Below are 72,089 nucleotides of genomic sequence, written 5' to 3'. Positions count from 1 at the left end.
TAGGTCTGTCATGACGGAGTCAAGCTCTATGCTCTGGATCATCAGAATTCTTCTCCTAAGTCTGTCTTGTAGAGTCAAGCTTTATACTCTGGTTCATTAGGACTTCATGGACCTCCTTATAGTAGGACCGCATCCCCTACTATGATCTAGGGAATACTCATCGATGTGATACATCTCAATGCATATTCCTTCTCAAATTCATTTCAATCAATACTTACACACCTATATCCATATCCTTTCACAATGTTGCTATTCTATTAGTTCACAACACAATGCACATAGTTATATAAAAGTACTTGGGGTAAAGGTGCAAATTTGGCCACATACTATTTTTTGAGGAGCATCTGGTAGCTCAAACTATCAAATAGTGCAACATAAATTATGAATTTTAAAAAATAGAACATTTAGTAGCCTACCATTAATTTCAACTAACAGACGTTATGTGGGGCCTATAACGACACGTGGCACGACATAAGCATGACACATCAGTATGGTAAAAGTATAAATTTAGCCACGAACTATTTTTTGAGGAATATTGAGTAGCCTATACTATAAAAAAAGGATCATCCAACACCTTTTCCTCAATCTTGACCAAACACCATTTATTTTCACACTTATAAGGCCTAGAAAATATTAATCTCTCCAATCTTCTTGCTTTTGTTCTCAATCTCAGCTTAAGAAGAAGAGGTTCAAAGAGTTCTTATCTAAAGACATTCACAAAAATGATGTTAAAAAAGTACAAGAAATAATTCGTGACTAAATTAAGCTAAAATCAAACTTCTCTCATATGTAGTAAAATCAAGCTTATACTTCATTGACATTGTCCTTGTGAACGTCTTTAGATAAAAACTCATTGATCCTCTTTTGTTTGAGCTGATATTAAAAATAAAGGTAAGAAGATTAGAGAGTTTAATGCTTTGTGGGCCTCATAAATATGAAAATAGATGGTATTTGGTTAAAATTAAGGGAAGGTGTTAGATGATCCTTTTTTATAGTAGAGACTACTTAGTGTTCCTTGAAAAATAGTTCGTAACTAAATTTATACCTTTACCATGCCAACATGTCATGCCACATGTTATTGTGGGCCCCACATAATGGTAGGCTATTGAGTGCTCTATTTTTAAAAGTTTTTGATTTATTTTACACTATCTACTAGTTTAGGTTACTAGATACTCCTCAAAAAATAGTATATGGCTATATTTGCTACTTTACCCAAGTACTTGTTAACAATTTCACAAACAAACAAATAAAAGAGTTACTCTAATTACCTTTAACCCTTGCTATTAAAGGTTACCAATCATCCTAAGCTCCGAAGGACAGATTCTCATAAGCAATGTCACAGATGCTCAATCTACACAACATAGTGCCCCTCAATTAATTCCTAACATTTCACATAAGCATTGATTTAGCTCAACCAAATTCCTTAACATATAAAGTAGTTCAATTGAACCCCTTTGAATTCACTTATCCATTATTTATAGTCATTAGCCATATAAGCTACTCAACAATCATAAAAATCTCCTAACACATTATTTAACCAAAAGTTTACCATTTAACCTAACTTTTAGACTTTATTGAGCCTAAATCCTTAAAGCTTAACCACTTAACTTCATACTAGTCACAAAGCCTTAGTTTTATATTCGATAGCCTATTTTAGACCTTACTTTTAATTACAACACCTCAAAACTTTATGATTTTATTTCTCAACTAATAAAATTTAATGAGAATGAGGTAGAATCAAAGGTTAGAGTTGTGCAATACTTACCTAGTAAGTTACTAATCAAAGCTGACTCCAAACCTCCAGATATGGCTTGCCCTAATAGAGTTGAACTTCTCTACCCCTCCATATGCATTTTCCACTCTTTTCCTTATGATTTCATGAACTGTTCATGTTAGCTTTAAGTGATCTCTGGATAATGCACTATGGCATATGCAGCTTTTGCTACAATGCTTGGCACAATGAGGCCAATCTCACTTGTGCTCGCACATTAAGCCTCAGATTGTCTTTTTATCTTTTAATCCTATCAATACAAAGTCCAATCAATATAAATTATTAACTCAACATCTAAATCATAATCAATCCACTAATTACTAATTCACCCTTAATTAGCAACTAGTTTCAATGATTGAAATTTAGGATGTTACATATCTTTTATCACTACCCTTTTAGTAAGCTAATTAGTCATATCTTGCACTATACCAAAATCACCTATATTTGATGATTATTTTACCTTAAATATGATGGTTATATATGATGAGTAACAATCATTATATATAGGACTATCTTTTATTGGGGGACTTATATTTGAAAATTATCTAAATGTCATATATTGTTGAATAATCATCAAATATAATATGCCCAAAGTTAGGTTTGTAGTCTACGCACTACCATATTTGATAGTTATACTCAATAACCATAAAATATGAGTTATTTGATAATCATCAAATACACTATTTATACTTGACAGTTATGCAAATAACATTAGAATATGATTAGGCAATTCTTTTCTATATATTCTACATTTAAGCAAGCACACCTTGCATATGAACAATAAACACACACACACAAACTAACAGCTAGAAACAATATTACAAGTGACAATTGTTCATTTCAAAGTCTCATTGATATCTATTTTGCACTAACAATATAAAGTTTCATTTGGCAACCATATAAAAAGGTTGAATGATTTCTATCTAAATTCTAACCACCTAATCACTTGTACAAAATTTTCAAGTACAAAATTACTACAACCTAATCACTTATTCTAGATAAACTAAAGATCAGGTCACTAACTAAATTCGTTAGGCTTGTTTAGAGGGATGAGAAGATATATGAAAAATATTAATGGAACTTTACTAGTGCTTATTCCTAAGTTAGAAATACCTAGAAGCATTAAGCAAATGCATCTTATAGCATTGTATAATGTGATCTAAAAGTGCATCCCTAAGATTTTGGTTAACAGGTTGAAACCTATCCTAAGGTGGTTAATGGCTTTTAATCAAGTGATTTTTTTCCCTAATAGGTTTGTTTTCATTTGTATGGCTAAGGTTGCTCAACCTTGTTCTCTTTGGGTTTTTGCTAGGCCTTTGGGATACTTTTTTGTAACCAAGAAAAAATTTAAATCATATATGTAAATATTTTCATTCATGACATCTATTTTGTCTTTGTATGGAGCACCTTAGTCACATCATCTAGGATGTTATAGAAGAGGTGGTTTGACCACTGATCTTGGAAAGTACCTAAGCATCCCTTTAATCCATAAGAAAGCATCTTATAATCTTTTTCCCCTATATTGGAAAAAGTCAAAGAAAATTGTTTAGTTGGAAAGGAAAATATCTCACATTGCTAGGTAAAATGACTTTCGTTAAGTTTCTAATGTCTACACTATCCTCATACCATATGCAAACCATGCTTTTGCTAAAAAGATTGCTTAATGAGCTCGAAAGCTAAAAGATTTCTTAGGCATTGTAATGAGGAAGAAAGGAAATTATGTTTGATAGCTCGGGCTCATATTATATAGTACAAATCTAATGGAAGTTTAGGAATTAAAAACCTCAAGACACATAATGAAGCATTCGTGATAAAGCTCTAACGGAATTTTCTTTTTAAAAATGAAGCTTTATGGGTGCAAGAATTGAGATTAAAATATAATTGTACTAATATAGGCATGCCAAAAGTTAAGAAATATCATAATGCTTTGTTCATCTAGAGGGCTATATGTACTATTTAGACAAGTTTTGAGAAGGTGTGGGAAAAAGATCTATGATGGTTGATCATCCTCTTTCTAGTTTGATAATTAGTCAGAAGCTAACACTGACTTATTAATTGCATACCTAAAAGGGAAGGGCTAATTAATATAAATGATAGACTTATGGATTATGTCACTTCATTAGGGAATTGGGATAGAGCCAGGTTGGGGGTTTAATTCAATGATCACTTGTTGACTTGCTAGATCATACATACCCATTTTATGAGGAGACAGAAGAGGACAAACATGTATGGTAACACTCTTCTGATGATTTTTTCCTTTGTTAAATTTGCTTATAATTTTCTTCAGCAGTTAGTAACTTGTAGAGATCATATGTACAGAGGAGTCTATAGTGATGGTTTGTACCAAAGAAGATCAAATCCTTTATGTGGCTATTCATACATGAGTACTAATCATGTAACACATTTTTATTCGGGCTAATTTTTTCTAACTCGACTTGACCCTTATAACTGACTCTTCAAGCTAACCCATATAACTTGACCCATATTCCTAGCACTATTAAAATTACACAATTTAAAGAGTAATGTCTAGAAGAATACCTCAAACTAAGGAATCCTTAGGATTAGCAACTCTCCACTCTTACTGCATTATTAGTCCTCTATAAAGAGCTAAGTTATGTATGCCATTAAAAAAAGGGTGTTCATATCTCTCAAATCAATCAATTTAGACCTATACTTCCATTAGATGGTTACTAATAGTGAACGGAAAAGAAAGAGAAAATGAGATTTGAAAAAGTGGAGAGTATAACAAAGGCACCAAAAATTAAAACACAAAAAGAACAAGATGATTTTATGGCTAAAATTTTAAATAACTAGCATATAGAGAAAAATTGAAATTATAAAGGAATTGTAATAGAAATGGATTTGTGCATTTGATCCATATATTTGAAATTCAAAAGGAATTATGGAGGAAATTCTAAATCCATATATTTTTATGTATTCATATAAAGGATTTAACTCAAATTCAAATTAAAATCAAAATTCCCATTAATCCAAACGCAACATTATTAAGTTTCTTAGGTTAAATGACAATTTGGACCTAAACTATAGGCTCAAGAGTGATTTAAACCTTGAACTTGTATTTAGTTCATTTTGAAACCTAAACAATTAAACTTGGAGCAAGCTAACCTCTTGAGAGAGAGAGAGAGAGAGAGAGAGAATGGTGATGAATGATGATTCAAAAGACCTCTCTACTTTCTTTCTTTCTCTATAATTCAATCCTCTCACATTCTTTTTGTATAGCCAAAGCCAACACTAACACCATTCCTCATAGAAGAAGGCTTCATAGTTTAAGGTCTTAATGATTCTAAGAATGACACAAAGAAGGAGAAGCAAGGTACTGGTACTAAGAAGATGATCATTGAGCAGACTCTACCACCTTCTTTGTCATCATCGGTGAAACTACTTGAGCCATCCACTACAATAGTCGAAGATAAACTATTCTTGCTATTAGACTACTACAATGTTTGAGGCTGTGAATTCAATCAAGAGTAAAGATCACCTATACTCATAGTCCTAGCCATCATGTCATACCAACTACTTAAAGTTAGTTCATGCCATAATGCCAAGTTATCACTCTTGTTCCCTATATCAACCCCAAGAATTTAAGATCACATTAAGGCATAATGGAAAGAGTAGAGTAGAAGCATGAGGAGCAAAAGATAGGTAGAGAATAGTAACTAAAACTTAAAAAGTTGTTCTTACCATATTCTATTTTCAAACCAATAAAATAAGGCTTTCTTTAATGTACTTAGATGGCCTAGACAACATGTGAGTAATTGGATTAGTGGCTTATTCCCTAATATTGTACCTTTCTTTACCAATACATATAGAATACATAGGCCAAGAAGAATGGAGGGAGAAACAATGGTGTAAAATGAAATGATTCATGGTACTATTCTAGAATGCTTATATATCCTACTATAGTTAATGTAAAAGTTGATTTTTCTTTTGCTTCTCAATGACTTTTGGTATTTCTAAATCTAATTTTTGAATATTGTATGCAATTATCAAAAAAGTCAATTGCCAACATAGGTTCTTCTCAGTTTCATTTAGAGAGTAATGCTCTTAAATCATTTTTGATTCATCATCTTTCTTTTCCACATATAATCATGCTCGAATTTTTTTTCCAAATTATACAAACCATCCTACATTTGGTAAGATCTTATTTGATTTCAAACTGAGTTACATTGGCTTTTAATCCAAGAGAAATGATTATGTTATTGGAATTTATGGTCAATCAACAAGCTATTATTACTTAGTTATTATGGTTCTTCCATGCATGGCCAGTGAGATTGTCAATACAAAGAGAGGGGGAAGAGGAGGTAGAAAGAGCGAGAAAGAGAGCAAGATATAGGGGAGAGAGAGAAGGAGGAGGGAGAAGTTATAGATAGAAAGGAGGATGCAAGAGGCTAAAGAGGGGGAGAGAAAGTAAAAGTAGAAAATGATAGGCCCCACTATGAGTAAAATGACAACTGTTAATTTGGAATTAATAGTAGGGTGAGATTACCCCTGATTTTTCCCTTGATTTAACCTTGAAAACTTTTTTTGATATCTTATAACTCTCCCTCTCTCTTATAATCTTAGGACACACATCTACCTCATTACTAACAGTTTAGTCAGCCCTATACTTAGGTCAAAATTTACCCTAGTTTAATTAAAGTTTTTATTAATTTTCCTAAGGGATTTCCAAGCCCCTAAAGGTTATTGTAAAAACTTCACTCAACTTGTTTCTTATTTAACACGTGTGATCCTTGAGAAACTTTTGAGTTCTTGGAGAATTGGACTTATTGAATTGAATTTTTACCTTTTAGGTGAGGGCAACTTAGGAATTTTTTATCAAATAGGATATTAGACCCTTCCTTTCTATGTCACTTATGTTGCCTAGAACTCACAAAATAAAACCTCCACATTGCTAAAATAAAAAAAAAGCCTTCCACTGACTGAAATCATGAAAAAAAAAAGCTATCTTGAATCGTGATGCCATAGGCACATTCAATTACCAATATAATTATATTAACCATAGCCAATAAGTCTATATTGATTATTGTTGATATATTTATTGTTGCCAACATGACTATGTTGATTATCACCATTATGATTATGTCCATTATCATCAATTCCACTATAAATATGATTTGGTAGATTAATTAGACTTGAAATTCATATGTCCATGACTTGAAGATTTGAAAGATAAAGTTGATGAACTCCAAATTAAAGCTTCCTTCGATTGACATGACAAGAAGGGAATTTCTATCAAATTGAGAAAGAGGAATCATATTGAAAGAAAAGAAAAAACTTCCAATCCTATCGATAATGTCTTAAAACCTCACAAAAACCCTAATATTTTGACTTTTGAAGGAGATAATAAGTTGAACATAAACCTTTTGCCTATATTAATGGTATTATATAAAGCAATAAAGTTGATGATTTTGAGACTAAGACATGTGGAGACATTGAAATTAAAGAACTCCAATCAAATCATATTGAAGTTTTTGCTTCTACCCTATATATAAGCTTTACTATGAATCAAGAGGAAGTTGAAATTATGAAAGAGTAATTATAGAAACAAATTCTACCTAGGTTGTTTTGAATTCTATGACTATTAATTAATGATGACATTCATTTTCATCCCACTCCTATTCTACCTTGTTGGTTTGTTAGGCCTTCTAGTGTTGAAGTTATTGTAGTTGTAAAAGAACCAATTAGTCTTGAATCACATGGTCCCTTCTATTATTATCTTGTTTGTTGGAAAGGATTTTCAAACTTGTATGTTGCGACTCTACATGTTCAAATTATTTACTATTCATTTGATGTCATTCATTGGTTCTTGATTTTTTGGAAAAGGTTTCCAAATAGAGACGTAGAAATGAGAAAACCCATTAAGAGATTTTTAAGATTTTCCAAAAATATTGAAAATAAATTTTATGATTTAGGCATTCCATTTTAATTATTATAATATTGCATTTATTTAAGAATATTTTCATTTAATTTTATGATTTCTATAATACACTCATATTTAATTCTAGGATTAAGGTTGAGGCCTATATATAGTGCCTTAACACATTTGTTTTGTAGACACATTTGGATTAAGGTTTATGATTTAAATTAAGATGGAAAGTTGAGAATATTTCAGCAAAATGATAAAGAGCACCAACAAATAAGCGAAGGAAAAGTTAATGAAAATAAAGGAGGTAGTTCCAAAACTTGGGATAAACAATAAAAGGCTTTGGCAGAGCATAATAATGGCAGGGAAATTACACTAAAGAATCAAAGGATTGAATGAAAATTAAATAAGAATTAAAAGATTTGAAAATTCAAAATAAAGAACAAAGGTTCTTTAGTGAATTGTTCTGAAAATTTACTATCTTCATTCCACAATTTGCAACATTCGAAACACAAATTTGCAAGTTGGGAAAAGAAAAACTCAAATATATAATTACTTAGACATTATTTTCCTTCACAAGTTAATGAATCTTTCTTGCTAATTCATGTTTTGAAAGTTGCAAATAAGAATATGAAAGTAGCAAATCATTGGAACTAGTGATATGTTTGACAAGTTTTTTTATATAAATTAATGAATTTCACTTGTAAATTCTCATTTAGATAGTTGCAAATCATGAAATGCGAGTAGTAAATGTTTAGACCAATTTACTAAAGAATCATTAATCTTTAGCTTATTTTGAATTTTCAAATATTTTGGTTCTATTTAAGTTTTAGTTATGTCAAATCTTTTAATCCTTTATTGTCATTCTTCCAAATAATAGCTCAAGATGTGGGATCTTAGGATGAAATTGGGGGACTACATGGAAGATATATAAAAGCCATTGCAATACCTTCACTAAAAAAAAACAGATTTTCAAAAAGCTACTACTGAAAATGAACAATCTATGACGACTTTTAAAGTTTGACCTTTTGCAGTGACATTCAAAGTCATCCACTAAAGGGGTGACTTTCTGCGATGATATATAAGTTGCCGCTGAATGTTCACAATCAACAATGACTTTTTAGAGTCGCTGCAAAAAGTAAAACTTTTAACGGTGACTTTGAATGTCTTCGCTAAAAGTTTGACTTTCATATTATCATTATAAATTTTTATTTTTTGTTTAATCCAATATTTAATATTTTAATGTATTAATTTTGTTGTATTATTATAATTTTATAATGAATATATAAAATAACAAAATGGTTTTTATTTAATATATTTTATAGTTAAATTTTAACTTTAAAATAATGAAATTATTTTAAAATAAGGTTATGATATTATTTAATGATAATGAGTTAGACTAAAAAACTAAGCCAAATTGTATTATTTTACGTCAATTTTTGTTGTCAAGTAATGTTTGGGGTGATTCAGTCTAACTATTTAGGCATGTTTAGTTAATTGGTTTTAACACCAAATTTAACTGAATTGATCAGTGCATACCCCTATGTAAAATAATAAATTCATTCAGAAACCTAATTTTTGATATTTTAATTTATAATCCATATAATGTAGAAGTCTCTATTTTTAAATGTTTTATGATTAAATAAATATTTTAAACATAATACTATTGGTAAATTTGAAGCACGATGCCGATTTAGATTTTTCTAATTTGATGGCTAATGATAGAGATGAGGAAGATGAAAAGAAGAGAAATAATATATTCTAAAATTATACTTTTAACTTTTGCAATATATGAACTATATCTATATATGTGATGTTATATGATTTTTTTTTTGTTTAATGCTATCTTGCAATATAAATATAAAAAAATAGATAATATAGTGTATAATTTTCTCAGAAATTATAATTTAAAAATGAAAGCTAATAAAAAAAAGTAAAATATAATGTAAAAACAAGCCAATTACATTATTTAAGAGTTATTGTTAATTAAAAGTAAAAATAAAATTTTAAATAAAACTAACTAGAAAATAAATAATTATAATCTAATGTATAGTCATCTATATTTTTATAATCTATTCTTATATATGTTTATATTATAATTATAAATATTAACATTAATATAAATAATACAATAACCTCAAGAAGTAAAAAAATTAAAATAAATAATATAATTTGCAATCTTAATAAATTAAAAGAATTAAATTGAAGTATTTAATGATAATAATGATATTTTATAATATTTAATATTTAAGATATATGTATGTTTGTTTAGTTTAGCACATATATATATATATGTAATAATAGACTACCGATTCATTCCAACTCAATGGCAAAATAGTAGGACACAAAAGGAGGATGTTGTGGTTTTAAATAATCTTAGGAGAGGTAATTTGTGAAATAAAAATATAAATTGATGATATGATGATACATAGTAAGGTTGGGGTGACACGTGGAGGGTTGTCACAACTTGGTGTTAAAGGTTTGACCAGCACGGAATATGAGATAAATTCATATTCCATATGCCTTAGTTATCCCCATATCAAGCTATAATAGCGATGGATAATTTATACTAATCAATAAATCTATAATAACATGAGATGTACTCACTCCATAAACCTGGATTAGTCAGGAATTAATCTAAACTACCATTATATAAGTTATATATAATAATAAAGTTTATAAGTTTTAAATATTTTGTAAAATTTTTGACAGAGTCTCTTATATAATTTAGACTTTTCAAAATTTCTACAATAACAAAACTTGTCAACCAATCTAGCAAGGGAGACTAGCTCTTCACTAGCAAATTACATATCAACAAAAGAAAATTGGGATCTAACTACGGTATATGTGGAGCACTAAATTACAATTATGTAATACAACATATAGTTTCACTAAAAGGGATAATTACAGTGTGCTTCCTCTTTCAAAAAAAAATATAAGGCCCCTCAATGATCCGTAAGAGGTGCAAGGTCAGCTACAATATTTGAGACTAAAGAATTTCTAGTGAGTAGCATACCAATTAGAATTAAAAAATTTATGAAGATAGAACTGATAAATTTAGTTTAAAACAATTTAATGAAATAATGAAACATATACTTGAATTAACAATAAGGAACAATTTTTTCCAATAATACAATCATGAAATTAAATAATGCTTTAAGAGAAAGAAATTTGTATTGCTCAAAGAATATAAAATTTTAAATAATGGTATAATTAAATAGAATGCTTTTAGAGAATTAATAAAGAAATGATAAATTTAATTTAAATTTAGAAAGGTTTTATCAAAACGAATAATAAGCATAAATATATAGTCCATAATAGTAAGTAAATTAAACAAGTATAGATACATAGTTCACAAGGGTAAATAACTAGTCAAACATGGCTAAAAGTCACAAAACAACTGTGGCAAAGGCCACGAACCAAGCATAAGCACATAGCCCATGAAAATAAGCGTGAGTACAATAATCACGAATTACTATCCCTCTAATTCATGTGTGTTGACCTTCGCACGTGGTTATCATCTCCTATGAACCCCTATTAACTAGGTCTACAATGGCACGTCAATGGCTAACAGAACTATCATTAGCATCTAATGTTCTGAACTCATTCCCCCTTAATAAAATCAAGCATGTATAAAGCAAGAAAACAATTTCAATTTTTTAACTTCCAAACACTGTTCAACTATCATTTTTAATTTGTTCAAAATTATTATCATTTCCTCCATACATAAATCATTACATTGAAAATTTTTATATCTACATAGAATTAAGTAATTAAATTGCTTTTGAGAAATAATATCATTTATCATACATCAATTTCAATCATTTCTTATTAATAATATAAATCATCAATGAAATTAATAAAACAATTATTTAAAGAATAGGATTAACAAGAATATTTGTACAATTTATAGAAAAATAATAAGATTTAAATAAAAAAATTTTATAAATACTTTATTAGAAATTGATTCAAAACACTAGCCATTTACCTAAGAGTTTCTCAAAAATTTTAAAGCTTGTTTACTTCAACTTTTCACCTTGATTCCAATGGTGCCTTAATTTCCCAACAAAATAAATATATTTTAAAATCATTTATCAAGTAATTTTTCAAGCACTTAGTGACATTTAAATTTAATCCAAAAAATATTAAATATAATCCTCTAACCAATTATGTTCCAAATACATTTGAGTTAGTTAAATCATTTGACAAATCTCAATTTATCATCATACTTTTCTATAGTTTATTCTCAATCGTAAATCATAATAAACCATATCAACTATTCTTATGCTTCTTTTAGATTTTATAAAACACTATACAAGCCCCCTATATAATTCTTTCTCCTATTTTAGTATTTTAAAATTTCAATCTATAACTCAATCCAACTTACATACACTCCTCCAATTTTATAACATGCAAGCTTAACAACTTTCAATCCACCGCAATCTTCTTTCACACATTTTTACATAAACCTTTGAGTGCATCAAAGTTTAGTTCATAATAAATATCCAACAACTTAATCAATTTTCAACATTAACTCTAACATCATATTCAGCTTAATCATCAAAATAAATGATGCATAACATCAAGCAATCAACAATTAAATTTCCCAAGCCAAATATGACAGCATCCAAGAAGAGAAAAGGCAGAATTTTTTTTTTAATTTTTTTGACTGCAAAAGAGAAGAATTTCAGCTTAAAACTCTCACTCCCACGGCACCCTTAGCAAAAGAGGAAGGAAAGATGAAAATCAAGCACTTACGTGATGCGATTAGTTGATAAAGAAGAGCAAATGGAAACTAAACGCAGACACGCTACCATCAGCCACTAAATAGGAAAAACAAATAACAGCAAACCAAGGGGAGAAAATCCGGCAACTTCAACTCTTCCAGCTATAGAAACGTGACAGCAAGAGGAGAAGTTGAAGACCACTCACCTCACGTTGACACAGCAGAAAACGATGAAAGGGGAAGAGTTTTCCCGCGACCCAACCCCACTGTAGCTGATGAACGTGGATGAAGAGAAGAGCGACGGATGAACCACCAACAGCGAAGAGACATATGTCAACGGTTAGCAAAAGAACCTGACGGGAAGAGCTAGAGAAGTGGACCGATGATGAAGAACTAGAGAAGTGCTATGGCAGTGATGAAAAGAAGACTAAAGAGCTCAGTTTCAGCCTCTACCATTCGAATAAAAAGGGAATATTCTGACTTAAAAACTAAAATTGAAAAAATTACAAAAAAAGACCCAAGTTTATTGGGGAAAATTTCAAAATATACCCTAGTAGATTTTTAATTATAATATTTTTTTTTAGGTCATTACAACGTTGATGTGGGTGACACGTGGAAGGTGACATAGCATCACGTGAAGGGTGATGTGGGTAACATGTGGCACATGACGTGGCACCACGTAGGAGTCAAAGGGTGATATGACACCATGGGTTAGGTAAACTAGCATTACTTTTTAATAGCAACAAAAAGTTGTGGCTAATTGATAGTATTTATGGCAATAAAGGTCGGTGTTGATGCTCAACATTTAGAGGCGACTAAATAGTCGCCGTTGATGTGTAATTTTTGCATAAACGTTGTTTCAGTGTCAATAAATTTTGCTAATTGAATATTATCAACGGCAACTTTTATTATCAACGTAGATATAATCAATGACAAGAGCTCTTCCAATGACTTTTTATCGCCGCTGAAAGTGAATTTTCTTGTAGTGCTTTTATATCCTCCTCATCCAGAAAAAACATAATCACAATCTACACACACAATCACAATCTACACACACACTTCATGGGGCTTGCTCTTCTGATGAACATTCTACTTCCAAAGTACTCTTACATCAATGCTCTATGTCTCTTTAATTCCCCGTGTGAAGTTCTCTAATGCAATGAACGTTTCCTGGGTGCCCTGATAGCTTAGCTCTTGATATTCAAGGAGGTTGAAGAATATGAATTCATCTGTATAGCAAGGTGAGAAGTAGCAATAACGGTGTACTAAAGTTATATGTATATATATACTTCAAAAAATTTGCTATGTGGACTAAGCAGGGAAAATCTTTTTGGGCACGCTAAATGAATCAACTTGATATCAATTACACAATTCAAATTGATTTAATTGGACATAAAATTCAACTACATAATTAGCCCAAAGGCATTGCTACTAATTATTTCATAATACATATCCTTCCACTAAGAAAGGATGTCCTTAAAAGGACATGCAAATTTCATTATACATATACATGAGCATTTATTCAGCTTTTATTTTTTATCCTTTGCTTACAGGATTTATCTAAGGACAAAAAGTGATCGCATAGTTAGGTCTGCTAAAGCAAGTAAAGGTGCTTGTCTTATCATCATATGCATAACTATAAGCATCAGGACATTGAGTCTTGAACATCTGAGAGTATTGTGTTGGTGGGCATTTTTCTGGGGTGTTAAAATCTCCACTGCAACAATATTGAGGTTGATTAAAAGCTGTGCAAGCACTCTTGCATGCTATAACGCTTCCATCAGAGCCTACAACTTTTAGCTCATTAGGGCACACTGTGTTGATGTTCGCCGGGCAGCTTGAGGCTTTGCAGTCGCCGGTGCCACCTTGTGGGGCTATGGACATGGGCAAGTTGAACCCATCTACATTGCTGACATCATAGAAATCTTGTCCACCATTTGGTGCCGCAAAAAGTTCTATTAACGTTGCCGGCGGGATTGCTCCGGCGCCATTGCACCCGACTTGACCGGAGGCACAATCTGCGGTGGCACAGACAAACTTTCCAGAGGCATCAGTGGCGCATCCAGTTCTAGCGAAAAACCGACCTGACCATGGGGCAGGGACATCAACTGAACTGGTTGCTCCGGTTGCCAACTCAAATCCGGTTGTCGATAGTTGAGGGTACGGAGCTCCGGTCAAGGTTGCCGGCCATATTGTGAAGGGGCAATTGTTTTTTAATGTAATTGTTACCGCATTTCCTCCTGCACAAAACCATGTCTTTGAATTAATCATAATATATATATATATATATATTTGCGTTCCATAGAACATGCGTTATGAACAGCTATTGTATCTGATTGATACCATTGAAGAAGGAGGCTAGAAAAAGGCACAAAACAATTTGAGTATTCGTGATGAGAGGCATAGTATTTGTCCTGTGTCTTGATGAAAGCAGGATTCGTGCTTGAATCATTAAGATGCATGTGGACATTAAATATATAGTGAACTCAGAGGGACTTGTCCTTATCCTTAGTACATAAGTTGATATGTATGTTGCAGATATTAGGAAATTTGTTAGAAATGAGTGGAATGAAAACTCATTTTTAGATATCTATCTAGGTGCATGTACATTCGATAAAAACAAATTTAACAAATTTCTTTTTTGATTATGAACTGATAATTAAAAATAGAACTTTCAATTATCTTTTTAGTTTTATATGAAAAAAGTAGAAAATAAAAAAATATTTCTTCCTAGTTCAGTATTAATCTCTAACTTAATTTCTATAAGAAATGATAAACCTTAAAAATGATTGGTCACATATATCTTGTATAAATATAGCAGGGTTATCTTGAGAAGTTGAAATGAGTGTTTTTTCACAATTATCAATATATATATATATATATAATTTCTTTTTATTTACTGTATATATCTTTTATATGTATTTGAATTTTTAACATATACTGAAATGTATTTTTTTTTTATCATGGTAATAACAAATTTTCAATTATCTATTTCTTATGGATAAAGGTATTCAATTTCATTGTCAATAGACAATGATGGAATGATTCAGGAAAATGTTTTTTTTTTTTATAACTAAAGTCCATGAATTATAAGTTCTATAGGGTATCAAATGTAAGTTGAAGAATTCACATAAGATATATAAAATTTACGAAAAACTCAAACTCAATTTTTGAAAGTGTTAAATCAAATGTACTGTCAAGCTCACTTGTACATTTAGAATCTCTCCTATGTCCAGCAAGTTTATTCCACCGAAAATTAATCCATTACTAGCCTATCTAATATCAATATCTACACTTATATAATGAACCGATAAAATAGCACTCTAAATTTATTATTTACATCATTTTAATCTGATAGGCCTTTTCTTTTCTTTTCTTTTAGTTGTTTGACAGAACTATCATAGGCTCCCACTCTAAATTTATTATTCACTTCATTTTACTCTGATAGGCTTTTTCTTTTTCCCCTGTTCTTTTCTTTTGTTTTATTTTTTTGACAGAACTATCATGGGCTCCTTGAAGTTTAAACATTATCACTTAGGCTTAATAAAATTATAAAGGCTCATATGCCCCCTTCAAGCTATTTACGGTGGTCAATATGTTGTGTTGGTGTTGTCACTTGGGCTCAAGCATGTTAGCATGAGTCCATCCCCTCAACCCCTCGTCGACTCGGCCCAAAAAAATTCAAGTCCAGCAACTAGGTTTTTTTTTAAAAAAAAAATTCTTTGTTAAATAAAAATAAGTTATGATAATATGATTTTTGTTTAGATATTTTTTTTCTTAACAAGTTAGTTTATTAAACTAAAACTTGGATGATAGAATTCAAAAATAGGTTTATATGTAAAATGACTGAAAAATACATGAATTTTATTATTTACATATATATATATATATATATATTCTTGCGTGTAATTTCTTGTCTCTAAAGAAAAATATTAACATTTAAATTATAATTTTAAAAATAATAAAAAAGAAAGTCCATATATATGTCACCTATGTTTTAAGATTTTTTTCATGAAAAAATCTGGAACCAGTTTAAGTTTTTTCCCCCCTTAAAAATATCTTTATTTTTTAAAAAATATATTTTGTGAAATTTTATCATGTTTTTTGAGATTTTTTAAATAATCAAAATATAAAAAAAAATGTTTCTTATTATTTTGAGAAGTTAATTTCTAAAAAAATTATGATGTTATAAATGAAAGAGAATGTCATAAAAATGTGGAAGTATATGGAGAAATCTTAAAATTTTAAATAAATTATGATTCATTTTTTATGAATAAACAATTTTTAAAATCTATGAAGATATCATAAAATCTAAAAGTTACAAAAAATAATCAATTTCTCATAATTGTAATCAAGAAAAAAATAATTTATACTTTTTATAAAATCTCAACAAAATAAATCACTTTTATAAAATTTCTAAACAATCTAAAAGTCATATATTTTTTAAGCTTAAACAAATGGTCTCCTAAATATAAAAAAATTACATATAGGTCTCATAAAGCAATAGGTCTCACAAAATTTAAAAGCCATTATTAGGTCCTTTGAAACTTTAGCATAATTTGAAATTGAGGTGTAAAGACAATAATTTCCTATTAAAAATACTACCTCTATTTTAAATTATAGGGCACTTTTAAAGAAATTTCTGTATCTTAAAATATAAGACATCTTGAGTAGATTAAGGTTTAACTAAATGCAGCAATTTTAATATTATCCCTTCTCTCTCTATAATTAATTTTTGTCTTTTCTTTTTTCAATAAATTAAATGATGGGTATTTTTAAAAGTTTATATTTTTATTTTGAAAAGATAAGGTTGTCAAGTGTATTTAATGAGATTATTAGTATGTGAGAATTTTTCCAAAAGTGTTTTATAATTTGGGACAGAGAGAGTACATTACATCAATTAAATAATTTACAACTACTTTGTTAATAATTTATAATTATCACTTCAACCTTTTACAATTATAACTTCACATATCGAATAATTAAACTCATCATACATTACAAGTTTCCTACTAATTGTTTGCAACAACCTCATCAATAATTTAAAACTATTATTTTAATATTTTACAACTGTAACTTTACATATCTAATAAACAAATCATATGTTACTAAAAAAGTTTAACACTAATTATTTAAAGCTAATTTTTCAATAATTTATACCTAGGACTTTAACTTTTAACAACTACAACTTCACATATCCAATAAGCACCTTTACACTAATTTCAAATTATACTCAATTCATAAGGGACCTAGCTGTAGTTTTTAAATTTTATAAAATTTATTTGTAAATAAATTTATTTTACAAGACCTATATGTAATTTTTCCTACAAAAATTATTTTTTTCTTTTGAAAAAGGTCTATTTTTAAAAAATTGAAATGCGGAGTATTGAATGAGTGGATTTTCGAATGAGATAGAGACATACTCCATTTGGCCCTTTTTACATGGTGCTTTATGTAATGACTTCCATCATCAATCTAATTTTACTCACTACTAAACCAATGCTTTTATTACAGATCAACCATGGCTACAAAATGAAACAAGCCCTTGAAAAGATTTGGAAGTAACAATGGGATCCTAAAACATTTGGAAATAATTATTTAAAGCAATTGCTTTTTAAAACAGTTAAAATAGAGTACAAAAGTTTGTAGAAATGTGAAGAAATAAGTTTAGTATTGAGAATAGGTCAAACAAGGTCAAAAAAATAGTAATATGATGTAACATCCCAAAATTTAATTTAAGGATTAACTAAATTAATTGAAGAAATAAGATTATTTAAGTATTTAAGTGAGTTTAAGAACTTAATTAAGGAAATATGTGTATTAAGGATTTAATTTAGAAATTTTTTGAATTTGAGGTGTTAATTGAGAAATGATGTATGATTGACGTCAATGAATTGTTTAGGAACTTATTTATTATTAAAATTAGGCCTATGATCATGTATAAGGTTTATTTATAGTCTAAATTAGGTTTTGGGCCAAATTTGAGCCCAAAGTATTAGGCTTAAATGAACATTTGTGGACTATATAGTTTATTGTAGTGAAAGAGCGAACAGCCAAAAATTAGACTTAATCGTGAAACAAATATAGGAGAGAGTGTTTTGGTGAGTTTTGAGTGATTTTTCTTCAACTCTACTAAGGTTTTGACTTCTCCATCATTAGGGAATGGATTCTAACTCATAATTACTCAAGGAAATACTTTTAGTCTATCTCCTAACCTCTAATCCCTTCTTTAAGCAAGTTTTAGTAGTGATTAAGATTAAAGTTCAAATTTGAAGCAACTCCAGCCGTGGGGTTCAACTTGTTTGGGTTGTTTAAAGTTAAATATATGTTATTTAGGTTTGTTTTGAAGATGTTTACCATAAGGGAGTACTTAAATCTAAAACCCTAGAGTTATTATGGATTAGATTAAGCTAATGATAGTGATAAACTATGGTTTATGTTAGATATGACAAAACACCCAAGAGGGGGTAAATTAGGTGTTTGAAAAAATTTTGTTCTTTTAAAACTTTTCTACAAAACTATGTTCAAAGGAATATTTTGGCAAATTTGAATTTTAAACTATGTGTGTGAGAATACCAAAGCTTTTTTCACAATGTCAATCTATGTATGAATGTTTAGAAGTAATTTCTAAGTGCAAGTTTGAGTAAGAGCAAGTAGAAATATCAAATTTAATTTTATATACTAAAACATAGCATTTATTAAAGTTGCTGGAAATCTAAAGAGTTAAAGAAAAAGAGATTGCAAATAATGGTTTACCCTAGTTCAACTCCTCCTCTTGAGCCTAAATCTAGTCCCCAAGTAACTACTTGAAATTTTTTTACTAAAACACAAAATTGAGTAGGTACTTGCCACCTCGATACACCCACAAGTTCAACTTAAGCACTTGTGAGCCTTTACAACAACTCACATTACTAACGAGCTTCCTTTCCCAAGAGAATAACCTCTCTTGATTGTAAGAAAAATCTCTCCCTTACATTTACAAAAGTTTTGTGTATGTGAATCACTTACTTAAAACTCTCTCTAAGAGTAATGATAAGTACAATAAAGCTCTAATACTCAAAAGATAAATATATAGATGATCTTGGCTCAAAAATAATAACTTTTATATAACAAGAACAATATGATTATGAATTTCATAGCTTGATGATTTCTAAGGTTAATCTCATGTTCATATCAGTTTGGAGTGTTAAATTTATAGCTCAATGGAATGAAATAACTGTTAGAGACATCAAATGACCATTTAGAGAAGTTACACAGTAAATATAGTCGTCAGTGCATTTTCTTGTGAGTGTCCAGTGCTAATCACGCATGTTTTAAAGGTTTCTCAAGTAAAAATGACGTATCACATGAGTTTTAGAAGTGCCTCACGTGTTATTTGGCTTATAGAACTTTATTCAGTGAAAATAAGACTTCTGGAGGTCATTTCTTGTGAGTGACAGTTTGTTTCATGCATGGTTTAGCACATAGATCTTATTCATCTCCTATCAAACAAGTGTAAGACATGTGGTCTCAAGTAAGTAAAACAAATTCTAGAGGGTAACATCACTAAAGAATTAATCACACATGAGTATTTAGCCTCTTCCATGAAAGAGTAATGTGCCACTCTAATCCATTAATTCAAGATAAAAGAATGTTCACTTCACACCTATTCAATCCTAAAAATTAACACATCTCAAGCATCAAAATATCTATTCAAGAACTAGGTCATTAAGTAACCTCAAACAAAACAAAATAAAGCAAATTTTTTTAATTTTTTGAAATTTTTTCAAAAACACTAAACAAAACAAAACAAAATATTTATTTCTCTCCCCCACACTTAAATCATGCATTATCCTCAAAATATGTATAGACTGGTGATAAAATAAGGTGAGACCAATAATGAATGCATAACAAAAGTGTGGTGTTGAATTTTATTTTCAACCACACAAAAAAAGCCAAAAAGAATGAAATTCTACTTTTTCCTACTAGATTCATCTCCCCCACACTTGCAATTTACTTAATCAACAAATCAAATCATAAAGCAAAGTAAAAAGTAAGGCTGAAGAAGATACAACTTAGTTTAAATCTCATAAGCTCTTGAAGTTGAAATTTTCATCTTTGAGAAGTAGCATGAAATTACTCATTGAGGTCTTCTTTCCAAACATCTTGGGTGGAAGTTCGGGATCAATTGATAATGACTTCAAAATGTATGGCGTAAAATCTTCCATAACTTTATGAGGTTGATCATCTTCATCATTAGCCAAGTTCTCATTCATTGCAATGATAAATCCTCTAAGTATATGTGAGTTCTTGGCCATATCATCATTTAGACCATTTGGCTTTGTAAAATCAATTCCTTGAATTCCAACCTCTTTGTTATCTTGAGTTATTTTTATTCCTTGTTCAAATCCTCACTAGGAGCCATAACCTCTTCAAGCATTTCAATATAGTACTCAGCCAAGTGTACCACAAGTGTAGAATTTTCCTCCAATAGCTTGAAAGCCTTAGGGACATCATGCTCGAATGGAGAAAATTCTTTAAAATTGGCTCCTTTAGTGTTTATACCTATATCACAAGACAAAATACCCTTCTCATACCCATGAAGCTCTAGTATAATGGACATTTTATTATCGTCAAGTAATTCATGAGAAGATGTGTCATCATCATTCAAGTACTCATCAATTTCACAATAATTTTGACATCTATAATCATTCAAACAAGTACAAGGAGATATGGAAGTATGAGAGTATGAATCAATACTGGACAACAAGGAAAGATCATTACTAAATTCTTTAATCATGAGATCATCATCACTCAATTTACCTTTAGGCTTTGCAAAGTAATTTCCTTGAACTTCAATTTCCTCATGCTTTCAGTCCTCCAAATTCTCCCCTTCTTGTGACTTGTCCTTAACTTCTTGTAAGCCTTGCACATTAGCCTCTTCAAGTTGAGCTAGTTCCTCCTTGAAATCAAGAGATGCTTTGGCCACATTGTCTTGTTCACCTACAAAAAAAGGTAAATAACCTTTTTCAAGCACATCATGGTTAGAAGAAACAAGTGCATGTCCACTATCAACAATATCATAAGAAGGAATTAGAATTTCAAGCACACAAGATACATCATCACCACCACCAACACCCATTTCATTTTCTTTATTTGAGCTAAGTAAAGAGTCAACACTTTCAATGATATTTGAATTTAAATCAAGACAATTATCATGTGAATACAAAGTGTTTTTCTCCCAAGGATATACTTTTTCACAATATGATTCATGCTCAAACATCAAGGTGATTCAACTATAATTTCTTCATCTGTGTCATCATAATTTAAATCATTATGCTCATCATTAGACAAAGTCAAATGTGAAGAAGAATCAACCTTAATAGGAATAGGAGAAATTACCTCTTGAAGTATAGGTTGGATTGACTCCTTTTCCTTTGGAGATTGAGTAGCTTGAGGTGTATTTATATTCTCAATTGCTTCATGAGCAACTTTTTGTGTATCTTCAACTTGAAACATGTAATTTCTCTCTTATAGGGCTTGGGCTACTCATATGGTTCACAATATCCTTATAAAATAGGACAATCATAATAGAAGTGGGAGGTAGCCTCACAATACACACAATAAAATTTACTTCTTTATGCATATAATTTTTTTAGATGCTCAATGTCAATGGGTGGTGTATTCTAAACATGGGTGCTTAGATTGGATTCAAAACTTATGGGATTGAAAAATTTATAATTGTAACTTGGATAGAAATGATCATAATATGGGGGTGGACAATCAAAGTTATATGGTTAAAATTGATTATGAAAATAGGATATATAATCAATGTTAGGTGCTGAAAATGGATGAGAATGCATGTCAAATGAAAGTTGGAATGAATCATGATGATCAAACCAAGCCATAAAATGTAATGAAACTTATATCCACAAATGATGTAAATTCAATCTCAAAATGATGGAATGACCAAGGAAGCTCAAATGATATGATATGTCCTATGCAAGTGTATGAGTGAAAATGCAACCAAACAAAAATCAAGAGAATTTTTTTTTTGAAATGCTCAATCAAGAAGCTTTGGCAATTCTGAAATTCGCACAGTAGGCTCTCTAGAGACAGTGAACTTGTGAATTTTCTAGCAGCCAATCTACATGAGCAATTCCCCTAAAAATTTTATGAGAAACACAAGTGATATATAGAAAATTATATAAAAATTTAAGACCACAAATCCTTCCTAATCATTCCCAAAATTTTTCACAACTTGGTCCATGGTTCTAGAGAAACAGGATTTCATCCAGAAGACCTTTAGAGCTTCCAAAAACCTTTCAAGGGAAAATGGAAATATTGAAGAAAATCCAACACAAGAAAAAAAGCTAAGACAGTGATAAGAAAAATGAGACTAGAATCAATTAATTTGGATGCACAGAGAGGGAGATATGCTAATTCAAAGTTGAAATAGGGTTTTAGGAGTCCTCTGTAAAGGATCCTTAGACCTTGTTAGCTTTTAAAATTTTCATAGGACACTTCCCACATCCAAAATTGACCAAACTAATTTTAAACTGAAGCTAAGATATAGAGCTTTCAATGAAATAAATTTCAAATTGAAACTCCCCCAGATTCGTTCCTAGTTAGTTTTTCAATTTTAGACAAAGACACTAGAAACAGAGTATTTTCAGCACTACACCTAACTAACAAAAATTGCACTAATTTTTTTCTTTTTTTCAAAACAGTATAAAAACACTCAAAATACACAAAAACACTAAGAAAAACATAAAAAACAAATATTTATAATTTTTTACAAAATTTTCCAGGAATACTAAAAATGTAAATTAAGCACTAAACAACCTTAGAATTAAACCTGAACCACTCCCTGGCAATGGCACCAAAATTTTGATAAGAATTAGTCACTTATCCTCAAAATTAAACTAAAGATAACCCTAATGCAATATAGGGCCAACCCTAGGTCATCTCCCAAAGAGTGGTTTTAAGTCTAATTAAAAGTTATCTAGTGGAACAAATTACCCAAAGTTGTAGGAATTTAGTTACCTAAAATTATCTAAACTAATTACCTAATGTACAAGTAATTAAAATGCTAAATAAAGTGAGTGAAATGCACTTCCCTTTTCACAATAATGGAACCCTAGAGATTAGTTGATTTTGGACTCATTATCTTATGATTAGGCTAAGTTAAGCTTCCCTTTCCTCTTGACTAAAGTTGTCATGACTTAAGAAAATTATCCTAAGCCAATTAACCTAATTAGCTAACTTCCCTAGGTTTTAGATTAAACTCCCTATTTTAATTAACCAATTGGTGTAAAAATTAGCCAAGTAATTCACTCAAAATCTCCTCTCAGCAGCCACGGTCAAAACAATAATATGAGTAACTACAAGATTATGTCAAGCTACTTAACAATACAAGCATTAACACCACAAAATTATGCAATATTAATACGAGTAATTTACTAATTGAAAAACACAAGATTATGTGCCAAAGAAAAAGTGACAAAATTCAGTCATGGCTATCCAAGGAAGAAATTAAATGAAACAATCCTCTCTCTTTACATCAACATCAAATTCAAACTAGAATTTACAAGCTAAGATAATTAAACTCTAGATCAAGGAATCTAACCACCTAGTAAAAAGAGAAGAGCATAGGAAACAAAAGAAATTAGCCAATTTAAAGCTCAAGACTCATCCTCCATCTTCATCTCTCTAGGATTCCACCAAGAAACTTAGCCAATCTTCATCATCTTCAAGAACTAAGTTAGAAGCTTGTTGATCGAAATTCATGAAACTTGGGATGAAGAAAATGAGCTTAAAACCTTATGAAATAGGAAGGAATGGAATGAAAATGAAGAGAGGAGAAGAATGGTCTGAGTTTTGTGGAGGTTTAGTGGCTGAAAATGGAGGTTAGGGTGCTGGAAAATGAACAAAAAAGAGAAAATGAAGAACACTATAAACAAGAGAAAGAAATGTGAAAGATGAATGAGATGACTGTTGGAACTGAATTGGGGCTGAATGGACATGCTCCTAAGTATTTCCCATTAGCTGAATACTCAATTAAAAAATGAAAAAAGAAAATAAAAAAAAATTGGAGCTTTGTCACACTTGCAAGATGGCACCCTCCTATTAGTTTGTAGATGATTACAATGTGTGCCTAATTTTTCATGTGTCATCTATATCATTTAAGCTGATTTAATCCCTCAAAATAATCATAATTCATGTGCAAATGATCATCCATTGACCTCAAGGAGTGTTGACCTCAATTGCCCAATTGATGCATAAGTCACATGCCACCTATGTCATATAAATCACGTAATTCAATTAAATAGCATGTGATATAATAAAATCTAATTAATGTCCAAAATTATATTCTTAATTATAAGGGAGAATTAATTAAAATAACAAATTTTCAAGCTACACAAAATTATAGAAAAATTTTCACATAAAGGCGAATCAAAAATTAGGTCAAACTAAGACACTTAAGAAAGTGTTGACTTTTTATTTAGTTACTCCCAAACTAAAATAAATTTTAAAAATATAATTTCACCACTCATCAATTGGACATAAAATGGACTTTTTCAATTTTTCTTGTACATTTTCTTAAAAGTTTATTTTTTTGGACCAAAATATCCCTAATGTACTAAATCTAGAAGTGCAAGCAAAATTTCAAATCTAATGTAATGTGTGTACTTGAAGGTGATAAATCATTAATAAAAGGGTCCTAATTGACAAATAAAAGTGAGTAACAAATGTGTTCTATCAGATACACACAAATTATTTTTCTAAATCTCATGTAATATGAAACATCATAAGTAAAAATGCTTTATAGCACTTGTAATGACCCAAGAATTTTAAATAAAATTAAAATATGTAGTAATGTGTTTTAATTGTAATTTCATCAATTTTAGGACTATTATGACAAGAAGGGAAGTTGATGTATTGAAAGTGTGCATATATCCCATTCTCTAGTCTTGAGTTCAAATCTCGCTAAAGCTAAAATGGGGGTTCATGTTTTATAAAGTTCTATGAAATTACTAAATTACCCTTGCCTCCACTAGATTTCTTTCTCTCTCTCTCTCTCTCTCTCTCTCTCTCTCTCTCTCACATCCGATAAAGATACTCTGGCTCAACAAATGGGTCCAGATATTCATTTTTCCCTCACTTTCGTGTTCAACAGCGGGAGAGACAGAGAGAGGCAAAACCCTCACCTTCATCCCCAAATCTCCACCTCCCTCCATTGTCCTTAGTGTTGCCAGCAACTGTGAGTGTTCATCGCTATCTTGCAATGCTTAGCTCTCTATTGTCCTCTTCATCCTTATTTGTTTTCCTCGTTATGCTTTGTTCTCGCCATTTACGTCTGTGTAGCTGGTATTCATAAGGAATCAGGTCCCCGGGGCTGGAGGTGCAAGTCGTGAATTTTTTTTTTTGCTTGGTCTGGTGTTGTTGATTTTGTTTCTTCCTTCCTTTTTCCTCCCCTGTTTAGTTGAGGTTCTGTTTCCCTCTCTTTCTTCATGTATTGCTAGTTCATATTAATTGAGTAGCCTTGATTTTTCGTCTTTTTTCTCTAAATTAACCAGTGCGTGTAAGGTGTAATATAACATTATTGAAATTGCAATTTTTTTCTTCTAGAAATTTGCTATTCCGAGCTATGTAGGGAAAAGGAAATGGCAATTAAGCCATAAAATTATTTTAAAGTTTGATAATAATATATATAGGTTAGAATTTTTGAGCTAAATTAAATTTTATTTGAACTAGTTGAGGATGAAGAATTGGTTAGGATTAGGTTGGAATAGAAGGACTTAAAACATGAAACTTGGAGATTACTACCTATAAAATGTTTGTTAAAATACTTGTAGGAAAAAATTGAACTTGATTTTGAATATTTTTAAAATTTTATTAATTCTTGTGGAAAGTATAAATAACTTAAATGTTATTAATCTATGAAATTTAACTTGAAAGTTGCAAAGGAGATTTGAGTATGAAATCAATAATGTGATTAATTGAATCATTGGAGGTGGATAGTTCGTTGATGAAATATTTGAATGCTAGAGTTTTTATGAAAGGGTTAGAAGAGTGTGTGTGTGTGTAGTTGGTGCGTTGACAAAAATGTAAATGAGAATTTTTTTTTAAGAGATGTAAAGCCTTGAAATTTTGAAGTTTCAAATGTATTATAGTCCAATATTGGTGGTGGTAAGATTGAAAAGGAACTATTAAATTAGTTGATTATTTAATAAAAAATTATTATGATTTTATAAGATGTTTGGAGGAAGAAAAACTTGATTGAAGTGATAAGAAGGAAAACTTTGAATTTTGAGATACTGTAGGTAAGTGAATAGCGTCCCAACTAATTTTTTTAATAAAATATCCTTTATTAAAATATTACATTTTTACACAAATCATGTTAATAACAATAATGTGATTATTAGATATTGTGTTGATTAAATTACTTTATTTTGTGAAATTATTTTACTAGATTTGATCACTTTAGTTAATCAACAAATATAAGTTTGAATTCTAATTATGTGATCTCATTTTGAAAATTATTGAACTACTATGAAAAATAATTCATGCGAGTTTGACATTAAAAATAAAAATTTTATTCTAATAGTGAATATTTTTTTGCATGTTTGAAATTGGGTTTTAAAAAGAACTTTATATAAAACACTGGTTGCTAACGTCATTCCTATTAGCCCTTGGCATGCCATGGTCAACTACTAGCTAGTTTAATTTCTATAAGCTTTGCTCTCACATCTATTATTCATGGGTCTTGTAGCTACGTTTGTTTCATGGCTTTGACCACGTCTGATTAGTTATCCTTATAGATTGTGTGTCCACATCTGTTTCATGACTTCAACCATATTTGGTTAGTTATGTTCGTGGAGTGTGTATCCATGTCTGTTTCATAGTTTTGACCATGTTTGATTAGTTACCCTTATGAATTGTGTGTCCATGTCTATTTCATGGCTTCAGCCAACTCTGGTTACTTACCCTTATAGACTGTATATCCACATTTGTTAATTGTTCTGACAAGTTTTTATAAATATAAATTTGATTATTTAATGATTTCATATCCCATTAGTTTTAATTAGTAATATATTTTTAATTCCTTATTTTGTTTATTTGCTTCCTTGAAATTAAGTGATGACAATATTTGATATGATAATTTAATGGTTCAAGATGTCATTTAAAGTTATATAGAATCATTTTATTTTAAATTTATTTGAATCTTTATGGGGATCGTTATCTTTTTAACTTACATAATTGTCTTTAAATTTCCTTTTATTCATGTTTAGTTATTTATATTGCAACGTTATTCATTAGAAAATAATTTTAGTCTCAAATAGTATAATGGACGCTAAACCACCCACTGAACATTGAGAAGTTTATGATTGACTAGAAGTAGAGAAGTTAAGGATTAAAATTTCTCTTGATGTAAAGTTCTAATTATGAAATTTTATTTTGTAAACTTATTGTTAAGTGCTCCATATAGTATTTGGTTAGGTTGCTTATGTTGATATCTATTATTTTTTTCTGTTGGCTGGAAGGAGCTCTACTTCTGATTAACTTGATATTTTTAGCTAAAACATTGTATTGTAGAATTTTTAGGAGATTCTATTTATAAAGGAGGTTCTGTCAAAATTTCTACAAAAATGTTGAAACTTTTATTAATACCAAAATGTTTATGTATGTTCTAATTCAAATTAAAACAAAACTAAGTCTTAGTCGTGGAAAGATTACTCGATTTAAGGTTTAAGGTATGTGTGATGGATCACATCCTTCACCAGTCACCCTTTAATTTTTAAGGGTGTGACAGCACTTATTCCATAGTCATAGTTAACTACTATATATACGAAAGCAATTAAGCATAAGTATAGCCAACTCATCTATATTTGTCATCATTAAAATTTAACTTAAATATAATGTCATAAGCCATTACGTTCAATAGTTTAGAGTTAACCCCAATACTAATTAACCTAGATTTAGCAAATGGAAAGAGTCAGTAGTGTTTATTGAGCTTAATGATGATTAAACAACTTAAAGGGAGTGAGTTCTGGTGTTGATTTTGCTTAATCAAGCTTAATAAGGGTAATAGCTCTTAATCATGATGAACAGATGATTAATGACGATTAGACATTAATGATGTTTAATGATTCTAATTATAAATTTTACTATTCTTAGACCTTGTTGACTACTTGAAAGCTCTCTTGGAATCCAAATTGTACTCTTGGAATAATAACCTGAGAGTAGAGGTAACCAAGAGTTGAATTCTAGTAGATAATTATTATTTGAATTACAACTTGTATGTTATTGATTATAATGAAATTGATGATATAAATATGCAAGCATGATGGTATTGGCTGCTAACAGTTATGTGGTATATGGTCATGATCTTTTTTAATAATAAAATAGGATGTTTGACTTAATTTGGGTTGTGTAATTATATGTGTTAAAATGTGATGAGATTAACTGGTTATGTAATTTGTTGGCCAATTTGTGAATGGGTTGTTATTATTGAGATATAATTAGTCTATCAAGTTGTGTGTGATCCATTTGAATTGGTCCAAGTGGTTTCAAGGCTATTGGCATTAGGTTGTGGGTTTTGCACACTCTTATGTGTGTTTTGAATTAAAAATGGATCTGTTTGGGTTCGGATGTTCAACAATTAAATGGTTGAGTGTTTGAGTATGAGACCGATGCTAATAGCTAGAAGGCTTAAAGAGCTATGTGCGGATGCTTGAATCGGATGTCGGATAGCAAAATGATGTACTTCGAAAGTTAGCTGAGGAGCTATCATGATAGCATGAGTACACTGCAGTGTAAGGTAGGTGCGCTAAGGCCCTCTGCACAGAGAGGAACATGGTTCCTCTGTGCCATTCATCATGGTGCGGTGGACGCGACATTTTTTGGAATTTCCAAAATGCCCATTTGATGCTTTTTAGTGTTGCAATTGATTTCTATTCTTCTACTACCTGGTGTTATTGTTTTAAACTATAATTTGAGCTCAAATGTCTTTTCAAAAACGGTTTCATAGGATCCCAATCTTTTAAACTAATTTTCTAAAATCCTTGTATTGTGATTATCTTATATAGGAAATTTAGTTAATCTTAATTATCATAACAGTATTATTTGAGTGTTGTTCTGTAATATCAAGGTAGACATTATAAGTCACAATTGAAGTTAGTGGTAAATTAAGGTCGATCCCTCAGAGAATTAATTGAAATGGCAACTAGGCATTAAATTTCTAAATTCATTCACATTAGTCTAATAATACTTGAGATTGATTTTAGAACAACTAAAATGAAAATATTAGAAGTGATCAATTAAAATAACTTTCAATCCACAAACAAGTTAAAGTTAACAAAGAGAAGAGCGGTCTAGAGTTCTATTTCCCTATTTTCTTCCTAACCCTCTCATTATCACATTAATTAGTTTGAAACTCAGTTATGATATCCAAGAATCTAAATTAATCTAAAGTATCTTTCGATCACTAAGGACCTTAGTTAATTCAATTAAAGTAAAATATTACCTTAATAAATTGATTGCATTAGGGACCTTAACCCATAAGGATTACCTAGATTCATTAGATACATTTATGTTCTATTGGAAAATTAGCTATCTAATCCTAGGCTACTAGTTCTTAAGGTCCAATTTGAGATTTTTCTTTTAAGGTTTAACGTAAGTGTCTAAATCTCACCTAATAGTGGTCAAACACTAAACAAGAATAAGAAAACTCAAGAATAAGTAACCAAAACTTTATTTCTCAACAACTGAATGGTATATCAAAGGTTATTTACATGAATAGGTTCATAATCCTATAGAACAAAAAGATTTAGTGCTAATATAAACATTGTAACACTTCTATAAAAAAGGAAATAAATGACAGTTATTTTAGTCCGTAAACGACGGTTAATACGTGTCATTTATTCGGCTGACATTTAAAGACCACCAACAAAGGATGGTTATAAAACCGTCATTTAAAATAAAATTTTTATAGAAGGAGAAGCAAAATGAGAATATAAATGATAGGTAAATAAGTTACCCATCATTTAAAATAAATATAAATGATGGGTAAATTACTTATCCATCATTTAAAGTCAATATAAATGACGGGTATCTTTGTTACCCATCATTTTTTTCAGTATAAATGATGGTTATTGATATAACCGTTATTTTTTATGCGGTTTTTTTTATGCGTGAGCTATTTTTATACTAGCCCCCTTGCAAAAAGAAATCAAAATTGCAGCAGCCAACCATTTCAGATTTGAATATCAATGAAATTTATTGTATTCAATTTCAAAATTAACAAATAAATAAATGTAATTACATAAAGTAAACTATTTTCAAAAATAAACTATCTATTAAAAAAAAACTTCCTAGCTGCTTCTTCAAGGTAGTTTTATTGATCTTTTTTGTATAAGGTTCACACTTAAAAAATGTATTGACACCATTTTTCAATTACCTCATTTATTTCTGCATCCCCAAATTTTTCAACGTAAGAATTATCATAGTACTACAATATATAAATGATTCACCATATATTAATATAATTTTAATACATTAAATATTTTTGTAATTTAAAAGTTAATATTTTTGACATACCATCTCAGGAATTATGCTCTCGTTATAGATAATGATGTCCTTTATGAACCTCATGATGCAATAGCCACAATCCAAGCTATTTTTTTTGTCTTGGACACTAAAAATTAAAGAATCGATGAATATGTATTAATGCATTAAATTTTAATTTAATAAATGATTCCAATTACCTTAATTATAGTCCAAGTGTAAGCCGCATCAAAATTTGTAAAGGATTTTGGAATTAATTGTTTTGTGTTAGCGTGGTAGAACGCAATCACCCTAATAAAATAGTAAAAAATATGTTAGCATGAAATTTAAATAATTAAATAAATATGTAAAATACTTTATGCACTTACATATTAATCAACTCCAATAAAATTTGTCTCCTCCCTGGTTTCCTTCCAAGCGAATCAAGATAATATATCTTTGGATTATTATCGAATGGTTCGGTGGCGATCAACATCCAATGGTCCCTAATAGTATTAACAAGCGTTGCAAAATTATAATTAATCCATTAAATTAAAAATAAAAAAATTATTAAGATAAGCGAGAATTTCGTTACCCTTGATAGTATGATATTATGAATAATGTTCCCTTTCAAGCCTTTGCTTTGAAATTTTTGCTTAATGCTTTTGCTTGTTTTAATATTTTGTCGCTTTTAATTAAGGCATGTGCACCTACTTCATGAGGACTAATGAAGACAAACTTCATTTGTAGATCAAAAGGGAAAACAAATTTGTCATACAAGCACCTATTATAAATAGAAGAAATGGATTAGTTTATATTTAAAATATTAACTATTCATATATGGAAAAAAAAATTACTGTACGTAGAAATTGAGAATAGTGAGACTGGTCATATCATGTTGAAGCACTTCATCAACAACATCAAGTGAAAGCATATCATATTGGTCTTCACCATATATACCAGCCTCAAACGAGATTTGCAAGACCAGAGGATTAGACCTATGAACCATTGCATATGCTTGGAGCAAATTTTTGTGTTGGCTTGGCAATTGAGGCTTTTGTTTAGGCATAGTTTTATGGGAGACTGCCTTTTTAGAGGAGAGCCTATATTAAGGTATCATCTTTTTTTCACTATGCATCTTTGCTAGTTTTTTTTAGACTTGGCATCCTAACTTGACTAGCTTGCCATCCAACAAAACTATCCATCGCCTCTCTAACAATCTCTGCATTCTCGATGGGAATAGGTAGCGGATAGTTCAAATCCTTTGGCACATTAATGGCAACACGTACATAGGACGTAGGGAGTGGCATATTATATAACATGTCTCCTGGCAAATTAAACACCAAACCAATAGAAACCACATGACGATTCGGACTATTTGCCAACAACTCACATAGGTTCTCACCTATATTAATAAATAATATACTATATTAAAGTTATGGGAAATAGAAATAGTGAAACATAAGTGAAATAAATTAATAATGTTTTACCTCAAGGAGATTTTTTAATAGGCTGCATGACACTGTAACTACCTTTCCGGCTAGGACTAATATGAAACTTTGCCTCTCGCCTCTCTTTGCCCTTTAACAAAGCTTTAATCATATCCCATTGCCTAGATAACTTCTCTTTCAGGGTGACAATCTCAGCCCTTACACCCACATCCTCTGTTGACCTTGCTTTCTTCTGTGACTTGAATATTTGTTTTTTGAGACACTAAAGCCATATCCCCTAACTCGATCAGGGTGTTCGGGATTATCCAATGCCTTGCCCAAGACACCATCATCAATCGTGCCACTTTTCTCAATCTCGGCCTATGCAATATATAGTAAGAAAGTTAAATTAGTTGATTGAGTATAAAAAAAAGTGTTAAGTTAAGTTAATGTACTTACACACTTGTTAGCAAGCTCCTAAACACATTCATCAAAAATATTTCCTTCTTTATTAGTTCGGCCTTCTATGAAGAGTTTGTGATATAAAATTGAGCTTGCCCCTGAACCCTCTTGCTCGATCTATGAATTTAAGTAAATTTAAATGTGAGTATAGTACATATGTCCATGAAATAAGATAAAATTATATAGTATAAATATTAACTTACCATTTGTTACTCAATTTCTGCATATCTTATGGGGCTCTCCTTGTAAGAGTATAGATCTTTTTCACGCAACTCTTTCTTTTGTGGCTTAACTCCTGTGCAAAACATATAGAATCATATCAATAAAATTAAATATATCAAAAATAATAAAAAATTAATTCATCTCATTATTCTTACTTGAAATTGTCCCTCGAGATGTTGAGCAACAAATTCATCCACTGTTCTTGTGAAACTAATGGCCTTATCAGGTCGGGGACCTTAGCACTAATGTTTTCTCTTGATTTTTTAATGTATTTCACTCCCACAAAATATCAAAATGTTTGCATTGCCTTTCCAACTTGTTGGATGACAAATTTCATCCAAATAGCATCAATTGCAAACACTAACTGTAAACAAAGACAATTAATTAAATTTTTGGTCAAGTAATTTCAATTAACTATAACGATGTGAGTAAAGTATTTTACTTCTACTTGCTCCTAAATACAATTTTTTGTAGTTGGACTAACATCGTTCCAGTGCCTAATTGTAATCGGCACATTTGCTTTTGCCATAACCCCTATGTAGCTTATGAATTTATTTTTGTTGATCTTGACAGGTTGACCTTTGAAATTCCATTCAACTTCATATTTCTGTCCAGCAGCCCTTCTTCTATTTATCTCGGTCATCAATGTTAATCCTCTTGTTATTTGATTTATTTCTTGCTAAATTTGCTGATCATTCATCTCAATGCTAGGATCAACATTACTAGGTCCATTGAGATCAGCACTCCTTTGAGAAGCCATTTACCTACAAAAGTAGAAAAATAAAATAAATAATAAATAACAATATAAAAAAATAAAGTACATAATAAGTAATTTATAGGTTTAATGTAAATCACACATTACAAAACAAATATAGCACATAATAAATAACAATAAATTTTTAAATCACACAAAACAAGTAACTTATAAGTTTAAATTATTCTTTTTCTTTTTCTTATGTGTTCTTTATCTATGCTCTCCTTCTTTGCTCGAATGTTTCTACCTTTTTTTTTGAAATCCAAATACCTTCATTGTGATCATTTCTCATATAAAAGACTTCATCCTCAATGAAGTAACTTTCAAATGATACCCCCATAAAGGGATCATCTTCAACTGTAAAATCATTCATATCTTTATTTATTTTACTGCTTAATGAAATGATAGACCAATTTACTTTAGCCAGATCAGGAACAAAGAACACTCGATGAGCTTGTGAAGCTAAAATAAAAGGCTCATCTTTATAACCTTCTCTATTAAGATCCACCATTAAGAACTTTAAATCATCAACTTTAAGATCATTTTTTCGATCAACCCACTTACAACCAAAAATTGAAACTCAAAATTTGATGTAATCTAACTCCTAAATGTGCTCAATTACCCCAAAGTATGACATTTTTGTGCACAAGGGATTTTTATCTTTAGTACTAGATATATGCATTGCTTGGGCTATAAGAGTTACACCACTATTTTGTATTGTGCTCTAATCATCTTGCTCTTTGGTATAAAATGTGTACCCATTAATGAGATAGCCAGTAAAGGAAAGAACTTGTTTATCTGGACCTCTTGCCAACCATTTTAATTTTTTAAAAACTGAATTAAGATTGACAGTCAACTTCTCAATAATATTCTATTTCAACCAAATTGTAAAACTCTTATTATACTTGTTTACATACCAAATCTCTGATCTATTAGGGTTATCCCGCTTAAGCTCGGCCATGTGCATCTTTACATACTCCTCAACCTCTACAAAGTTGTGTAGTACATATAAATATGCTTGTCCCCATTGTAAGTTGGAGATCGTAACTACTTCATTGCCCATAATTCCTTCTCCATCAATTCTACTATCATGCCGAGAAGTTGGAGGACCAATATGGTTGACATTTGATAAGTACTTAGTATAAAATTCAACTACCTCCTCACAAATGTATCGTTCAACTATACAACCTTTGGGTCGACTTCAATTTTTCACATATCCTTTTAGTATCTTCATGTAACGGTCAAATGGATACATCCATCTCAAGAAAACTAGGCCACACATTTGTATTTCTCTAACTAGATGAATAGTAAGGTGCACCATTATATCGAAGAATGCAGGCGGAAAATACATTTCAAGTTCACACAAGATTAACAAATTTAGCTTTGCAATCTTGGCAATTTTTTTGGGTCAATCACTTTACTACATATAGACTTCAAGAAGAAACACAATTTTATAATCGTGGCTCGAGCCGTATCAAGTAAAATAGAATGTATAGCTAGTGGAATAAAATTTTCCATCAACACATGGCAATCATATGATTTTAAACCCTTCTACTTCAAATCTTTGAATGACACAAGGCCCTTAATATTTGAAGAGTACCCCCTTGGAACTTTAACAGCAGCAAGAAACTCACAAAAAGTCTTCTTTTCTCTTCTAGACAATACATGAGTCGCTGCACAAAGAAATATGTGACTTCCCTATTCTTGTGGAGCCAACTCTTCCCTTATCACCATAGAAATCATATCAAGTCTTGCCTTGATATCATCTTTGGTCTTTCCTGGAATATGAAATAATGTACCAATCAAACTATCACACATTTTTCTCAATGGGCATAACACCAATGAAACTGTCTCACATATAAAGACTGCCAATATGGTAGGTAAAAAAAAATAGACCTTTTCTTCCACCCACATGTCCCAAGATGCTTTGCAAAAGGTTTTCCAAACTCAATATTCAAATTCTTCACCTTGTCAAAATGTTGCTCACCTATCAGTGGTAAAGGTGCCTTACTTTCCTCTGAATTCCCATTGAAAGCTTTTTTTAGGCGTTGATAATAATGATCAGGATGCAACCATCTATGATATGCGAGATAGACATTCTTCATCCCATATTCTAATCTTACTGAATGTGTGCCCTCTTTACAAATAGGACATCTGAGTTTTCCTTTGATATTATACCTTAACAAATTATCATATGCTAGAAAATCATTAATTGTACTAAACTACAATGCTCTTAAATTGAACCTTTCCTCTCTATGTCCATCATATACCTCAACACCGTGCTCCCACAATAATTTTTAAATCTTTAATTAAAAGAGCCAAATATATGTCTATGTCATTTCCTGACTGTTTTAGCCCCAAAATTAGAATAGATAGCATCATATATTTTCATTTCATACGTAACCATGGAGGTAAGTTGTAAATTACTAAAATAAATAGCCATGTATTGTGATTGCTACTTTGAAGCCTGTGTGGATTTATTCCATCAGTAGATAATGCGAGGTGAAGGTTTCTATCTTCTACTCTAAAGTCAAGTAATCGAGATCAATTTTTTTCCATTAAGAAGAGTCAGCTGGATATAGAAGCTCTCTATCTTTAATCTATTCATCCGTATGCCATGTCAATTTTTTTACATCCTCTGCACTAATGTATAGCCATCTAAATCTAGGTATAATGGGAAAGTACCACAATGCCTTCTTTGGACTCTTCCTATTCTCTTTGTAACGCAAGGCATTACATTTTGGACACTCCATTAATGATGCATATTCATTTCTAAATAATATGCAATCATTAGGATAGGCGTGTATTTTCTTATAACTCATGCCAATTGAGTGTAGCATTTGTTTTACCTCATACATAGTCCTTGGAAGCTCGTTGTTCGCAAGTAGAAGCTGTTTTATAAGTGTAAGATTTTTTGTAAAGCTCTTATCACTCAATTCATTTCTCACTTTCAAGTTGTACAATTTCAACACTACTGACAACTTTGTGAATTTAGTGTAACTAGCATACAAGGGCTTCTCTGCATCACTTTTCAACATCTCTAACATTTCAGGACAATCATCAAGTTCCCTTTCAATTGCATTGGCCATCTCTTCAAGACAGTTACCCTTATAAGTATCTATGTCATGATCATCTGATTCAACTTCCTTTATACTCCCAATTAATAGAAGACTCATCCTCTTTAGTCTCTCCATGCTTATGCCAATACTTGTAATTTTCATCAATTTTATAGCACACTAAATGGTCTTCCATCTCATATGCACTAATTTGCTTCAAAAGACCACATCTTACACAAGAGCACACTATTCTTCTAAGGTCTTTTATATGCTTAAGAGCAAACCTCATAAACTCTTTCACACCATTCAAATACTCTTTACTTAATCGATTGGAAGACATCCATTCTTTATCCATAACTTTTTAATCTAAAAGACAATTCATTCAAGGAAATGTGATCAGTGACTCATAAATATGGAGAGGAAAGGAATGATAGAAAGATTATTAATAAAGAAATTGAATACTCTACATATAATATAGAGTAATTAATGAATCATGAGTCACAATGCATGAGCATTCACATACTCCTTCAACCGTCGATAAAAATTCAGCAGTATAACGGCAGAAAGAAAGTATTTCTCAGGCTAAAACCCTCTTTTCAATCTTGGCATCTTACTCAACAAACTAATTCCAATCATATACAATCACAAGACCAATGAAATTCTCACAAAATAGCATTTTTCAAATTAACTCTAATTATTATAAAATTATATATAAATTTCGTTCAAAAATCATAGAAAAAAGAAAACACTATAAACATCATTTTGAATTAATGTTTTCTGTCTCATTGATCATTCTAAGGTTACACATATCCTATATTAGCAATCTCAAGCCAAGAACAAATCATTCTTTACCAAATGTAAAAATATCAATAAAATAGCAATGATTTTCACAAAAACCATGCGTCAGTTTTCGTCATTAAAATGAATTTCAATTATAATGAAAATTGATACACTAGTACATTTTAATATGTAGTTTTGAAAGATAAAACTATTCTGATCAAACAATGCGCGAAATTTAAATTAAAAATTATTGAAATAAATCAGTCAAAATTCATAGAAAAATACAATCATCATAAATATCCCATTTTGATTACTAATTTTCATCTTAATAATCATCCTAAGGCTAAGCATATCATCTACAATCATTCTCAAGTCAATAAAACATCAAACATTAGCAATTTTCAACACCCCACAATATTAAAATGGGCAACAAATGAGAAGAAATTTAAACAACAAAAATCAACTAATAAAACAATCCATAATATTAAATAAATCAATCCCATAATCTAGAAATCTAAGCATATTGGAAGAAAATAAAGAAAAACTATAGAAATCATAAACCTATGTATCTTGGAGAAGAGAGGATGAAACACAAAGAGGAAGCAAATGAGAGAGGCAACAGACAATATAGGAGGAGCACTTACACATCGGAGAGGGACTAAGGTGATCGACGATAACAATGGAGGCAGATTGAGAGATTTCTACCGATTTCATATAGAAGTAGAGAAGAGAGAAAACAGAGATGACAAATGGTGGGATGAAAAAGTGAGTCTGGAAATTGAATAAAAATGAGAATAAATGACGGGTATTCTAATACACGTCATTTATTCAAGAACATATGACGGGTGTTTTAAACACTCATCATATATCACCGAGGCTTTAAATGACGGTTGTTTGAAACAACTGTCATTTAAAGCTTAAAATTTTTTATTTTTTTAATTCAAGAAAATGAAAAGTTGGCCCCCAATATATGACGGATGTTTAAAAAACCCATCATATATTGTTCCGTACTTTAAATGACAGGTGTTTAAAACACCCATCATTTAAATTTTTAAAATTTTTTATTTTTTTAATTTAAGAATCTGAAACGACGGGCACCAATATATGATGGTTGTTTGTATAACCATCATATACTGTTTAAACTTTATATGATGGGTATTTGAAATACTCGTCATTTAAAGTTCAAATTTATTTTTTATTTTTTCCTTCCAATAAATGAAACGTTGGGCTGAAATAAATGATGGCTTTTTTTAAAACCCGTCATTTAAAGTTCGACAATATATGACGGTTGTTTGAACACCCATCATTTATTTTCTTATTGTCACTCGCCTCTCTCATATATGGAATTTTTTTATTTGACCATCATTTTTCATGGCGTCTTATATTTACATTTTTGTAGTAGTGTAACAACAAAGAAAAAGCAAAAATTTAACAGCATAAAGGAAGAGGATGAAGAAAAATAGATAAATCAAATGCTGCAGTAGTATTTCTTCTACTTTCTCTTATTCCCAAGCTCTAAAACTTCTCCTCTTGCTCTCTTGGGCTTGCCTCTAGGTGCAACCGCTCAAAGATGGCTCCTCTTGTCCAAAAATGAGTTTTATAGGGTAATTCCACACAAAAATGAAATCGTGTTTCTGGATTTTCGATTAGTGCCATGACACTCCTTCTATGATACTATGGCACTAGTAAGCAATTTTGATAAAAATTATAACAATGTTCTAGAACTTTTACTTTTATACCTTGAAATCAGAGACCATTTTTCCTTGACTCCTTTATCTTTCTTGTTTTAACTTTTCATGACCCACCTATTATGAGTAGAATATTGCCTTACTTTAATATCCAAAAATATTCCATAATTTTAAATAGTTTCCTTAAAAATATTACCATAAATTCATATGAGGCACTATGCTTCTCATTTCCATTAAAGATTCCTAACATATAACTAAAAACATATCAATTATAACATAAAATAGGGAGTCATCAAGAGGAATAATGATAGATTTCATATGATCATGAATAGTTATACATTGAATTATAAATCATGTTTGTTATTGATTAATAATTTTATGATGCATATTGAGTACTGATAGTTATGTAAAATGTGAATCTTTGCCCTACATGTTTGTGTTTGCCATACTTCTATATACGTGAGTTTATGTATCTTAATTACTAAGATTATATAATCTCACTCCCATTTGTAAATACTTTTCTAAGAAACGCTAAGAGTAAGGCTAAGGGGAAAGCAACAGACACTAAAGACATATAACTTCTTAAGTAAAGCCTCTAGTTACTTATTTAGTGTATTTGAATATTTATTATTGCCAACATTAGGGATTTGTATTTGTTAAAAGTCTATTGCATTTGCATGAGCCTAAATGTTGACTTAGGAAATCCTTGTTATGATTTTCTATGGTTTTGTAATAGGAGCTAATCATGCAAGAGTGTCGTTTATGGTTGATGGTTGAATCATCAATGCATATGGAGTCTTAGCATACATATCTATCACTATTAGAAAAATGAAAATTAGCAAGGAAATTTAGCGAGTGATCATCTATTCCTCTTTAAAATACTAAATTAGTGAGGAAATTAGTGAGGGATGTTGATTTCATAGCTTGACTTAAAATTAGTGAGGAAAATAATAAGGGACTGTCAATCCTTTTCTAAAATAAGTCAATTAGCAAGGAAAATAGTGAGGGACTACTAATCCCTCTCTAAAATAAGGCAATTAGCAAAGAAAATAGTGAGAGATTGTTAATCCTTCTTTAAAATAAGATAATTAACAAGGAATTTAGCAAGAGATTTTATCCCTAACTAATTAATGCAAAAAAAAGTAACTATTGGCAATGAATTTTAATTATATATTTAATTATTTTCATTTAAAAATAAAAATTTAATTTAAAAATTAAATAAAATATTCATAATACAATTATTTAATATTTCATATTTTCTTTATTTTAAGTTGATTTTCATTAATAAAATAATATTTCATTTAAAATATAATATAAAGAATAATTTAAATAAAATATAAATATTTTTAACATATTAATATTTGAAAATAAAGTTTAATATGTATATACATGTGTATTTTTATAATATATTATTTGATATATTTATATAGTTAAATAATTTATATTTAATTTCTCATATAATGACTGCAGGTGCTTTTTAATTCAACTGGCAAAGAATGAGAGTAAAAGGCTTAGGAGGTATGAGGTCAAGGGTTTAAGTTTTGACTTTAGCATAAACATAATGAATATATGATATGGTAAGAAGCAAGTGACATGGCGCAAAGTAGACAATGACATGTCATAAGTTGTCGCACATGTGGCGGGTGATGGGGCATGAGATAGTAGGTGACATGATGGTTGATGAGATACAAGGTTGTTGATGACATGTCACAAGTTGATGCACATATGGCGAATGATATGGCATAATTATTTTTAAATATAGGCATATATAGCGAGGGATTAGTAAGGGACTAATCCTTACCAAAGTTATTGAATGTTGAATAATTTTAGTGAGGGATTGAATTCCTTGCTAATTTTAGCAAGGGACTAAATCCCTCGCTAAATTCTTTACTAATTATGTAATGACCTTAAATTTTTAAATTACTTAAAAAAATTCTCAATTGATATTTTTTTTAAATTAGTTCTATCACAAGTAGAAAGTGATAGTTTGGTGGAACTTATGCTAATAAATATTTTTGAAGACTAAGAGTTTGAATTCTACCAAGCAAAAGTTTGACTTTATTTGGTTTTAAATTATAGGAAAAATTTATGCCCATCTTGCAATTTTCTCTATGCTCTATCTTGTAATTTTCCCAATTTCTTAAAGTCTAGATTTTTCTTCTTTCCTTTGCAATTTGAACTCCAGAGAAGTGAAAAGTGGGGAGATTTTCACGTGTTCTCAGCCTTCTCCCTTCTTCGCTATTGTTCTTCATTCTTCTCCTCACCACCACTGTCATTTGTCTGTCCTCTCCCCACTGTCATCCATCCACAACTAGAAGCTGGGTGAAACCCCTCTCCCCTGCTTCTCATTGCTAGATGTTCTTCTTAATTAGTTGCAGTTGGGCTCGTCTATTTGTTATTGTTGTTGCTAGAGATGTTATCGCCGTCACTGCTAGAGTCACCATCGTCTGCTGATGTAAGGGATTTCATTAAGGTTAGGAACTCTCCTTCTATTTCTATATGGCTATTGATCTGTGCTCCCTGTCTCTGTATCATAGCAGTACTTATGGTTAGCCATGGAAGCTTGAATCTCTCCCTTCACCTCTCTTTGATCCTTAGGTGAGTGAATCTCACCTTCTCCTCTCTTTAGTCTGATCCGGTCTATGGATGTGTTAGTGAATAAGGTTCAAATTTTTCATTCCTCTCCTTTCTTGGCTGCCATATGAGTATGAAAAAAGAAAATGATAAACTGAGTTTACTTCAATTCACAAGTTAATTAATTGTTGTTGGTTGCTATTGATTTAGTTGGATAGGAGTATGATCTTTTCCTTAAGCTTGACACTAGCCTGTATGGAAGAGTATGTATGTATGTATATATATATATATAAAATAAAAATAATATTTAGAAAATTTGATGAACTCAAGTGTTGAATAAAAAGGAAGATTAATATTGGTTTGAGGATTAAGGCCTGTGAAGTACTTGATAAAATGTCTAAATGTAAGTTTAGACATATGATGGAAAAATATGTATGGTACATCTATTATTATTGATTAAACAATTATAGGAGACAATTAATCTCTTTAGTGGATGTTGGGAAGTTTGATTAGTTCAAATTATTGTTATAGGAGAACTTTTAAAAAAGGGAATTAGAGCAAAAGAGGGATAGTATATGTTTGAACATGGATACACTTGAGGTATTTGTAAAAAGGCTTAAAGAGAGACTAGATTCTAATTGAGTGGTTAACTATGACTAAATACTAGAGAGAAATCTTTATGTATAGATTATAGTCTCAAGACACTCTAAAGTTGTTATAATTAACTACTAGTTGAGTTAACTTTGGAAGGGAATTTGTGTGAGATGAATAAAGGTCATTAGCTAATTTTTTATATATAGTTTTATAGGATGTTGAGAAGAGGAGAAACTTTTTAGAAGTTTAAAAAGGAAAAGCTTTGGATTTTGGGAGCTTGACAGGTAAGTAGATAGCATCTCAACTGATTTTTTTCAATCAAAATTTCCTTTACTAAAATATTATGTTTTTCTGGAAATCATTTTAATAGCATTAATACAATTATTGGATATTTATTGATTAAATTTACTTTATTTTGAGAAATTAGCTTTATCAAATTTAAAATGTTATTTGAACAATTAAATTAAGTTTGGACTTTGATTATGAGATTTTTATTTTATCAAATATTGGATTGATACAGAGAATGATTCATGCGAGTTTGACTTTAAAATTTTTGATTATTTAATAAATGGAAGCATGAGCATTGGATATGAAATTTGATTCTTACAAGTTTTAATGCTTAAAAGTATTCATGTGAGTTTGATTTTGAGAATGAGAACTGTATCGTAAAAGTGAAGATTTTCTCACATGTTTGAAAATGGTTTTAAAAATGGACTTTATACAGAACACTTGTTGCTAACTGTAGTTCCGTTAGTCCTTGGCGCGCTATAGTCCATTTAGCTAGCCGGGTGCTTATAGGAGGTGCTAGCCCCATGCGATGGCCAATGCACGTGGAACGAAAGGATGGTTATTCATGAGCATCGTACTCATATTTGTTTTGTGGCTTCAAGCCGCGTTTGATTAACATTACCCTTATGGATTGTGTGTCCACGTTTGTTTCATAGCCTCGGCTGCGTTTGGTTACTTATCTTTATGGACTGTGTGTCCACATTTGTCTTCATGGCACAAGCCACGTTTGAGTTATTTACCCTCGTGAACTATGTGTTCATGTTTGTAAATTGTTCTAATAAGTCCCTGTGATTATGAATCTGATTATTTGGTGATTTTATATCCCATTGGTTTTTTTATTTAATAATTTATTTACAAGTATTTATTTCATTTATGTGACTTCTTAAAAATCAAGTGATATTAACATTTGCTATGATAGTTTAATGGTTTAAGATTTTATTCAAAATTTTATAAAGCCATTTTATTCTGAAGTTTATACATTTTTTTATGGAAATTGTTGTCTCATTAACTTACATGATTATCTTAAACTTTTCTTTTTATTCATGTTAAATTATTTATTGGTGGGATATTATTCACTGAAAAATTATTTTGGTCTCAGATAGCATGATTGACGATGTATGTCTTGCTTACCAATGATGGATGTTTGTGGAACAGAAGGAGGTTTGTTTAATAAATATGTCTTATAGATGTAAATATGAAATTTATGTATTATATCATGAGATATATGGTTAGGTGCTCCATATAACTTATAATTATAATCCTTAGTTTATTATACATTTTGTCTGTTGGCTGGAAGGAGCCAAGCTCCTAATGGATATAATGAAATAAACCTTAAATTTATAGCTTACAGGATGTATGATGTGGTTTACATCCTGTGCCGATCACCCCTATTTTTAGGGCGTGACAAATTAGCAAGGAAAATATGATTCCTCACAAAATTTAGTGAGTTTTTTTAGCTATGAATTTAGTAAGAGATAAAATCCTTAGCTAAAATGCAATTTAGTTAGGAAAAAATGGCATTTAACTAGGGATTTATCCCTCGCTAAATTTCACTTTTCTAGTTGTGTATGAATATGGTTTGTATATGATTGTGTATCTCGATTAATCACTAAGATGGCACTTGGCTAGTTTGAGATCATGGTAATATGTGGATGCATATAGCCCTAAGTGTCACACCCCAAAAATAGAGGGTGACCGGCAAAGGATGTGATCCATCACACATCCCTTAAGCCTCGGATTTGGTTAACCTTTTCATAACTAAAAGATAATTATGTTTTAGTTTGAATTAGAACATACATAAATATTTTTGGTAGTAATAAAAGTCTCAATATTTTTGTAGAAATTTCGGCAGAATCTCCTCTGTAAATAAGATCTCCCGAAAATTCTACAAGACAATATTTCAACCAAAAATATCAAGCCAATCAGGAGTAGAGCTTCTTCCAGCCAATAGACAGAATATATAACCACATAAACAACCTGACCACAGACTATGTGGAGCACCTAACAATAAGTTTACAAAATAAAATTTCATAATTAAAACTTTACGTCAAGAGAAAGTTTAACCCTTAGCTCCTCCGCTTCTAATCAATCACAAACTCCTCAATGTTCAGTAGATGATTCAGCGTCAGCTACACTATCTGAGACCAAAAATTATTTTCCAGTGAATAACGTCCCAATAATAAATAATTAAATATGAATAAAAGGAAAATTAAAACATAATAATCTCCATGAAGATTTAAATAAATTCGGAATAAAAGGATCCTATGTAACTTTAACTAAAATCATAATTCATTAAAGTATCTTATCAAATGTCATTATCATTTAACTTTAATAAAGCAAATAATTGCAATAACTAATTATAAACATGTCATTAATCAAAACCAATGAAAATAGATCCATAAAAATTTAAAACTCATAAGTATAGAGACTTATCAGAACAAGTAACAAATGTGGACACACAGTCCACGAGAATAAATCACCAAACGCGGCTTATGCCACGAAAACAAACATGGACACAAAGTCCACAAGGGTAAATAACTAGACGTAGCCGAAGCCACGAAACAGACGTAGACACATAGTCCACGAGGGTAACTAACCAGACGTGGTCAAAGCCACGAAACAGACGTAGGTACAAGACCCACGAATAACAAACGTGAGAACAAAGCTCACGAAATCCAAACTAGCTAGTATTTGACCATGGCGCGCCAAGGGCTAACGAAACTGTCGTTAACAACCAGCGTTCTGTATACAGTCCCCTTTTAAATTCACTTTCAGACATGCGAGAAAATCATCACTTTCAAAATACTATTTCTCTTTTAAAAATCTAACTCGCATGAAACATATAAAAGCACCCATATTTCTAAATATAAAAATTCACAATTAATATCTCATAAACTGTTCACAATTTTTTTTTAATTAGCTTTATCAAATAAAGCACTACTAGAATTTAAGAAAGCATTTTCATCAATATAAAAAGTATAAGTCATGACTTCAAGAAGCAGAGCAATTTAATAAACAAAGTAGCTAAAGCAAGAGAAATTTATAAATATCCATAAATTATTAAAAGCGATCTTTTGATAAGTAAATATTTCCAATATATATTGATTGGGACGTTATCCACTTACCTGTGGTGTTCCCAAATTTTCAAAGATTTTCTCCCTTTTAGTTCCTATCAAAATCTTCTTCTTCCAAACCCCCTATAAGAATATAAGATAATGCAATTTAATTAAATTCCTATAATTACAAAGATTTCTTTCCAGTTCTCATTCGATTCCAAGATTAAATCATAAGGCAACACTATACTTTATAAATTAATAACCATAAAACTTTCAAGAATTCACTTAATCTCTCAATAAATTTCTTCACAATGTTTGATTCAAATTCACAAATGAGCAATACCCAAACCAATTCATGTTTCTTATGAGATCCAACAAAATTATAGAAAAATACCCAATCAAATATTTCCTTTTGTAAATTTCAAACTAAGTTCATAAGATAATAGCATTCCAACCAATTATGTTTTCCAAGTAATTTAATGAAATTTTTAATAATTATAATTTCAAACAAAAATCCCCTCATGGGTATTTAATCAAACACTTTATGAGCATTATAACTTAAACAAATACCACCTTCTTCCTCATCAATTTCACCTTCAAAGATTTCATAAGGTCAGTATTATAGCCAATAATTAGATCAAATTCAATTAAATCTCAAATCTACATCATCCTTTTCCTTTCTCTCTGTTTTTTTTTTAATTCAAGCCTCCCTTTATATTTGAACAAATAGCCATGAGTATCAACAAAACACAAAAGAAAAATTTTCCATTCAACTCTATAACCTCACACACTCACAGATTCCATAAAGAAAAGAAAAATCAAAGTTGCTCCCTTTAGATGCACCAACGTAACACAAATGGGCAGAAGAAAATGCAACCACAGCTGAACAGGGGAACAAAATAACAACATTAAACTAGCCTCCTACCCAAGAATCAATTCTCCCATAGCATCACACCAACCCTTCATTCATTTATCACTTACGAATGGGAAGGATGAAGGAAGAAGAAGAAACTTCAACAGCACAAACAGTGAAGAGAAGCGCAGAGATCGACGGCAGAGTGAAGAACTATGGATTCGTGACTGGGACTGCTAACAGTGGACGATCACAGCCCACGTTTGCAGCGCTGGCAACCTGACTCTCACGCACACCAACTACGCGCATGAGAACTGTGAAAACAGAGCAACAGTGGAGAAGACAAACAGAGACAGAGAAGAACGAGGAAGAACCTGGGCATCGCACAGCGACAGCGACCTCACGGCAACTCGTCTGCCTCGTCGGCGGCGGCAAGGAATGAAGAAGAAGGATCAGAGGTCGAGAATGGCAGAAGGTTCAGAGGTCGCACACAACTTCCAGATTTTTCTTTCCCTCTCTCTCTGATGCCCAACACAATTCCGCAAAGAGGAAGAAGAAAAAAGAAATTATATCTGATAGGCTGAGGACATTTTGGTAATTTAGAGGCTAAAAATAATGAAAATTAAAAAAAATAACTCCCAAATGCTTCAGCAGGTTCGAACTCTGGATCCCATATATAAATCACGTGCTCTCTTCCACTATACCAACCCTTCCTCTTGTCATAATTGCACCAAAATTAATATAACTACAACTAAATAAAACATATATATTTATTTTATTTTTTTTAAATTCTTGGGTTATTACACTAAGTGTCCAAAATTTTTGTTTGTTTCTAGATTAGAGTAAGACTAGAACCATTAGTTAGTTTATTCAATTATCTGTGTATAGACATTTAGATCACCGTAATTAGAGGTTCAAACTAAAAAAATTAGGTAACCCAAAAGTTAGATTTGATTGTGCTAACTATGAGTGTGCACTGTGGCAAAAGGCCTATTAGTCGTGGTGAATTGCTTCATTGGGGTTGGCCATGATGAGTGATCCCTATGTCATAAGCCAGAATGAATATACTTTTGGCTGTAATAAAAGTACCCATAATCATTGAAATGACTGTTTTGCCCTTTTTTTGACTTTTTTCAAAGCTCAAACTCTTTTGCCAAGTTTCCACAAACTTTTATACTCTAATTTTAAGTGTTTCAAGTTTTTATAAACTCATTAATCATTTTCAAATAATTTTGAGATCCCATTATTTTTAATATTTTCAAGATCAATTTCTAAATGACCTTAGCCAAGGTTGATCCTTAGGTTTTTTAATTTAATTATTTTGGGTTTAAAAAAGGTTAATGCCAGAGGTCATTATAACTAGCCTTGCACAACATATTCATTGCAACCAACTTTACATCCTCAGCCAATCTTGAATTCCAAGATCTATTATGGCTCAGTATATGTTTGCCGTGGTATGTTGTGCAGCCCTTTTTGCCATGGCTAACCCAAAAATGCTACTTCTGTCATGGCTAAACAACTTCCATTATAGTGGAAGTCTTATATCAAAACATATTTATGCAGCATTAATATTTCTAACTTCTAATTCACCTAATTAACCACTCAAACCTTCAATCAAGGTGATCCAAGCACTCTCATGTAGCGAATTAATAAATCTAACTTGTGGTCTCATTTATGACTCAATCCATTACCAAATGAAGATCATGAAATACTTTGGGAAAAACAAGCCTTTACTTCCCAAAGGTAGCTCACCTAAGTATCTCTCATCATAATTACATTTATCAAATACCATCTACAAGCATAATTCATTCATGCATGAACATGCCATGTCATTAATCTATAAGAGTAAGTAAAAAGATCTATCTGTTATACATATTTGCATATTAGGCCCTTTCCTAAAAATATAAGGTCACTACCCAAAAATGCCCAAGTCAACAATTATGACTCACATGCAAATGATCTATAGTTAAATAAGTTAAAATGATCCTAACTTGGCAAAACATAAATTCAATCCCACAATCAAGTACTAGAGAATTTACAATTGTAGACTCCATAGCTTGGCCTTGAAGGCTTCCCTTTTATTCTTTACCTTATTGTCTCCTATAAAGATATTAAGTAACAAGGTGGGATTAAATATTCTCAGCAACCAAGTAATTTAATCAAGTATATTAAAGCATGGCATCCACAACAGATAAACATTTAATATCACATAAGGCAAAACAAGCATTATTCACAATGCATCATTATAATGTATTTTATATGACTACATGCAACTGTCTTATACCACTCTTTATATCACTTGACCAAATCTATGGGCTATTATCTCAAATAGTCTAGCCCATATGATTAAACTAGCCCTTAGGATTTACCTGGTTAAAGGCTCCAACACTCACTCTTGGATCATGAATTCCCCCTACTCAAATTTTAAGGTGTCATAAGTGCCTGACCTATACCATCCCTTCTAGTAATCAATGATACTCAATATCATGCCTTGACCTATGCCATACTCAAAGGACTACTAGTAATACTAAGCAATTATATAATAGAATTTACCAACCACTATGCATGAACTCAATGGAGGCCACACTTTATGGATTTTTACCAATATAGCCTTCTATTAAACCAATGTGAACTCTCACCCATCATGATCATGCAAGTTCATTCAACAAATACAAAACAGTTCATGTTATGCATATCTCAATAATTCAACATTTTTATAACTCCAAGAACTTGCATGCTTATGAAAAATCATATTACAACGTTATTTGCAACAACTCCTATTAGGTTCACATTTCACATAATCATTACAAAGCCAATCTAGGCTCAACCATTTATGTTCCAATATCACATAACATCTATATAAATATAATTACCAATCACTTCATCAAAATAAGACATGCTTCATAATTAGGTAATAGTTTAAAATCAATAGATTCATCTGTAAAGTCATTTTACTCAATTCAAGCTATCCATAATAGTGCATAAAGTACAATGATTGACACAATGAAAGACATTATCGATGACTAATTGTCATTAATTAACCTCTAATCATGATTAGGGCCTTCTATTTTCCTTAAGCATGATTAACTATAACTAGCCCCAAAACTCATTTTCATTAGTTTATTTAACTTCTATTAAGGATATAAATCATTGTTAGCTACTCCTATTAATTTAAACTTGATTATTTAACATTAGGGTTAACTTTAAACCGTACCCTTCCTTAAGGTCATTTAATGCTGCCAACAACCAAAACCTTGATATAGAATCATTGAACAACTCCCATAGACTTCATTGAAGTCACTAAAGTGGCTATAACTTAAGCATAACTTTAGAAAGTACTTCCCTATCAGTAAAACTAGAAAAGAGACACAAAAAGAGGAGGAGAAAGAAAAAATAAGGCTTACCCCATGATTTATTAATTTCAAACCACTCCAAAATGCCTCCTATGTGAAATCCTAGCAAAGCACTACTCAAAACCTCATATTCTCATTTAAGGATTTCTCCCTTCTACCAACCCAAGCTACAGGATTGGGATTTAAATTTCACAATGTTTGCCATGATGGATGGCCCAAAATGGGCAATATCACTTAAACCCAAGAATCTAGGCCCCAAAATAGCTCATTAGCCTCTCTAACACCTTGTTAAGTCCCCTATATGGTCCATTGTCCAATAAATCCAAATGGCTATCCTAACTCTATAATTAACTTCTAATCACCCTAATTAACTAATTAAATCTCTTAATTAATTAATTTAACCATGGAATTAAAATTTTGGGATGTTACCCTTTACAAACTAAAAAGTGGTTCTTGAAACTTGAGAAAATATGATGAACTTGTGCAAATAACAAATAATTTTTCATCTGCTACATTTTTTTATAATAATATTTAAATATGTTTAATTAATAAGGATATAGTTGAAAAAATAAGATCTTTTAGCAAATAAAGAAACATAATAATTTTCTTAATCTACATAAAAAAAATGTCTCAAACACTTTACAAAAAGGATCGGAGATTTTAGGATTTATTTAAGCATGAATTTGAGTGTTTGTTGATTGTACGAGATATAGAGTAATTATTTGAAATAGACACTTACTTTGGGATTGAGAGTGCTCTGATTATAAATAAATTGGTCTCTAAGTAGAATAAATTATTACCAATAGGAAATAATTGAGATGGTCTTTTTATTTATTTAAGAAATACAAGCATTCTAAGTCCTTTTACAACATGATATTCCAAATTCAAATCTTGATTGCTAATTTCATGCACCAGTTGTTTTTAAATAAATGATAATTAAATATATGTACTTAATTTTGACATGCTCAATTTAAGAACATGCAAAGTCCATTAGTTAGTCATGTAATTGACAAATTCAAATAAGTCAACTGACGATATTTTTATCAGTACTATATCATACTTGTCACAGTCAATGCACTTTGAATGCGTTGCATGACAATAATAAGTAGTTTTGTTCTGTACATTGGCATTGGCGATAGCTTTGCAATTTATATCCGCTTTCAATTTATTTTCTGGCACTACTTAAAAAAAAAAAAATTTACATCGAATGTAACTAGAACCAATATAAAAAGTTCACTTTCTACACGAACTATTTCTACACGAGTTCTAGAACTAATATAAAATGTCAATTTTAACTAGTGTAAAAAGTTTTTCTGTTCAAAAAAAAATAGTGTAAAAAGTTTTTTGTTTTTTTTTATAGTAGTAGTGCAGTCTTCTCAAATATAGTCAATCACGTGTTCATACTCAAGCAAAAAAAAAAAATGAATTGATATGCACAAACATGTACAAAATCAAGTAGAAGAATCAAAGTTTAACAAGACATATATATAGGATCATAAAATACATTTATATAATTCTCTATATAGGCAAATTTATCGAGCACTGATTGTAGTAGTTGAAACAGTGTTTATTGAAGCCTCTCTAGATGTTGAATACTCTGAATGCTCTTTATTAGAATCGAATAAGAATGCAGGCTTTCGAGGTGAGGGAATGGTTACTTCATTTCCAAGCATGAAAACAACTTCCAACATGGATGGCCTATAGAAAGCACTTTCTTGAACACACAAGAGCCCAATTTGTACACACCTTAGGGCTACATCAAGAGGATATGATTCACCAAGTGTTGAATCCACTATTTCCAAGGGCCTTCCTTCTCTCCACATGTCCCATACCTACAAATTAAACACAATTAATTATAAGAAAAATGGGATCAAGTTCGACAAAGAAAATTCCAAGGCTTTCAAGGTTTAAATGAGAGGACATGGAAAAGATGAACCATTGTTCAAATTTCTTTCCCTACTGTAGGTTAATTTCTTAGTCTTACCTGTCCAATCAAATTTAGGGTTTCTTTTTCTTTATCGCAGTCTGTATTCCTCTTGCCACTAATAATCTCTAATAATAGAATACCAAAGCTGAAAACATCAGATTTTGTTGAATACTGTCCTACCATTGCATATTCTGGAGCCATATAACCACTGCATGCAATAAAAAAAAATAGTTACAACATTGTTGTAAAACTCAATCATTTTTAGAATATATGAAACATTTTGTTCTTACTATGTCCCAACAATTCGTCTAGTTTTTGCTTGGATTTGGTTCTCTCCAAATATTCTAGCCATGCCAAAATCTGAAATTTTGGGATTCATTGTTGCATCTAAGAGAACATTGCTAGGCTTAAGGTCTCTATGGATTATTTTTAGTCTTGAATCTTGATGGAGATAGAGAAGACCACGAGCAATTCCAAATATAATATGGAAACGTATGTCCCAATCTAATGACATTCTTTGATTGCCATCTGCAGTAAAACACAAAAACTATAAGATTTGTTTATTTATGTACGAAATGATGTTTTAATTAATATATATCTGATCTTATCAAGCTAACTAGTACCACATTGAAATTACATACAACTCTTATAATTTTGGGAAAAAAAAATCAAGTAAAAAGGTATCTCAATATTTATTGGTTACACATGAATAGTTATGCCATTGATGCATGTTCAACACGAATACTTTGAGCCATTTCAATGTACTGGCTCAATGCATTTACTTAGTTTTTTGAAGAATATTTGACAAATCATATGTATATATGTATGCTCATATTTGATGAATCGACAAATTAAGAATGTATTTTTTTGAGGTATGCAAGTTAATAGTGCGTGATATTTGAAGTTATGCAATATTAGTTTAGAGAAATAGGAGGAGAATAATGAAACATACCAAAGAGAAATAAGTTCAAGCTTTTGTTGGGAAGGTACTCATAGATCAACATCCTTTCTTCTTTATGAATGCAATATCCAAGCAACTTCACAAGATTCCTATGTTGCAGTTTGGCAATTAGTTTGATTTCATTCTTGAACTCTTGAGTCCCTTGTCCAGAATCTTGGGACAATCTTTTCACTGCTATCTCTTGTCCATTAACTAATATTCCCTGAGATATCAAAGTACTTACATGATTTTCAAATATATAATCTAAAATTATACCTAACAAGGTAATAGATGAAAAGTCCTACATCTAATAATTAAAAAAATTAGAAATATGTAAATATTAGAATATGTCTAATCAAATGATTTAAGCTATTTTGTAAAGTAAACAATCCTTAAGTACACTTAATTAATACAAAAAACTTGAATCGGTATTAGAGCTAGTCGATCTGGGACAAAAAACTAAGGAAAAAATGAAAATAAAAAATAATGAAAGATGAAGAAGAAAAAAGAGATTTAAATAATAGACAGAGAATAATTAAAAAGCACTAGATCTGAAGCCTATGAAATTAAAAAAAGTATGAGCACATACAAGAATAAGAAAAGACAATATAGGAGAGGACACTCAATGCAAAAACTTGATACAAGGTCCCTATTATGGTCCTATTCATTGGTGTGATTGTTAATTGATTTTCTTTTATTTTAGGAAAATGACATTTAGATCCAAAAAATAAAAGATTCGTTTAATAACAGTTAGGAGATTATCTAAAATTTATAGTTGAAATAAGTTGCCAATATCAATCTAGACATTCGTGAATGTGAGAATCTTAATCGCAAATAAAATATTTAACTCTCACAGATCACTTATAATGATTGCAAGTGAGACTTCTAATTAAGATGCTCATTTCAACTGGGAACTATATATATCATTAACCCTTTATTTTAAACAAGTGTGTTGTTTTGTTTTGTTTTGGTTTTTTTTTTTTAATTCACTCATGGTTAAAAAAATAGTTGTTTTCCCACGCAAAAGCACATGGTCAACCCCATTTATATATAAACATCGCAGACAGCCAATTGCATAGTAAGGAGATTCTTGGACATTTCACTTACCTTGTACACAGAACCAAATCCACCTTGCCCTAATTGATTCTCATCTGAGAAATTGTTTGTTGCAGCCATTATGCTTTTGATGCTGAAAAATGGTAAGCTTGTTTGCTCTCTGTTTTCACCATTCTGCTCTTCTGTTGGGGAATTGAATTTCAATTCTTGTTCGATTGTTTCATCTGGAATTTGCAAAAACAAGAGGGTGAAATAATTTTAAAAAATATAGAACAAGTAATATCATGAAAAGACAAACATGTATATTCTTTATGACCCTAAAACGTCACGACCAGTGCTTTAAAAATTAGATTGTTAAATCACTATGCCAGAATAAGCTTGGTTGTTCTCTATTTTCGCACAATGCTCCTCCTGCATTTTTGCTATTTTAGTTAAGGAAAAATTAACCTATAATAAGTTCTTATAGTTTCTCTCACTTTTGAATTAAATCCATAGAGTATATTTTATTTTAATTAAGGCCTTACAGTTTGGTCCTTTAGATATGTTAATCCCTCGAATTTTAAAACAAAAATTCAAGTATTTCAATCTCTAGGGATTAATAAATCTTAAAGGTCAAACTTAAAAAGTTTGATTAAAGTAAAATAAACTACATGAACCTAATTTAAAATTAAAAAAGATTAGAAAGATCTAAAGATTAATTTTTCATAAAGTTAATCATCATATACTTTTGAGTAGAAAATATAATAATAACCATATATATCCTTAACAAAGTGTAACTTTTGTTAGATCCATTCGATTGGTGATGGGAAATAAAGAGGCAAAATGGAATTCTTAGGTGTATCAGAGCCGACATCTAAATCAATGATAGCCTTATAAAGCCAAGTAGTGCATTACTTTCGTCCATAAATAATCTTCAACATTGATTAATAATGACAAGTAGACATAAGACGTTTAGACATCTAACATCTACACACGTACGAAACCTGGACAACTGGCAATAACTTGTCCAAATGCTGACCACACAAAATAATAGAACTCAACAAATATAACAACTTGTATTTCCTATCATAGCTGTCCTCCTCATTAGACTATAGTCAGCTAACAATACATGGTCGAATGCAATGAACTTTGGCAATTTCCTTAATGTCACCAATGCTATAGAGACTATTTTTTAACTTGTTTTGGAATAAAATGAGTCGATGACTCACAACTTGTGAACAATACAAATCCCTCTCTTTCTCTCTCCATATATATATATATATATATATATAGTTGACGCTGAAGAGCATCTTCTCACTGTCTATTTTAATTAGGAATAATAAGTCTCGTTCACTGAACGATAATTCATGGCTGGTAACAACAAGCAACAACAAAAAAGACGATGAAAAGCATTGAAGAAGATTAGAAGAAACAATGTGGAAGACGAGCCAAACGAGAATATATAACGAAGGACAACGATTGGAGAAACATATCATATATATGTATGTATATTGTGTATAGGGAGTTCAGAGTCTGATAAATTAATGAAAGGCGTTAATACTAAGCAATAGAACATCCAAATTACAAACTATAAGACATCAAGAAAAGGAAGTGAAATACGCACCTCTTGATATTTTGTTACGAAAACAGCACACAGATAAGACAGTCAAAATAGAAATCAATGCGACACAAGCCACTGCAAGTCCCAGTCTCTCTGACATAGCAAGTGATCCTTTTGATTTCCTGGTATATTTTGCTGAGAAAAATAGGAAGAAAGAAAGACTTAAAGTGATCATTAAAGAAAATCAAAAAACAGAGGAAATTAAAGCGTACATATATATAAAGAAAATTAAAATAAAGAAAAGGATTGCAAGGACGTACCAAGTTCAATAGAATCAACCCGAACAAATATGTCTTGCCCTTCATGACTTAATATCTGTGTGTCGATCAAAGTCCCATGCCACGTCAAGCATCCCCTTCCACCATTTCTCACATCTGCAGAAGCATAAGCACTACAAGAACAGTTTCTCAAGCACTCTTTTTCACATTCTTCCAAACTCGTGATCTCCATATTAGCATTCGCTATAGATGTATCAGGAATCTTCACATTTTCAACTCTAACAAATCCTTCTCCATTATTCCCACACAACGATGGTCCTTTCTTCCTCACACAACCTTCTGTTGCATCAGTATGTTGATACCAGTTCGTTGGATTCTTAGGTTCAAACCCAGGTAAGCAAGAACACTTGAAATTTGCATAGTTAAGAGGATCACAATTGCTGTTAGCACCACAGGTTCCATAGTTGTCACAATCCACTTCTGGCCCAGAATAGTATCGATTCCATTGTTTCTTATTAAAATCCCATAGGAAAGCTTGAAAGAATCCAGATTGAATAACCCCCACACGCAATATGACCTTTTTGTCAAAGGAGTGAAATACAACCCCAATCTCATTATCATCATCAGTAATAGCAACGTTAAAATAAGTGGTCATTGCTCGTTTCATAAATGGGATTCCTATGAACATTTCGCCATTGAAGGAACCTGCTCGCCACCAAGGTGCGTCATTGTTGTACAGGAATAACTGAGATTTCCCACTTGTATTAAACCTGATAGAAAAGTTTCCTGATCCAGGATCATCATCTGTCTTCCATGACCGCAAGAACCAGCTCTGACCAGTTCTTTTGTTGACTCCCAATTTGGCAAATGGAAGCAACGTATCAGTGGGATGATCAAAGCTCTGCCATAAAACAGTCTTGGAGTGATTGTCAGTCAAAACAAAATTACCTGAATCTGTGAGTTGAGCCATGGCTACTGTATTTGGAACAGTGACAGAAACATTCGTTGACCAGATGGGTTTGTCGGAGTGATTGTGATGGAGAATTAGGTTTCCATCAGAGCTGATGGAGAGAATTCCTGAGGTGTCATTCATGGGATCGTCTCTGTTTGCAACCCAAACGACAGTGCGCTCTTGCAAATTATAGTACCAAATTCCAACATAGCGATAGCTCGATTTGCCTGGAGTGAAGAACCCAAGAGCAAAAATGTTTTCTTTAGAAATCAGAAGCTCACCATCGCTTATGGGTTTGTCAATTGTTATGGTGTCAGACAACAAAGCTGCACAAAACAAGAAGCAGTGATGGATTGTAACAGACAAAATAACTATCGTCCCATTTGCTATCTTCATTATCTCGTGACTTGTCTCATAGATAATAAATTGATGAAGGCATACAAGATTTCAGTTCAAAGAAGTGATTAGAACTGCCAGTGCTGATATAAATTTGGTCTTGCGACCAGCAATGATTATTCTGAAGTAGGAAAGCAAGGAAGATAACTGTAGCAACCAGTGTTGTACACACATTATAAAAGACAAATTAAATGATGAATGAGTAGATAAGTCTGGACAATATATCAGCCAGTATAAAATTCCATGCCTGATGAGCTGTTGGCCAATAAGTTATTTGTTTTGCTGGAGTATGGAAACTTCAATTGACTTTTGAGGTATCAGGTCGCGGCCAGCGGAAGAATAGGAAACACGCGGAAGCGGGGGCATAACCGAACCAGTTGCTCATTAGTAAAGATGAGCACTGCTGAGAGCTTATTATTGTTTAGACCGTTAAAATTTAATATGGATATCCCAGATTTACACCTTTTTCTTTTTATTTTATTTTTAAAAATACTTTACCGGATACAAAATTTAAAATAAAGATAATATTTTAATTGTCAATTTTTCAAAAAAAATAATGTTATTTAAAAATGCACCTGTTGAAAATTGTAAATTTGGATCATGAAAATTAGATCTGCATAATTCAAAGGCAATGAACTCTCAGTGCTCATATATATGATAAACACTGAAACTAGTGTTGGGCTGTAACAATGAGGGGCCAAAATTAAAAAGTACATATGCTATAAAAAAATTTTGTGATTTTTGGATGGTTGGAAATATATAATATCTATATAATATTCCCCCTTTCATTCTATTTTATAAGATATTTTTGGATGTGATTTGATGTTCTAAAATGTAAGACATTTTTTTAAAAAATAAAATTTTATTAATAATGATTATTTCAATATTATCCATTGTTAGGAAACAAGAGAGAGAACAAATAGGCAAGAGCAATGGAATGACACTATATCTTAACTCAAAATCTCAAAGTTTAAGCTTATCATATTCCTCTAGTCCTATTTATAAAATAAATAAATATATTTGTTTTGGTCCCATTTATAAAGTTTACCTTTTTGCCTTGATTAAATATTGAGAACGTTATTAAATACTATAATATTTATCTTATAAAAAAATATGACAATATTTTATTTAAAATTATATATTTAATAGGAGTAAATTTAAAAACTTGTTAAATTTTTGAATATAATTAATAAGGTTTAAAATTTGTCTTAGCTTTACAGTAAAAATGCTGGGAATGACTTATTAATAAAACTAGAGAAAGTGTATTTGCTATTAATTAAGTCTTACATTGACTTAATTCCACTTACACCTGAACAAACTAATATCTCTCATTATTTTATTTCTTAAATAAACGTTATTCCCTCTCTCGTGTTAATGAAGATTATTTCTCGAAGTTTATAAGAAATTAAAATTTTAAACTGTATTTAATAAAATTTATTTATATATATAATTTTGCTGAAAAATACTTTAATTGTGATGAAGGAATTACTATGAAATTTTAAGAAATGTGGACCGTTATTCCTACCGTAGTGCCCCACCTATCACGCCTGCTTGAAATTAATTAGAATGTAGTAAACGATTTTTCAACTTTCACGTCTTCCCTCGAAGTGATACATTTTAATACTCTCTTCGTTTTAAATTATAATATATTTTTAAAAAATATTTAATATTTTAAAATATAAAACGTCGAAAAAATTAAAGTTTTATTAAATAAATTTATTTTAATATTATCTTTTTTTATAATTAATTTTTAACTTTTTAATATATTAAATAATAAATATTTTTACAAAATTTATATTTTTATTTTAAAAAAAATAAAATTATTAAATATATTTAATAAAATTTATTAATACATAAAATTTTATTTAAAAATATTTTATGATTTCAAGGAAGGTTCTAGCCTTAAATAATTCTTTTAATGTGGATGATAAAACAATTATTCTTGAATTCAACATGGATGGATCAGATTCTACAGTGATAAGACTACATTCTCTGCACATTCATTGAATGATGTCAGCTGCTCAAAAATTCTTCCCATACCTAATCTTGTAATTATGTTAAGCTAACGATCCTAAATGTTACACATGACAAGCACTCTCTCATGTGCACTGAATATGTAGTTTTTCTACCTAAATTCAATGCATGCATATGTAATATTCATTTTCCGTCTTGATCATCCATATCTGATATGGATCTTAATTCAACAATTTGAATCGTGTTGGATATTTTCGATTCTAATAATCTCATCCAAAAATGATTAGAATTTAGAATAGAAACATTCTTGTGACCATTAATTCTAAAAATAATTACTCCCTCCATTCAAAAATATAAGACATTTTTAACCAAATCTCACTCTTAATAAAGCAGTTATATACTTTCAAACTAATCAAATCTTTTTATATTTATCCCTATTAAACACCCTACAATAAATATAAAGTCATTATCAATAGAGGCACTTTTAAAAAAAAAAATGATACACCTTAAAAGACTAAAAATGTCTTATATTTTTTTAACATCCAACTCCTTAAAAAATACTTTATATTTTTTAATGAAGTGAGTAATTCTTAAATGACTCACATCAAACATAAGTGATATTCCAAAGAGATACATATAACATGCTCAATTGTCTGCTTTGGTATGAACCTTGCAGGGGTGGATGCAGAGGTGGGGGAGAAATTAAAAAAATATATAAAAACAAATATTATTTAATATTAAATGGTAAATGATACTCTCTCCATCTCAAATTATGAGAAACTTTTAAATAAAATTACACATACTAATAAAAATTATTAAATATACTTTATAACCTTATTTTTTAAAACAAAAATACAAATATTTAAAATACCCTTTATTTGATACTCAATTTGTTAAAAAAATATTAAGAAGAGAGAACAGACATATATGAAAAAGATAATATTGAAAAAAAATATCATTTATGAAATCTTATTTTTATTAAAGTATCTTATATTTTGGGACGTTAAATTTTTTTAAAAATATCTTATAATTTAATATAAAAGTAGTATCATACAAATATTTATAATTTATATAGATACCGTGCACACTAGTATATAACTTGTTGATGCTTTGTGAGGTTGTGTGAACAATCAGACAATTGAGGATTCCTGCTTGAAATGGTCTGATGATTTGTCCTTGAAGGGTTACTGGTAAACTAACTGATTCTTTTTCCACCTTACTAAGCCATTAGTTTCCAATTAAAGACATTTAATTATTGAAAGATCACTTGGAGACGACTTCATTTCCCAAGTGGATACTACCTGGTTTCCACAAGTTGTTTACCTAAAATTCACAGCTTACTCTGTTATTTCAATAATTCAATTGTAAGAAAAAGAAAAATTTATTTTAATTTCGCAAGTTCTTAATGGACTACTAAAATCGTGCACAATCACTTGCGATCTGCAGGGTCGAATCCAAAGCACACTTCAATGATCCTTCAAAAAAAAATTTTGAACTATTACTTGTTAAAATAAACAAAGAAAAAAAATACTCCCTCTAATCCAAAATATAAGTATTTCCTCTTAGTTAATATTGGTTCAAAACAAAAGCAACCTAATACATGTAAAAAAAATCCCTTTTACCCGTTATATTTATTAATCTAGATGTTTATATGAATATATCTTTTACTCATCATAGAATGCATTAATAATTCAGAGTAGGAATAAAAAGGGAAAACAATATATAACTTTATGAGAATGAAGACTTTATTGATATGCAGATTTTTTTCAAAAACTGCTTATATTTTGAACTAGATGAAATATTAAAATAGATTTTGGCCTTCCATCATTTCATGTTTTATTTTTAATTTGTCCCCCATTCATTAGTTCCTGGATTCTTTATCCCTACCTATGAATTTTAGGTGAACCACATGGAAAAACCAAGTAATTCACTTGGAAATGGAGTTATCTCCTGGCAGAAGTTTTAATGAAATTTCAATAATTAGATGTTTTGTGTTGAAATTAATGGCTTGATAGGATTATTAATTGTCATTTTTTTCAAATTAATAACCATTAGAAGATCCAAGATATTTTGTAGTGTCGGATTTACTCAGATGACTGATTGTCAAATGTGAGAATTTGAAATTTGACAAATTGAGTCTCAAAACATCAGATCTCTGGTGCAAATTAAAGCAATAAATTCAAGTTTTCCGTTGGGTGAAAAGCGTTTAATTTACCGCAATCAACATCACCCAACACTGTTGGAAACATAATGACATTATAATTTTATAATATTTACAGTTGTGGAGAATGACTACACAACAGTAAGTCATGATTTAATTTAAGAAAAAGGGTTAGTGGTATGAAATTTCAAAGTTTGATTCCATCTTCTCTCCTTTGTCGGTGTGTGAGTGGTGGCATAACTGTTCATAATTTGTCTCACCAACCCCCTAGTCAACAGATCAAAAGGGTTTTGTTGGTTTCTGGTGAACTTTTATCTTAAATATTATCAATCTAACACAACATGATATTCCTTGAAACCACGTTATATAAAATATTTTTTAGAAGTTTTATTTAATTTAAAATATAAAATATATAATTTTTATAATTATTTTCTTAACAATACTCCTATTTCATATATCATTTTTTTTTGAAAAATGATATTCTCTTCACTTCAATTAATAAGACATTTTTAAAAAAAATTAATATCTTTAAATATAAGACACTTTGACAAATTAATTATGCTTTTTTTATATTACATTTTCTATATATTCTCTCTATTTAATATTCTTTCATAAATGAAGTATTAAATGAAGAGAATTTTTAAAAAATTTATTTTTATTTAGAAAAATTAAAGTTGTAAAGTGTATTTAATAAGCTTTATTGATATATGCAATTTATCTAAAAATGTCTTACAAAATTGGGATGAAGGAAGTATATTAAAATTTCAATTGATATTATCAATATTATTAATAAGGTATAATTGGAAAAAAATATAAAATATTTTAAGAAATTAAAGTTTTAACTAAATTTTTTTAAAAGCATAAATTAGTTATTAATACTCTATATTTTGACCAGGATGAGTACATGGGAATATGGTACAATGCCAAGGTCAAGGAGAAAAATCCTGACAGTTATTCCAGTTACATATTATGGGAATATGGTACAAGTATATCCCAAAGCTTATTGTTATTATTGTTTGGGTTGCAAATTGGGAATCCACTTATATTGTACTTCACAATTGGTAAGCTTGTATTTTTCTTCTAAGTTATATGGTCTACAAACTCAGCCAGATCAGTAAGAAGACAAATTAAAGACTAACTTGGTTAATTTATAGTGATATAAAGGTGTAAATCTACCTACAAAGTATTCTAGGAGTAGTTACTTACATCCTTAATTAATTCAAGTAAAGTGAAATTTGACTCAGAAATCCTAAAATGTGCGCAAAAATCCTCAATCCTTAATGGAGACCAAATATTTATTAAGGGTTGTTGGTCCACCTTCTATGCCACGTGTGAATGGGGTTGTAGAAAATACTATGATATAATCGTGTCGCCTATGTATCAATCTTAAAAGACAGTGCAAAAATTCTCAATTGTCCATTGATCGTGAATATAAAAAAATATTGATGCTTGAAAAAACACAATTATTAGTCTATATAGTTTTATCGTGTTTTGTTATTAATTCTTATATTTTGTTTTTGTTACTCTAAGTCCCTATAGTTTTTTTCAATTGTAACATTAGTCTGTATTTAAATATGCCTAGAGGGATGATTATGTGTACTAGTAGAATTAAATTATCTGATGTGTAATTAATGATGTTAAATTGAATATTAAAACAAAAAAAAGACAGAGCAGTTACAAAATCCAAAGTAATAAAGATATCAACTGGAATAAACTCTGGAATAAACTTAAGACTACACTCGATACTACACAAAAACAAGATAAATTAGAATATCAACATTTACCAAAAAAATAAGTAATGGCTTCAAAATAAGAAAATTAAAATAAAATAGAGTATCTTGTTGTAGTGAACAAAACTATAGCAGAGGTTAAGAGATGAGTTCCTCCATTTGACATGCAGTGAAAGATGTTAGTTGCACATCATATAGTTTAATACTATTAACACTACATCATCATTTCTCTCATCATATTTAAAAATAGAGGAACTAATATTATAAATGAAAGAAACTATAGGGATCTGGAGCAACAAAAAAAGTACAAAAACTAATAACAAAACACAATAAAACTATAAGAATTAATAGTTATGTTTTTCTTTATATATATATATATATTATAGTAGAAGGAGTAGGCTCCCTTGAGTCTGGAGATTATCTTATTTGACTCGAAGTACAAATGCAAAAATATATGCATGTGTTCAAATTCATTCTAATTGGCAGAAATTAATTCTAGGTACAACATTTTATTTTGTCACACATCATGGTCACAAACATTCAAAACCTGGTTGGAAGCTACAATAATTAAATATTCTAAAATAGTAATGCTCAGTGTTTTTAACCCCGAACTGGCCCTGATGGTCAGACTGTCACCTAAAGAAGAAACTCATTTGGTTCAACCATTTGGCTCACTGTGACATTTGACCTAAATTAGCCCACTTTAACTGAAGCAGTTCTTGAAGACTTGGAGAGTAACTCAGGCCGAACTCAATACAGTTGAACTATTTTGACCCATTTTTATTTAAATATTATTTTTTATTTAATTATGTCATTGATTCGATCATCAGTCTAACTTGTTAAACCGTGAGACTTTTGGTTCATCATCTGGTCAGTTAATGCTAAAAAGGAAGCTGTTGTATCAACTAGTGTTGTTGTTGTTATATAAGACAAATTAAATGATGAATATGCGGATAAGTTTGGACAATATATCGGTTCGCCAGAAATTCCTTGCAAGAGCATCTTCCCAGCAAGAAGTTTTAAGTGAATTTTGACTTTTTGAAGTATCAGGTCGCAGCAACCGGAATGATTAGAAATTGGTGGTATCTAGTGAATCATTTTTCAACTCATAAGTCTGCCACCAAAGAGATTGATCTCGTTTTCTGATTATAAAGTTTAATAAGAACCACTTTAAATTCAACAAGGGTGGGTCAGGTTAATTAGTGATCAACATGAAATTTGGGCTGTTGAGTGAACGGTTTTGTATTGATGACACAGACATATACTATTTAAGCCTCATATAATCAATTTTCCTCCATTTTATATTATGCTCGGAGAAGAAAGAATTCGAATTTGGATTTGAACAAAATCAACTATTTGAAAACATAAAATTTTATGAATTTCGATTTTTGATCCAAATACAAGCAATTTTTTTTATTACAATTTCATTAGAATTTTAAATATCTTTTTTTATCAACAGAATTTATAATATCCAATCTACCCTAATTATTTCAAATATCAACCATTCTCTTTCATACCCTCCAACATGTAAACAAGTCACACATGGAGGGTGTGAATTTTTATATACTATCTTAAAAAAGATTTTAAGTACATAGATTTTAAATGTGAAATTTTAAATGTAAAATTCTAATTTAAATTTATCTATTCAAGCGCCATGTAAAGATGAATGAAAAACTCAAAGCAAGCAATACTGTAACAAAATCTTCAACATAGAAAAGGATTTAGCGAGATCAAAAACATTAAAATATATGAAATTTTCAATTGCTTTAAATATACAAAACTCTTTCTTTTTTCCTTTTAAACATTTGTAAATTACACAAGTTGATACAAAATCAAGGAGGCCATAATCTAAGTATAACAAGACCTAGGTCCAAAAATACATTTCTACTATCTTCCAGAATAACTCATGTTTATCGAGCACTGATTGTAGTAGTAGTAACATTGTTTACCGAAGGATCTCCAGATGCTGAAGATTCTGGAAACTCTGTGTTAGAATTGAATAGGAATGCAGGCCTTCGAGGCAAGGGAAGGGAAACTTCATTGCCAAGCATGAAAATTACTTCTGACATGGAAGGCCTATAAGAGGCTTTTTCTTGCACACACAAGAGCCCAATATGTATACATCGTAATGCTATGTCAATTGGATAATCTTCTCCAAGTAATGAATCAACTATTTCCAAGGATTTTTCTTCTCTCCACATCTCCCATACCTACAAATTAATGCAATATCATTTAATTTGATTAATTGGGAAAAGAATAAAAGACCCACCAAAACTCTGCAAGCCATTTATAAAGCTTCTAAATTAAATGACAGGAAATGGAAAAGATCAATGGTTGTGTGTGATTTTATTCTCTTTTAGCTTTAGTCTTACTTGTCCAATTAAATTTAAGGGTTCCCTTCCTTTATCGTGGTCTGTATTTCTTTTGCCGCTGATAATCTCTAACAATAGAATACCGAAGCTGAAAACATCAGACTTTGTTGAATATTGTCCTTCCATTGCATATTCTGGAGACATGTAACCACTGTAATAGGAAAAATAGTTATAATATAAGATTGTTATTGTGAAAGTCAAGTAATGATTTTATTAAAAGTATGTGCAAGAGTTTTGTTCTTACTATGTCCCAACAATTCTTCGTGTTCTTGCTTGGATTTGATCCTCCTCAAATATTCTAGCCATGCCAAAATCTGAAATTTTGGGATTCATTGCAACATCTAAAAGGACATTGCTAGCTTTAAGGTCCCTATGAATTATTTTCAGCCTCGAATTTGATGAAGGTAGAGAATACCTCGAGCAATTCCAATGATGATATGAAAACGTGTATCCCAATCTAATGATGACCTTCTATTCCTATCTATAATAACCTCAATCAATAACTTCTTAACATGGACAATGTTGGAAACGTTATCTTATATGATAAACACGTAGTAATTAAATAGGGAAATCTTGTTTTGAAGGGCCAAATTAAAGACAGATTTTAATTATATTAAGGGCCAAATGTAAGATCCCTAAAATTGAGCAAACAATCGCAAAATCGGCGAGAAAAGAGAAGGAGAAGGACACGTACCAAAGAGAAAGAAGTCCAAGCTTTTATTGGGTAGGTATTCATATATCAACATTCTTTCTCTTTTATGAATGCAATAACCAAGCAACTTTACAAGATTCCTGTGTTGTAGTTTTCCAATTACTTTGATTTCATTCTTGAACTCTTGAGTCCCTTGTCTAGAACCTTGAGACAATCTTTTCACTGCTATCTCTTGTCCATTAACTAATAAGCCCTGAAACACACAAGCTAGCTAACGCATCATACACCATTTCACTAAACTATCTGCATTCAACATTTGAAAATAAAGCATTCCAACTATTGGCTTCAACATTTTACTGAATTATTATTTCACATACATCCCAACAAAATTGAATTAAAATTTAGGGTTAAATGGCATTTTTTGCCCATTAACTATTGGCTTAGAATCGTCTATTACATATGGTGCAATTTTCCCCTTCAATATTTGAAAATAATGTGGTAAGCACCTTGTCACTAAGAGTTAACTTTGACTATTAGTTGATATAGAAAATTACAGAAAATGACCTCAAAAATTATATGAACCCATAAAATTTCAAATAAATATCTTATGAAAAAAAAATTAATATCGATTAAATCCCTAAAATAATGTGATAATTTATAAGTCTTCCTCTGAAATTTATAATTCATCCTTGAAAAGTTTATAGCTAGTGTGAAAAACCCATTTGGTTTCATAATTTAGGATACTGAGTTGGTATTAATTTTTTATAAAGTACATATGTGTAATTTTTTGAGTCATTTTCTATTATTTTTGAAGTCTATTTCTATAATTTTTAAGTTAATTAACTGTTAAAATTAATTTTTTTTAATGGCAAGGTGCTCAAGGCACCATTTTTAAATACTAAAGGGGGAAATTGCACCGCCACATGTAAGTTTATGATACTGAATATTCCTAATGAGAGAATAGTTGAGGAATGAAAATGCCTTTTAATTTTAATCAAGGGAAGTAATTCCCAGTCTAGTGCATACTAAGGGAGTTTTAAACGTTTCACCTACCTTGTACACAGATCCAAATCCACCTTGCCCCAGTCGATTCTCATCCGAGAATTTTTGTGTTGCAATCATTATTGTTTTAATACTGAAAAATGGCAAGCTTGGTTGTGCTCTATTTTCACCATGGTCCTCCTCTTCTGTTGGGGAATCTATTTTCATTTGTTCTTCAGTTATTTCACCGCCTAGGCCTAAAAAAAAATGAGAGGGTAGAATAACACTAAGAAAATTTGAATAATACTAACAAGAGAACAAAAACATACTCTAAAACCAGTGTTTTCAAAATCAGATAAAGGTTTGATGTATTTTCACTTTTGTTTGTATGAGTTTCTTGTTTAGTAATATACTCCATTTTCTTTTAAAAAAATCAGATAAAAAAGTTAGCCACACCTAAAGCTAGCTAGATGGTAAGGATAGACTAGGATGTGAATAAATAAAAAGGTTTTAACTTCCTATATAACAAATATAAAATAAAATAAAATCAAGTCATTGAATCACATTGAAGAGTAGTTCACATGACAATAGTTCAATGAAGAGTTGAATATTGAGATACAATTTTTAAAACGTAATTTAAAAAATGTTAGTTCATATACTTCAGGGACCTGCCCACGTTATGCCTAGTGCAGGTAATTGCCCCCATTAGCCAAGAGAAAATTATGCAAGATGACCCTAAAAATTTTAATTGTCCCCTTTAAAAAATTTCAATTGCCCCCGTCATCCCAAGAATATTCACTTGTCTCCTTAAAATTTTTTACTTATTTCACCAAAAATTTTATAACTTAAAATCTTATCTATGTACTATATCTTAAATAGGAATAGTATTAAATAATGTTTTCAAAATCAAACTGAATATTGAACTAAAAAGGTCAGCAGTTTACAATTCATATGTTCCATCCGGGTTGGACTAATAGTTGAATCGGTGACGTAATAATTAAATTAAAAAAATTATATATATATACACACATATATATAATAATCTAAATATAAGAAATAAATATGAAATTTCTAGTTAGCTTAAAAATAAAACCAAATAGTTTATGTTTATTATGATTTAACAAGCCATATGATATAACATAATATCAAATAATTAAAAAGTCATCATTTTCTTAAAAAATTAAAAAGAAAAAGGGTATTTTTTGAATAGTCTAATTTTTAAAAACTGGACCCGATTCCTGGCTTGATCTCAATTCCTGATTCGATCGCTAGTCCAAAGTGGCCCAGCTCCTTAGATAGTCTTTTCGACTTAACCAAGCCGTTAGTTTGACTAGTCAATGGTTCGACCAGTCTGACCATCTAATTCAACTGATCTAATTATTTGATTTTTTAATCATTGGTTAAAATAGAAAAGTCATAATTTAAAAAAATATTTTTTTATGGAAAATTTTATCACAAATTAATTCTCTTCTATACAAAAGACATATATATTTAATTTAATAAAAATAAAAAACATGAAACTAATAGACAAAAAAAGTTTTTTATATAAAGATAATTTTTTATGCATTTTTTTATTATTTAATTTTATTAAATTATACCTTTAATATAATTTCATAAGTAATTAAATATATATATTTATATATTTTAATAAAATATTAGTATTTATTTTAAGTAAATTATGCCCTACTGACGTATTTTTCTGGATCCGTCACTAATAGAGTTCATATGTTATATACATATACATACACAAATACAAAGATAAGTTTCGTGGGTTTAAAGGGAAATAGCAACGCGTAGTGGCTTAATGACAAATATGGGCCTTGTGAAATCCAAATACCAGAAAGATCACACTAATTAATCATTCATTATTTTTCCACTAATTTCCCTAAATTCACTTTATATATATATATATATATATATATTAATATTAGGTAATTTGAATGATAGAGCACAATGGCGTCTTGCAATCCATGTAGCCGACCCACCTAGTGGGATAAAGGCTTGTTGTTGTTGTTGTAGGTAATTTGAGCTAAGTCTAATAGACTAGTCCGAATGAGCTAAAAAATTCTCTGGCTAACTTAAGAGTTTAAATTTATTTTTTTTTTACTTTAAACTTATTTGAGTCACCTAAATAAGCTTGAAAACATTCAAGCCCAAACTCAAATGGCTTAGTTTGAATACTCAAATTTTTTTATTATTAAAAAAAATAAAATTAAAATTAGATAAAAATTAAAAATCTTAATTTTTTAAAATAAAGACTAAAAAATAAAAAAATATTTAACAATTTGAGTATTCGGGCTAATCTAAAAGCTTGAGGTGTTAGGTTCAGGCTTAGTTTTATAGACTCTTTTATGTTAAGTTCAATTCAAATAAGTCCAGTCTATCCCAATTATGGGCTCTCTATATATATTGTGAATCCCTTTTGTTGAAACCATAATTTGTCCTAGAAAAATAAAGAAATGAAGTAGACAGGCACCTCTTGTTTTCCTCATCCAAAAGCAATACGCATACAAGGCAATCAGAAGAACAATCACAACAACAGTAGCCACTGGAATTCCCACCATCCCAAGCTTAGAAAGTTTTGCTTTTGATTTCTTGGCATAATTTGCTGACAAAAGTGGCAACAAGAAGATCTTTATTAGGACAAATCAAAATCCAAAACAGTAAAAAAAAAAAAAAAGCTAACAATAAGGAAAAGTCATATACATATATACACACCTAATTCAACAGCATCAACACGAACATATAAATCATGTCCTTCCTCACTCAGTACCATTGTGTCCATCAAAGTCCCATGCCAAGCTAAGCATCCACTTCCTCCATTTCTGACATCTGAAGCAGCATAGGCATTACAAGAACAGTTTCTCAAGCATTCTCGTTCACATTCATCCATGCTCAAACCCTTCTTAACATTCGCTATGGAAGTATCTGGAATCTTCACACTTTCTACTTTAATGAATCCTTCTCCATTCCCACACATGGATGGTCCTTTCGTCCTCACACAACCCTCTGAAGCATCGTTATTATTCCAATTTGTTGGGTTTTTAGGTTCAAACCCAGGTAGGCAAAAGCACTTGTTGTATGCATAGTTAAAAGAGTCACACTTACTGTTAGCTCCACAAGTTCCATAGGTTTCACAATTGATTTCTGGATACGATCCGTATAGCTTCCAATCATTCTTATCGTACTCCCATTTATGTGTTTGCATGTAGCCTGTCGGAGTAACCCCCAACCGGAAGATGGCGGTGTGGTCGACGGCATGAAACATGATTCCTGCCTCATTGTCATTGTCTGTAACAGTGAGGTTGAAAGCATATGACATTTCTCGTCTCATAGATGGCAACCCCACAAGTATTTCGCCATTGAAGAACCCACCTCGCCACAGTGGAACGTTTTTATTGTAAAGAAAAACCTGATCTTTCCCTGATGTGTTGAACCTAAGTGAGATGCTTCCTGTTCCAGGATCATCTTCTGACTTCCATGACTGCAACAACCAGCTCTCACCAGTTCTTTTGTTGAAACCCAGTTTGGCGTATGGAAGAAGAGTGTCAGTGGGATGATCAAAGCTTTGCCACAACAAAGTTTTGGAGTCATTCTGAATCTGCAGAACAAGATTACCTATATCAGAGAGTTGAGCCATAACTGTTGAACTTGGAAGAGCAGTGACAGAAACATTCGTGGACCAGATGAAGAACTTGTCGGAGTTGTGATGACGGAGGATGAGATTTCCATCTGGGTTGATTGAGAGAACTCCAGAAGTGTCATTGATGGGATTGTCTCTGTTCGCGACCCAAACGACAGTTTGCTCTGGCAAGTTATAGTACCAGATTCCTACATAGCGAAAGCTAGATTTGCCTGGAGAGAAGAACCCAAGAGCGAACTTTCTTCCTTTGGAAATAAGAAGCTCACCATCACTAATGGGTTTGCCAATGGTTATGGCATCAGAAGCTGATGAGCGAAACAAGAAGCCGTGAAAGAATAATATAATAAATATGAAGATCAGCCTGAAAACTATCTTATTTATCAGAACTGATGCCATCACTAATAATGATATAAAAAGTGTAGCTGATGGTATTGCTCCTTGTATATAAGGTAATGATATGAAAGCTGTTGAGTTTCCCCCTATACACGCCTAATATTCTTTATTAAAAAAAAGTTATAAATAATGATTTTTTTTAAAGAATAACTTGGAATTTACTTTATGATTAAAAAATTGACAAGTAAAAGGTTATGTAAATTATTGACAATAACGTACTTGTCACATTTACTCGTACTATTTCAAGTTACCTTTAAAAAATAACATATAATTAAGAATTCTCTAATTGACAAGTTCATGTCCAGATTTAAAAACTAACATACAAAATTGAAGTTTACATGTAAGAGGCCAATGGTAAAAAATGTTAGCCATTTAAGACTTCAAATAATATATAGAGAAAATGTTATTTAATTAGGGTCTATAAGCAAGATAATGACAATTTGAGCCTAAAGAATTCTGAAATTTTTCAATAAGCTGGCTGGACTGCAGTGAAAATATTTTGCAAGGTTAAATGAAGAAAATACCACTTGTATGAGTAAAAACTAAATGCAACATGTGACAACCAGATCTTGGCTTATCCACATTTTTGTTAATTAGAGAACTATTACATGTTAATTTTTAAAGGTAACTTGAAATTGTACAAATAAATGTAATATGTGACAACCAGATATTGATTTAACTTTTATTTGTTATTTTTTCGAGTGACTTGAAATTTATTTTATGATTACAAAAATAACAAAGTAAAAAGTTATGGAAATTATCGGCAATAACGTATTCGAGTTTTACAAGTTAATCTTTAGTAGTTACTAGTCACATTTACTCGTACAATTTCAAGTTACCTTTAAAAACTAACAAATAACAATATTCTCTAATTGACAAGTACGTTCAGATTTATACAAGTCAATTTCTAGTTGTCACATGTCTCGATTATTTATACAATTTTAAGTTTTCTTTAAAAATTAACATGCAAGCATGCGTACAGATTTTAACAAGTTAATCTCTAGTTGTCAAATCTGCACATTTATTCATATCAAGGGTATTTTTGATATTTAACTTTGAAACATATTTTCACTGC

General features: G+C 30.5%; 2 protein-coding genes and 1 long non-coding RNA gene across 4 annotated transcripts; all 3 read right to left on the bottom strand.

Annotated features, from left to right (window-relative positions):
- Positions 1-13,941: 13,941 nt before the first annotated feature.
- Positions 13,942-14,652, bottom strand: LOC129286379 (thaumatin-like protein 1b). The gene has a single exon (XM_054922347.1). It carries the CDS (start codon positions 14,650-14,652, stop codon positions 13,942-13,944), a length of 711 nt encoding a protein of 236 aa, XP_054778322.1.
- A 29,966-nt stretch (positions 14,653-44,618) lies between these two features.
- Positions 44,619-47,179, bottom strand: LOC129285377 (uncharacterized). 2 transcript variants are annotated; one of them, XR_008587176.1, is made up of 4 exons: positions 47,041-47,179; positions 46,739-46,945; positions 45,883-45,954; positions 44,619-44,895 (listed from the first exon to the last, which is right to left on the bottom strand). It is a non-coding gene; the product is annotated as an uncharacterized LOC129285377 (long non-coding RNA). The 2 variants fall into 2 exon arrangements; XR_008587175.1 differs by lacking the exon at positions 45,883-45,954.
- A 4,296-nt stretch (positions 47,180-51,475) lies between these two features.
- Positions 51,476-70,759, bottom strand: LOC129286378 (G-type lectin S-receptor-like serine/threonine-protein kinase RKS1). Its single transcript, XM_054922346.1, is given in 15 exon segments — positions 51,476-51,851; positions 52,004-52,154; positions 52,237-52,474; positions 52,899-53,109; positions 53,994-54,166; positions 55,546-55,677; positions 55,803-57,152; positions 64,895-65,183; positions 65,346-65,496; positions 65,590-65,743; positions 65,746-65,826; positions 66,040-66,250; positions 67,051-67,235; positions 69,455-69,586; positions 69,697-70,759. Coding segments are annotated over 15 exon segments (4,680 nt in total). The 5' UTR covers positions 70,619-70,759; the 3' UTR covers positions 51,476-51,551.
- Positions 70,760-72,089: the final 1,330 nt, after the last annotated feature.

This window comes from Prosopis cineraria, unplaced genomic scaffold (assembly GCF_029017545.1).
Source record: "Prosopis cineraria cultivar Desert tree isolate PC_DT_omini unplaced genomic scaffold, ASM2901754v1 PC11, whole genome shotgun sequence".
In the NCBI taxonomy this organism is placed as follows: domain Eukaryota; kingdom Viridiplantae; phylum Streptophyta; class Magnoliopsida; order Fabales; family Fabaceae; genus Prosopis; species Prosopis cineraria.
Note: the sequence above shows the minus strand (reverse complement) of the source record. Positions and strands in the feature narration are given on the sequence as shown.

Coding starts and splice junctions, on each gene's coding strand:
- LOC129286379 (XM_054922347.1), bottom strand. CDS start 14,652: ATGATTAATTCAAAGACATGGTTTTGTGCAGGAGGAAATGCGGTAACA.